The following is a 72,089-nucleotide window of genomic DNA, read 5'->3' on the forward strand; positions in this document are numbered from 1 at the left end:
TAATTTTTGTAAGGTAGGATGCTGTAATGGAAAGGAGTATTTATAGAAGAAAAATCATATCTCACTGTAGGTTTATCCAAATTGGTTGATTCTTGAACTATATGAAAGTAGACTTCCATATCTACAATTCTTATGAATACACCAAATCCTAATAAGGAATTTATCCTGTTCAAACGTAGCTCCGAAAAGGAGTATTCTGTCAAAGATAACTCATTTCACCTACCATGGAAAGATCTAGATACATTTGACATCACTCATGACATAAATTGTCCTCCATTTAACATCATCCATGATATCAATATATTCCATTAAATTTTCAGATTTTTCTTTATAATTATTTTATTTATTGTTAGGTCCCTCTTTCCCACCTATAAATACCCACCTTATTCCCTCATTTTATTCATCAAGCTTTCTCAAAGCAAATCTTCTCTCTATACACTTCTTTACACATTCTCAAATATAGTTTTAGTTCTTAGTAGTGAAGAAATACTATTCCGGTGATTCATATACTCAGGGTAGTACACAAAATGTTCCGGCGAGGAGAGAAGCTAGGACTCAAGAGTGTTCATTAAGTCTTTCGGTACCGACTAAAGCTTCGGATTCCAGGTATGTAAGGCTTCAATGAGAGTATTCCTTCCACTCTCATATCTAAATTATTTTGATTATATGATAAATTATATTTATTTTCTTTAAGCTCTACTCTAAGTTATGTGTGTGTTTATCCATGGGTTCTTCCACCCATGTAGTCCAAAAACTCTTTCAATTAAATATCTTGATTTCAAGTAATATTTTCTTATGGTAAATTCTTATTTTTACTTAATAGTATGAATCATGGTTAAACTAATGATTATTGCTCTATTTTGATGCAACATAATTTCATATATATGAATTGATGGTTTACAAGTAATTCCTCTATTTATCTATTTAAAGGCTCTTGAAATTCATGGTGGGTTGTTTAAAGCATGAATTTTAATTAATGGATTTCAAAGTATTTATGTATATTTATTTACATACATATTTGCAGGTTAAAGTGATTTGAACCCACCTAGTTTTACTATGTTTTTAATAAAGTTTGACTTGAAAGCTTTGACTCCAAATAAATGTTTATGAAAGCAATATCTATGATAAAAAAGAGTCTTATGAAATGAAAGAATGATGAAATAATATGAATGATGGATTCTTTGTGCAATAAGGACAATTCTTGCATATTTGAATTATCAAATGTTTTAATGAGCTATTCTACCGAATATGATGTTTGAATTCTCAAGTTATATGCTATGAATATTTTGAAGTATTAAACTATTCCGTGGGATTGACTTAGCACCGAATGAGGCATTGAGGTGGGATTCAATAAGGGAATCTAGTAGCAACCCCTTGTCTCATTAACTATGTGCCAACATAGGAGCCCTTGTAGGCTTAGGCTAATGGATCCATAAATAGCCCTTAAAGTTAAAGCTAAAGAAATGAATGAAATTGACGGAGTTCTACCTGGCAAGTAGTCTCTCCGGCCAATGTAGGGGGTTATGTTGGATTCCATGTAATAGCTCGCATGGTCTTAAATGTCGGTTATGGTTATTTTCCCACAAAATGAATATTTTAAAGGATATCCATATGACTTATTATGCATGTATTACATTATGTTCCATATTACATAAATGTTATAATGTTTCCTCAATGTTCATGCATCCTTACATACTTAGTACATTCAAAGTACTAACGCATACTTTTTTGCCTACATAATATCACCATGTAGGTATCGGTGCTCCTCCTCATTCTCCTCCACGTGGTTAGTTGAGACTTCGTTTGAAGACTACTTTTGGTGAGTTCCCATGTTCCGGGAACAATACTCCTTTATATTTCTAGCTTATGATATGTTGAGATATTTTACTATGGTATTTCTTCTATTATGATTAAGGGTGAGCTAGGGACTTGTCTTAGCCCCGTTAAATCTAATAGTTAGAGGTATTGTTGGACATATGTAAGTTGAATATTTACTATTATGATTTTCGCTTCTTCATTTATCGTCATTACCTATGAAAGTTTAAAAGAATGCTAAGAGGCTTGTTTGAGGTACTTTCGGGTTCCTCATTCGCCATGTCACGTCTAGGCCCTAGGCTTGGGTCATGACAGCTTAGTAAACTTGAGGGCATAGTCCCTCATCCTTATATTGCCTTGTAGAAGATTTATGAACTCCAACACTTTAGCCTCCCTTAACTCAAAAGGGAAAATATGATCAAGAAAAGCAAGTTTGAAAGCTTCTCATTCAAAAGGACTTTTATCCACCCTCTCCAACTTCCATTGAGTGTACCAAACTTGGGCAACACCCTTAAGTTGGTAATCCACCAACTCCATTTTTTCTTCCAAAGTCACCCCCATAATACTCACTATCTTGTAGACCTCATTAATGAACTCTTAAAGATCCTCATCAACTTTTGAGTCATGAAACTCCAAAGGATTCATTCGTGCAAAGTCCCTTACTCTTGAGGCTAGAGTAGGAATATTAGGAGGAGTCGCAATACCTTGGTTGGTCACCACTCAGGCTAACATAGTAATGGTGGTTCAAAACTCTACATTAGTCACTTGGTATGGTAGAGGACCATTATCTTGAGGAGCTGGGGGAGCTTGGGCTTCATTAGCATTATTTTCCCTTGTAAATGGTGGTCTTCTTTGAGCCATCTTTCTGAAAATTCTGAAGAAAGACCATTAGGGAAAAGAAGTCTTATGGTAAACTCTATAGCATAACATGGATCATGAAATAAGTGAGGATTCCTAAAATGTCTCATAGCCTCATACTCATAAGTGTGGTGCACTTCACACCCATAAATAAGACTCTACTTGACGCAGCATGTTGGACACCCTAGGACACTTAAAAAAAACCTAGTGCTCTGATACTAAGTTTGTCACAAACCGACCTAGGGACTAGTCGTAACACGACAATTGAAACCCCCGATAGGGCTCCAACCAAGCCTCTTGTACATATCATAAGCATACATAAGGTAAAGTAAAAGCAAAAACATCATAAGAGAGTCTAAACTATTAATAAAAAATTAAGAATGCCATATGACAACATAAACTCTAAACATTTGTCCAACTAGATGCCTCTACTCATGAATATGGGTGGGGGCTAAGATATGTTTATATCCACCCTCAATATGAAATATAGAAAAAGTCTTTGAAAAATATAACTAACTCGATAAATAGTCCCCGATAAATAAGGACTCACCACAAACTCTGTTGGATAGAAAAGCTAAACTAGCCACGTAGATGAGTATAGTCTTCAACCGCAACCCCTACATTATGAGATAATGTAGGCAAAAAGTATGCATTAGTATGTTGGAATGTACTAAGTATGAGGGCGTGAAATACAACTAAACCGTGAAATGCAATGGTCAAGTAAATCACATGATAAGATGAGGTAAGTAAATTTATTAGAAACTTATATTGATTAAAGCATTTAAAAAGCATAATTTAAAATCAGAGCATACATAAGAGATCATACATATGTGGGATAGGAACCATAACCGATTATTAGACCATCCAAGCTATAACATGGAATCACGTTGTCTCCCTATATAACAAAGAAAAATAGAATCTACTTGCCAAGGTAGACTCTACCCCGCTAGGTGGGTCATACATACGCTATATATGGATCCAATAGCTAGGCCATGAAGGCAACCTATGGTGGCACGTAGTTTATAGGATATGAGGCTGCTACTAAGGCTTTTGGTAGGGCCACCACCTCAATTCCACTCGGTGCTAAGTCAAATCGAATGGAATACATGCATAGCATAAAAACCATAATTACATATATCATAGTCATGATCATAGGTTTGAAATTATAGAGTAGCTCATTTTTATAACATACTTGTAATATGAGAATTGTCCTTTCATCATTACAATCATATTTGCATAATTCATATCGTTATGCCTTAATCACCACATAGGGCCCTAAGTTACCTTACTTCATAATTTGCATGAAATTCATACCTTGAACTTAGAATAGAACTCGATTGCATAATCAAATGACTTATAAAATCATGTAATTGACTTGAAAATATGCATGATCATAAATTTTATATCAGCCCATACATAATTCATATAGTTAATATTCCTTAGAAGTATAATTCAAAATACTCACAATTTACATCATGAACCCCTAGAGATCAAAATAGGAGAATTCATAGAAAAATTCTTCAATTTAATGCAATAACCATTAATATATATCAAAATAGACTCATGATCATATTTTGAATCATGATTCATGCAATTGGAATAGAGATCATAAACCCATAAAATATATGAAACTTTAATTTGATAGAAGACTTGATAAATTGATTGGGCTTCATGGATGAAAGAATCCATGAATCAATACACACATACCTTAAGTGAGAACACCAAATAATTTAGAAGAACTTGAGAGTTTTGATGGAGAGCTTGAATGAATTTACTTGAAGTCTTCAATGGAGCCCTTGAGAGTCTTTTGTAGAGAGAGAAATATTTAAGTAGGTGAATTATACAAGAGTGAATAGAGTTAGAGGTTTTAGGTCAATTTATAGAGCTGAATTAGGTCCTAAAAATGTGTAGGTTTATTAATTATCAATTAGGAAAAAATCTAAAGTGCCATTACTAAAAACTAAATTCGGCTAGAAAACCATTGCCAGGTTCGCGATGCGGAGGCAAGAAAGTCCATGATGCAGACTTGCTGCACACCTTACTGATTTATGCAGTTCTTTTGAGAAATCTATCTTTCGATCTATGGGTCCTAAAAATCCACTAGACTATTTTTCACAGGTTTTGACCCCCTTATTAATATTCTGAACTCGAATTTTCTAAAAATATTAAGGATAATGTATTACATGAGAGGCCTATTCCCAAGGCATTCTTAAGATAGTTATAAGCATTTTAGAGGATATTACATAGGATTCCTCCGGTCCATGAGACCGGGTAGGTAGAGACCATTATTCGAGCTAGATCTGATATCTCTCTAGTTACTATGACCAGAGATATGGCTACAACTATTGAGAATGAAGACTCTGTCACTCTTGTGACTGATGAAGAGGACTTAGGTGTTCCCGAGGCCCATGTGTATAAGGATTTAGAGGATCTCAAGGGTGATTTTATGCATGTGGCTATGGAGGCATCACTTCAAGACACTATCATGGTCGGAGCTAGTGGGTCTAAGTCCACCGAGGAGTCACCTGCACAACCTTTAAGGTCAAAATTGAGTAGGGAATTGATTCTAGGTTGAGGCCACACCAGTGAGCCAGAGTTTTCCTCAGGCCTAGCTTGCCAGGGGAATCCTCATCTCCTATTTATCTTATTTTCTATTTTTAATTTGTATTCGCATTGAGGGCACTGCTAGTCTATTTTTGGTGGGGTGAGGGTACTTGGATACCTAACTCTTTTAGTTGTATTTTGTTATTTTGAGATGTGTCCTTGTTTTCATTTGGGTTGTATATAACTTCTTTATTATTGATTAGTAGTATAATGTTAGTTTTAGGTTGTGATTCATCTCTCCCTTTCTAGTTGTTCCAAAGTGGAATGATAATAGTTTTTAAAATATGTGTTGGCTAATTTCTAAAAATATAAGAGTCTATTGTGATTAACATTATTGACTTGAATTGTGATTTTGATGAGATAGAGGTTTGTGAAAAATTGATTAATTCATTGTGAGTGCATAACCCATGCATGAATTTTGAGTATCTAGTTTTGAATAATATGACATTGAGTTGAAATTGTTGTGATGATCATTGTAAGCATGCTAGGGTATACAGTTATGTTTGATGAACTGTGTTTGAGGTGCCAAGTATAGTGTAATATTCCCTGAATCTCATGCATTGTAGACACCTAGAACTTGTCTTTTAGTCTAATTGATTGGTTGTGGTGAATGTGGAAAATCACCTTAGGAATCATTCTTGAGAGCAAACCAAATGTCTAAACCATTGTGTGACTACCTTTTGAGGATGTTAAAACATCTTTGGCACTGGTTGATTCTAAACCTTTCTTTGACAATGATATGAACCTCAAAAACTTGAACCATTTGAATCAATATCCCCTTCTTTCTTACCAAATGTCTTCTTGAAACATTTGTGCGTGATTGAAATCCAACTTTGACTAAAAACCTAAGTTGGGGTATGGTAAGGAAAGAGGACAATGAAAGAAAAATGGGCTAGAATGAAATTCTTGAATCTCTTCCTAATAACCATTATGATTAAATGATGGAACCCCTCTATATAAAAAAAATAAGAGGGAAAAGAAAGAAAAGAAGAGAGAAAAATTGAGTTTTGTTGTGTAAATATGGATGTGATTATGGTTAGCTAAATAATTGGGGTTTCAGATGAGCCAAGTGCGAAAAGGAAGTGGGATGAGTAATGTTTTCAATGTGAGGAATGATATGAACATGAAAGGAGGTTATGTGAATGTTTCAAGAAGGTTGAGTCACTATGAACCAAAATGATCCTATCATGCCCGACAACCCCGTTACAAGCTTTGAAAGACCTTTGTGATATTGTGATAACCAAACTTTTGATCATTTGGAAAGAATGGACAAGCATATGAGTGGAAACATGCATGTTTTCCTCTTTGTGAGTGCAAGAGTTGATATAATTCTTAAGCATTCTTATCTTGTTTATGGTTTGAGAGCATGGGATTTTCTTGATGTGACGACACTCGAACATGTTTATTGAGCATAACTTTACACCTTGGTAAGTTTTTATGAGCATTGGTTTCAATTGATAGATATTAGTCATCGCTTGAGGCTTTGAATGCATAATTGGGAGTTGCATATCTTCGAAATAGCATTGTGATAGAACATGCATGATAGCTTTCAAGAAGCACAATTTGAAAACACAATTGTTGAACTAATGATCTCTTAATTTACTTGAGGACAAGCAAAAGTTTAATTTGGGGGTATTGATGAGCCGAAGATTTTGGACTCATTTTGTGCTTCTAGTTCACCAATTCATGTCCTCAATGCTTGTTTATGTCTATTTCTAATCTAAAATCTATTTGTACGTGTGGAAGTTCCAAGAAACAACAGGGATGAAAGAAATTAAAAAAAATCAAATATGTGAAAAGTTGAAGAAATAATGAGGCTGAAGTTCGCAAAAGCTAATTGGAGAAGCGTCGAGTGATCCCTAAGCTCGCCTAAAAGTCCAACAAGTTTGGCTCAAAAATCAAGCCAACTTGGTGAGGTCAAGTATAAAACGGCGAATGCCGATCAGGAAGGCAAGCTCGACTCAGCTCACCAAAAAGATCAGAAGAAAGATGCATTGATTCCAAGTCAGTTTGGTGAGCAAGAAACCAAAATGCGACTCGCCGAATGGATCAGCGATATCCAACATGCTCAGCGACTAAGTGATCAAAGTTTGAAATCTGACAGAGCAATTGGATGATGAATCCTGATAATCGATGACTCGCCCACCAGTTCAGCGAGCTTGACTAATCTCGCTGAACTGACCTCAAAAAGAGCTTTTAGCAATTTTTTGAAAATATATAAATTGATTTTTAAAGAGAAAGAAAGATAGCTTTTACAGTACTGAATATTCTACTTTGAGAAATTTCTATTCTCTGAGATTTTTAGCTCATGATTTTATTAATGAATTGGAGTTGCAAATTCAATTCTAGATTTAGATCTCTATGCTTGCTTGTGAAAGATTTTTAGAGTGGAGTAAATAAGTGATAATTGTATTGACTTTTGTCTCTTACAACTCAGCTTGATAAAGTGAGTTAAATTAAGGAATTGGGTTGCTTTGTATTGTTATCCTTGTTGGGGTTTGAAAGAACTCGCTTGATACATGATAGTTGATTGAAAAATGATTGTTATAGTTACAATTCATCCTACCTATTGAGATCCAACAATTTGAAGCAATAGTTATTACCCAACAAGAAAAATCAGTATTCGATTGTGCACACTCCTAAGGTTCCCTCTCTACTTGTGAAAACTCATCATTTGAAGTTTGTTGTTAACTATTTGTTAATCTTCTCTTAATGTATAATCAAAATTTATTTCATTTACTTACTTATTTAAATCGACCAATAAACAAGAGTTCAGTACATGAGCTTACATAATAATGTGAAGTCATAAATATCATTCCCTATATATTCAACCCCAACTCCTCGTTGGGTTGTACATTGCTAGTGATCGCCTACACGTTGAATTGTGTTACAAGTAGTTGAGCGTTATCAATTGAGAAAGCTTATAAGTTTTCATTGTGTCAAATCTTGCAACTGAATTCATGTATTCGATACATGAAATAAGTTAAGCAGTGCTCTAAATAAAACTAACCTTTGAATTAAATTCTTCAGTAATTTAATTTATTGATTAGTATATGTAATCTTAATATGGGAAATATATAAGTGTTGAATAAGCAATTATAAATTTCTAGCAGAATAATTTATAATTTATTATGGTAAAAATAATTCAAATCAATTTTTGGAATTATTTCCCTAATAGCCTCGATAATTAATTTTATCATACATAAGGTGCCCATAGTTGACTAAAACTCAGAATCATATTTTTTTAGGTTAAAAGGAGAAGACATGTTTTCAGTTTTAGATTTGGACTGAGAAAAGGTCCCTATGAGAGGTTCTCCTAACTTAGAAAATTAATTAGGTTTCCTATATATACTTTTCCACACAAGTATTGAGAGAGTTCTCCTGTGAATTTGGGATTACTATAAAAGACCGCAGAATTGGAGTTGGATTTTCTTCAAGATATCTGCTCACACTTCAAGAGATAATTCTTGAATTAAATTTCAGCAAGTTTATATGTCGAGCATAATTGTATTGTTCTAGCATAAATGTGTGTGGTTTCTATTATTCATGTAAGAGGTATATTTCTAAAATGGTTCTGTTGTGCATATGTTTTCCAACAAGTTGAACAAACGAAACAAAAGCTTAACACCTAAGCAAGATTCAGACACACGGAGAGAAAGATATCAAAGGTCACTAGTTGTTATGTAACGGATATAGAGGAAGCCTGAACGTTACTCATTTATTCCTAAATATCATTTAATTAAGTATTTATCATGAGTTAAGAAAGAATAATTCATTGTTATCAAATTCTGAGAATTCAACCCTATTAAAACAGTTGTATTATTACATTATATGTAGATGATCGAATTCTATTATTGAATACTTGAATTTTAATCTGGAAATATTGTTATTTTTTCCTCATTTTTGGGCATTCATCATCGCTCAACCGAGCATACCTTTATCGAAGACAAGATTGGAATCAGGCCAACACATGCTACATTTGCTTAATCAAATTAAATTCATTCAATTTGTCTTAGTTTATTTCTTATTCATGTTTTTATTTGGTTACATATTTTACTATCTCGACTGATCCGATTCGTGTTTCCTTTAAACCTTGCGTATAAATTCAACAGTACCTTTTTTCAAAAATAATTTACCGCTCACCATGAAGCTAAAAATAAATGTAGTATTGTTTTAATTTTTATTAATCGGTCACTAAAAAACTTTTTTATCTTATAACTTATTTGTTTTGATAAAGTAAGATCTCACGATAATATTACTTTCTTCTAGCATGAAGATATATATATAATCGGTGAAAAGTAATTAGTTGAACACACTTAAAAAAATTACTAACTTCACCATTATTTATCTGATGTGATAATACATTTAGAGATCCTAAATGACATGGTGTTCTTTCACTCCGATGGGATCCACGGTTGATTTTATTTGGTTTTTTCTTATGTGAAAAATAAACCATTTATTGAATATATGAAGTACAAATAACTTATAATTAGTTTTATTCATTTTAATTTGAAGCTCTTTTTCCTAATATCAAATCTCGTGATATATATGTTAAACTTTCTATAATATATTAGTACAAAAGTCAATTAAAACATATAAAACTCATTTGATTCATGTAAGTAACATTGTTTTTTTGTAGAAAAGTATAATTTATGTATATTAGATTGAGGGAAAAAAGGGTAGGCTACTGCCACTCATAATAGTGTCATTGTCACAAGTACTGGCCATTGTATGGCCACCTACCAAATTGATATTGTCACAATCCGACCTAAGGCCTAGTAGTAACATGAAGATCAAAACCCCGAAGGGCCTCAACCAATCCTCTTGAAATATCATATAGCATACATAAGGTAAAGTAAAGAGGAACATAGCATAAGGAAGAGTCTAATATAAAGCATAGAAGAGAATATAACCCGACTACATAGACTCTACATGTTTTGTCCAACAAATGCCTCTACTAACGAAAATGGGCAGGGGCTAAGACATGTCCCTAGCTCACCCTCGAAACAGAACATAACAAAGTCTTTTGAAGTAAGAAGCAACAACTCATAACTAGTCCCCGATAGATGAGGACTCACCACAATACTTCGCCAGATAGAAACTCTACTAGCCACTGTGATATGAGTGTGATCTTCAACCCCTACATTATGTGACAATGTAGGAACCCATATGTATTAGTACGTTTGAATGAACTAGAGGGCATGACATCCAATATGAATCATAAGATGCAATGATCAATTGAGTACATGATAATAAAGAGGATAAATAAGGTCATGAGAAAACCATAATGATCAAAGCATTTGAAAGACATGGTTAAAACATAAAGATCGTAAAGAACATATACATATATGGGATAGGAATAATAACCGATAATAAAACCATGTGAGCTACAACATGGAATCCCGATGTCTCCCCATACAACAGAAGAAAGGGAAATCTACTTGTCAAGGTAGACTCTACCCCGCTAGTGGGTCATGCACATATGTTACATGTGGATCTACTAGCTAAGTCATGAAGGCAACCTATGGTGGCACGTAGTTTAAGGGACTTGAGGCTGCTACTAAGGCTTTTGTTTGGGCCGCACCTCAAATTCCGCTCGGTGCTAATTCAAATCTCACGGAATACATAACATAGTAATCATACTTAGCCTATAGCATAACTTGTTCATAAACTTTATAATTCATAGAATAGCTCATTTCATAACATAATTGGAAAGTGAGTTTTGTCCTTTCATCATTACAATATCATACTTACATAATTCAAGTCATTAGGTTCCTAGGTCATCACATAGAGCCCTAGGTCACCTTTATTCATTACTTGCATAGAATACATATATTGCACATACTTGTAATTCATGATCATAATTCATACTTGTATTTAGGGTAAAACTCATATACATAGTCAATTTGAATGAAAACCATGAAAATACTATAAAATTATTGAGTTCATAATCATACTTCATAATATCACTATTTAAAATAACTTCATGTATGGGAAATCAAATTCAACTTGAAATAATATAATTCATTTGAAAATATACTTATAATGATCATCTATAACGATTAAAACATAACTAAAATAGCCCAAAGCAATTCATGTAAATTAGGGTTACAAACCCAATGGAAATTCATGAGATTTTGAGTAAAACTTTGGGACTCCATGGGTGAAAGAGACCCATGGATCAATCCCTACATACCTTGATTGAGTTTGACCTTGGAATAGAAAAGGAGACTTGTTCTTGAAGAAACCCTAGCCAAACTTGATGAAGAAGATGAACTCTTGAATGATTCTTGAGAGAGAAGTCTTGAAGTTATTTGGAAAATAATAAGGGAAAAGAATAGTTTTAAGAGTATTTAGGACAATTTCGTAATGAACTTAGTCTCAAAAACGTCCACATACATTAATGAAAGAAAATAGAAATGACTGAATTAGCCCTCATTAAATTAGAATTGAGACTAACCACGGAGGACCCATCACGGTTCATGATTCTCTTCACAGCCCATGGTGGTGTCCATGATGATCGACTTAAACTTGAAATCTTGGGAGTTGTAGAGAAGGGTTTCATAACTTTCTCCACGGAACCCTTCATGATCCTAGAGTGCATCACGATCCGTGGACCATGGTCGTGGTGCAGGACCTGCGGAGTGGTCTGCAAGAGTGACCATCACTAAACTCGCCATGTTCCGTAAAGGGCTACACGGCCCGTGGTGGTGAGGTGTAGCCCTTGCCTTGGGAGTCTTTTCTCAGATGATGGGTCACCACGGAGGGCATCACGGTCCATGGTGCTCAACACGGCCCGCGGTCCTTTTCTGTAAGTCTAAGTTTTAGGTTTATCACCATTGTGGCTCATCATGAGGCGTGGTGCATACCACGGCCCGTGATAGCCTTTCGTGGTCATCACTTATGCTAAAAATTGCAGGTTTAAGAATTTCCATGTTTTGATCCTCATTTTTTGACTTTCTGAATTTTGGGGTCTTATAAATATATGAATTAGTTTTTTTCAGAAAAATAGTTCTTATAATGTCTTCCCAGAAATATTTTGAAGCAAACATTGGGGAGACCATCAAAATGCTAGGATTCCAAAAATCACTACATCTAGCTCCTTTCTTGCTCAAGTTGTCTTCTACATTATTTTGTTCCCTAAAGTTGTATGTCACTAGTACTCTCCCCAGATTATGTATCAAGTATCTACACTAAAAGAGGATATTAGCATATAAGGGTTTATCATAGAGAAGCATATTAATGACTTTTGTGGAATCAATGTTGATTTCCAGTAGTGCAAGATTATTCTCGTGGGCCAATTTGAGCCCCATTTGAAGATATTGAAGCTCTGCCAATTTTGGGTTTCTATGATCGAACTTGCTCATGAAACCAAGAATCTAGTCACCTTTGTGGTTACTGATAACTCCTCCTAAGCCACCAGTGTTGGTGTCATTATTAGTGGTTCTATCAGTTTTGAGCATAAAACTTCTAGGGGTGGGGGTTCCATTTAACAACCATGTTAATGAGGAGGTGGTATTCTTTGTCTTGGTGGACGACATTCGAAAGAGGTATGGCATTTTTTTCCCTTAAGATATTGTCATTTCTTTTTAAATGGATGTTTTAGAAACAGTAGGGGATTAGAGCTTCCCAAGGATGCTATTGTTATAGGTCATTCTTTTGCTATCTTTCTATATCATTTCCCAATTATCCCTTTTGTAGGTGGTAAGGTTAATTTTACAAGGAAAGGTGGAGTTTTCATTAATCTCATTCTAGAACTTGGAAGCATTAATGAATTTGAAGAATATATGCTTAATATCTTCATGCATGTTGTTTCACAATATGCAAATGGGGTCTACAATTAAACCAATCTTCTGTAGGTAGTTAGAGGTGGGAATTCTACCATGGTGAAAGATCCAGAGAAAGGTCTTGATCTTGTTAGGGCAATGGATTCTCCAAATCCAGCTAAAACCTTTAGTGGTTGTACCCTGCTTTTGGGCATTAGAGTTATGGATCATATTGTAGGCAGATTTAGAGGTGAAAAATCAAGGTTGTCATTTTTGCCACACTCAGGGTATATATGAATAGACTCTATGTTGGCTATTAATCTATCAGGCAATTGGAAGAAAAGGTTGGAGAAATCCTAAATGTTATCTTCCCAAAAGTCAGAAACTTGTGAACTTTCCTCTCCCTCTCTTAGAGGTCCAAAGAGGATGCTTATGATGGGATTATGATTAGGTATCCATCTATCATGAAAGAATCTAACTCTGTTTTCTTTAAGAATAGACCATCTATGGCCAGCCATGTTGTCTTTCCACCCATCTAGCACACAGCTCCTAATCCTAGAGTTAGGGTTCTTTTTCTAGTTCAAGTTTCCCTTAAAGTACTTAGCCATCATAACTTTACCCCAAAGGCTTCTTTGATTGTGGTATAGCCTCCATGCTAAGCGAGCATGAAGGGTTCTATTTCTGATCTCACTTTTTTTGATCCCCGGACCACCCTTGTCCTTTGTATTAGTGACAATGTCCCAGTTCACAAGGTGGATTTTCTTTTTCTCGGGGCCAGTTCCCCAAATGAAATTCCTTTGAATTTTATTAAGGGTATTATTGACTTTAGCAGAGATTTTGATGAATTGCATGACATGAGAGGGAATGTTGTTAAGGGAGGCTTTAGCCTGCACAGTTCTACCAGTCATGTTGAGGAATCTGGTTTTCCACCTAAACAACTTATTATTCATATTGTCAATGAGGAATTGGAAATCATTGTTGACAAGACTTTTTTGGAAGATGGAAAAGCCAAGATAGTTACAAAAGACGTGCTGGATTTCATGTTTAGAACATTGGGGCAGTTGGTAGCATTCTCTTTGGAAAAATTAGAAGAAAAGATGACCTTAGATTTTCTAACGTTAATGCTTTGTCTAGAATGAATGCAAAAGTCATTCAGAATATTGATGATGGTGGCGGAGTTCAGATTGTCTGCCCAAGAAAAAAAGGGTGAGGTCAGTAGCAAAGAAGAGGTGGGGATGTTTAGGGCCTCTTTGGGTGATCTTGATAGGGTACAAGCATTTGGGATTCACCTTCATCTCCATGCAATGGATGAAAAGGTAGGGGATAATGGGTTTCCTTGCCTTATCCCCCTAGTTGGGTTTAGAGACTTAGTTTTTTCCCATTAACGGAGATGCAGATAGAGCTACTGCTAACACACGACATGATGAGTTCAGTCAAGCCAGGAGCGAAGTTGAAGAATATGAAGGTGTCCCTGGTGAAATACCATTCAATCTTATCAAAAGCTTTCTCTAGGTCAATCATAAGGATCATGTTGTCTTACTTTCCTATCATTTTTATTTTTTCTGAAATAAGAGACATATTTAGACAATGATGGTATTTACAATGGCCCTTCTTTTTGAAAGGAAGTTCTCTTGATTAGGGACAATGATGGAGTTGAAGAGAGGTTTGATTATGAGAACAATGATCTATAGTTTCTGAGAGAAGTTGGATCCTGGCATTTGGGAATGAGGACTAGGAGGGTTTGTTTATAAGCTCAGGCATCCTGTGGTTAGATAACACATCTTTGCATAATCTGAAAGTCTTGGTACCAACCAACTTTATTTTATCTTTGGTAGAAAATGGGATGGAGTCCATCAGGCCCTAGAGCTTTAAGGGGGCTAAAAACATAATAGCTAGAGAGATCTCTACATTACTAAGAGTCAGGTCAAGCAAGAGGTTGTCCTTATTGGAAATGATGTTGGTGTTGTTGGGATTACGGCTAGCAGTAACGAGGAGTGGAGAAGCTGGTGGAGAACAGGGAGGAGAAAAAGGAGTAAACATGGGAAGAGATATATTGTTATACTCTAACAATTACCAAAATACCCCTAGAGAATAATGTGCATGCATAACGTATCTTTCCTAACTTTTTTTGCCAATTCAAGGCCGGAATATCAAACAGGAGAAAAATCATGTAGGACAGTGGACTTGGTTGAATTTTAGGCCAATCGGATAAAATAATAATTTTTTGGGATAAAATTATAATTCTACAAAATTGCGCAACCAGTCCGCGTTGCGGACTTGGTCAATTTTAGTTTAATTTTTATCATAGAAGATGTTTGAAAAAATTTGCTTTGTGAGGGAACCATTTGGCGTCACAGACCTGATTCCCCCACAGGCCAATTTTTCCTACTCGATGTTATTTTTAAAAAGGGGCATTGCGGTCTTTTTTCACCCATCCTATACTTGACGCACATCATTTTGAAGTTGTTTTCAACCCTATATCAATTCCTAAGTGTAATTTTTCTATCAATTACACTCTTATACTTTAAGAACTAGGACTAAGGAGAAAAGAGAAGGCTAGGGTTCAGAGAAGCAAGTTGAATCTTCAGCGTTTAATTATTCAATCTTCGTTCTAGGTATGTAAGGCTAAACTAAAGCAGGGACCTTGTTCTTTCATGTTCTCTATGATTGTGATAGGTTAATTTGTGAATGAATTGAGTCCCCATGATTGTGTTTCTTGAGAATTTCCTTAAATTTAACATATTTTACATAATTTTGTGTAATTGATGTTTTCCACAAACTTGTTTCTTGAACAAATGATTTGAACTTCTTTTTACATAAACCCTAATAGTATTTTGACTAATATTAGATGTATATGCCTAAGTATTGAGTCTAGAGCCTTGAACTTGTGAATGCATGATTGCGATTGGGATGTGAGCATGATGATAGTCTTGATGAAACTTGATAGTCCTTTGTATCTTTATGATTGAACCCAAGTGAATGGTCTCAACTGAATGTTGTCATAACTGATTGTCCAAACAACTCTTGAAAGATGTGATTGGGATCAATTGGATAGTATGATGGATTGAGAGGTTTGATTGTGGTTGAATTGATCAATTGATTAGAGTCCAATGTGACTAGATGGAATGACTTGTATAAACTGATTGATTTGAGTCATATGAGCATATTCAGTCTTGGGAGGAGTATTAAGCACCGATTTATGTAAAAGTATAGTTCCAACTCAAATCCCATGAACTACGTAGTTAGCATAGAATAGAGGGTTATACCTCTTAGGTCCCAAAATGATTGACTTTGATTAATTGTGGATTCAATGATAGTGATTCATCATTTACCCTGGCAAAGTATTGAACAGGTGTGGCAACAATACCGCTTTGTTGTACATCATCGGCTCATAGGTGATGGTTGTTGGTTAGTGAAGCTCCCATATAGGTGTTGATAGTACTCTGATTTGATTTGATTGGATCAAATTGTATATGATTGGTCTCGGTCTGAACCTTACTTTTTCTTTAGACTTATGACATCTTAACTAAGTTCATTTCTTTTGAGTTGAGTCCATTGTGTTGATTGTGAAGATTGAGGCAAGTGTTGTTGACTGGTTCTCCTTCCTGCTATTTTACATACTCATACATTCCATGTACTGACGCCTTTGGCCTGCATCATTTCATAATGCAGGTACAGGTTCTAGAGATCATCAACAGGCACTCTGTTGAAGATCTATTTCTCTTTTTTGACAGTGGTGAGACCTCCTTACTTTCGGAGAAATCATGGTTATTTCATTTTCTTTTTGGTATCTTCTTTGGGGTAGCTGTGGGCTTGTCATTGGCACCACTTAGATAGTTAATAGACGCTTCATAGACTAGATTGTTGATGTGTCAATTGGATATTGTCTTTTTGCTAGTTTCATTCATACTAGTCTTGTTGATTGGATTAGATGGATTGTTAGCCTTTGGCCTTATTTTATAATTTATCTATTTGATTATCATGTTAAGTTTTCCTCTGATAGAATGTTGATTGAATGAGTATTTCAAAAGGCCAAGTAGTTCACTTGAGGACTAGCAATAGTCTCTAAGTGTCGTCCACATCTAGAGTACCCTCCTAGAGCATGACATATATTCTTTGTTTTGAAGAGTTTGGCCCAACTAATTTAAATACTACATATCTTGTTTCTCCTTCTCCTATTAATGGGGAGATATGGAAGAACCTAGTATTGTCATCACCTTGACTGAGCTACTTAATCCTAGACTAAGTTATCAAAAAATCTTCCTCAAATTTTAGGTGAGTGTCATATTCCTCCAGTAGTTCTGTTTCAGGGTTTTGGAGAAATGTATTGTTGTGAGAATTGGAGGAGTTTTGGATTCCCTTAAGTCAATTTTGCAAAAGATATCTTTGTTCCACTTGGAGGCTTCATATTGGAATAGAGTTATGGCTCTAGGGAGGTCTGCAGAGTTTTCAAAACAGTAATGGACAATGTTCCTAAAACTAGTCCACACCACATGGGTTCCAGTCTAAAGGTTTTTTTATAATTGTTGGCTTGGGGGTGGTAAGGTTGACCATTATGGGATAATGGTTAGACTTGGTTCTGGGGAGGTGGGCAATAATGGATTGGGGGAATCTAATGACCCAAAAATTATTAGCCACTCACCTATCCAATCTTTCTAGGATAATTATCTTCCTATTCTTGTACCTCTTGATGGTACGGGTGTACTTACAACCTTTAAACCCTAGGTCTATCATGTTGCAACTATCTAGACACTTTTTAAAGAGTCTAGCTCTATAGTTATTGATTTATTTCCTACCATGCTTTTCACTTTCTTTTAGAATTTCATTGAAATTACCTTCTACCAATCATTCCCCTTTGACATTTTTAGAGAAAGCATTGAGTTCATCCCAAAGCCTAGATCTAGTAGAAAAGTCATTACTAGCATAAATGGCAGTAAACATCCAAGGATTAGGTTATGGGATTACTTGAACCATGGTGTGGATACTCTAGGAGGTGATAGAGATTTTTTCCATTTGAGGTACTCCTTCTTCCACATGATGACCATGCATACCACGAGATGGGCTCTCGATAGGGAATTGAATGTGGGACTCATAGAAGAAGACTTCAGTTAGCTTTTTGTGTTCAACCATCCTTGTTTCTAAAGGGACCAACATTGAGGGTTTGTGGATGTTAACCTTAGTATCGCAGTGTCTCCTAAAGTTAGCACTGTTGGCCCTTCTAACATTCCAAATCATAAAATTCATCAGGGATGGTGGGGATGGTGATTGATTCATGGGCCTCTTTCATTTTTTCACCTAGGGAGACCTAAGTAGATCGATCAATGGTTTTAGACTGAAGTCTACTGGACAGTTTTCTCTCTCACTCCTTAGCTTCAGAAAAAATAGTGCCAGATCCTTTAAGCAGAAGATAACAAAGGCCTCTCTTATGAGGTCCTTGAGCTCTTTGTTTTTGGGTTTTTCCAATATGATGGCCTAAGTTTTTTTCTCCCCAACGAAGGCAAAGAGGAATTATCATTTTTGTGTCTACTCTTTCCTCTTTCCTCTTTAATGCTTCACCCATTTGGGGATCTATAGGGAGAGGGTTCAACTGAGATAGAGGGGTGAATGACGGATTCATGATTTTTGCAGATGAGGGGTTCATTGGAAAGAAGGGGGTGTTCTGGAAGGTTTGTGCCATTAGAAAGTTCAGTGCTGGCATCGTAAGAGGGCTCTGAGAACCCATTAGCTATGCCTGAAGCAGGGTCTGGGACCAAACAAGATGCCTAAGATTGTCTATGGTGTGATTGAGACCTTCATTGACTGCATATGTCAAGTATGTAGGATCATGGATTAAGAGAGTGATCAGCATTTCCCCTATTTTGATTTGAAAAGAGAGTGACTTTCCTTGTATTTCCAACTCCAACCAAGACTCCGGCATGTGGTCCAAAGCTTGTGATTCTATTACCAAGATGAATGGTGAGTTTTCCATCATTTTGGGTGGATGTATTGGTAGCATCTTCTTGAGTTGGAGTAGCAGAACAAGTAATAGACATGTGATTAGTGGAGGATTGGTTTCCATTACTTATAGAGAGAGAGAGATGGAGGAGTAAATTGAAATGACGTTAGTGGTCATTTCATTAGGATCAAAGCGATGATTGCTATTTTCAAAGCAGAGTTTACTCTGGTAAATTCTTGAAGGAAGTGTTTTCCATAGGAGATGAGGAGTGAGTATCACTCTTAGTGAGAAAGTAGTTACTCTCCGTGGGTCCCTAGCCATAAATGGCGTTCTCAAGAAAGAGGGAGTGAGATCTCACTTGAGATATGGTGGCCAGAGATTTCTCTGCATTGGGAAGCTTTTTACAAAAAGCATGTTTAGTCCCATTAATGAGGATGGTTGGGGAGACTAGGGAAGGGGACCCACGGGCTAAATCTCCATTAATGAGCAAACTAAAAGCTTTCTCATCTTTTTCTTTTCATTTTCCTTTTTTTTTCTTTTCTTTGTTATCACTACTGTTCAGAATGGGGTTGGGGATGGGATTAGAAGTAGAGAAGGAATGTCGATTGAATAAAGTAAACTTAGTGGAATTTTTGATAGGGAACTTACCTGGGTCGGAGTACATTATTTTTATTGTTCTTACTTGTGAGGCAATCTGGGGATTAGTTTCTCGTCTTTCTATTTTTCCCATGCTCGGAGGTGGTGGTTTCTTTCTTCTAGGAAAGGACATTGTTTTCCACCTTTCTTCCATTAGTGGTTCTTTAGAGGTAGATGAGGTTTGGCTACTCTTGATAGGGGTAGGGGAATCTAAACAGTTTCTTAGAATATGCCCCAATTTACCACATGTACACTATATGTTTTTCCCCTCGTAGATGACCTTCTCAGTGTGGTTCTCTATTTGGATTGTATTTCTCAAAGGGAAATTTAGGGGAACTTGTATAAAGATTCTTGCATACCTGCCTCTCAAAGTTGAACAGGTGCAGGTATCAATCTTTAGGAGCTTTCCCAGTTTCCTTCCTATTTTTTCTAGGAAACTCTTGTCATAGAATTTTGTAGGCAATTGTGGTAGCCTAGCCCAAATGACAGTGTGTGTTACTGTTGCTACTTCAGGGAATAAATTGGGTTTCTATCTTCTCACTGATAAGAAGTTGTCTACTAAAAACCAGAGGCCTTCATTTAGAGCTTTGCTCATATTACATTCTTGACTGAATTTCGCAATGTAGAAATCCCACCCTAGGTCTATCAAGACGAGTGGTTCAGTAGGATTCCACATTTCAGTCAGTTTATTTTTCAGATAGACATGGGTCATCTTCCTCCCAACTAGTTTCGCTATTAGGGAGTTCTTCCAAGGATTCTAAATTCTATTCTTTTCTTCTTGAGATAGAAGGATGGATTCAATAGACTGATTCGGGTCCTTTTCGTTGATATGAATATCCAACGAGTAGGAGAGCTTTACCTATTTCCCCTCTTTTAGCAGGACCTCTTTAAAGGTATTAGTTGTCCGTCCATCCTCCACTTCGTCCATTAGAGAATCAGGTGGGTCAGGTAGCTTGGGGAATGGAATATTGTTGTTTATGTTGGGGGGCATGGAGGTTTTCTTTGAAGACTGTTTAGTTTCAGAGAGAGAATTAAGATTATCTTTTTTCCGTTGTTGTGGAATAGGAATATGTTAATAAGTAACATTGTTATTATTACATATGGGAGAAGGAACGACAAAGAAAGAAGATGATGCTACTATTTATGGAACTTGGACCATCGATTACGTACTTGGAAAGATTAAAGTGGTCAATAACTTGTATTAGTTTGGCCTAGCGTAATTTAACATGTACATGGCTAGCTCAACTTTTACTACGAGTCTATGACATTGAACTTGGACTAATAGCTACATGTGGATTGGATCGATCATGATGATAAAATATGTAAGCAAATAATGACATAAATAAGAAATAAGCTAAGACATGTTGAAAAATTTTAATTAGATTAAGCAAATGTAGCCTGTGTTGGCCTAATTCCAATTTACAAGATTAATTTTCTGATAAACGAAAATTTAAAGTCGGGTGTGGGTGGGGGCTTGTTGAACTAAGAAAATACATACTCTCATTAAAAGAACATTCACCATTTCAATATCCCATTAGAGCAATTATGAAATTTATGAGAAAGAGTGCATAGACTTGGGAGCATTAGAAGGGAAATGGCCAAATCCATCGCTGACCCCTTAAAGTTGGCACCAACTTTCACTTAGACATTTCAACCGGGCGATGTTCACTTTAGACACCTCATGTAGAGGCCCGCTGTGTCATTTTGATACTTTTTTGACAATAAGCAAAACACTGAATGAGAGTGTAATACACTCGTTGATGACGTGGCAAACAACCAATTAAATAATTACATGTGTTATTTTAAGTTTAAAATTATTTTAAAATTCACTTAGTAAATAAAATAAAAATATTATTCTAAAAAAATCAATTGCAACCCCCCCCCCCCCCGCCCCTCCCCGCCCCAATGGTAGTTGTCTTCTCCACTACACCCAATAATTTTCTTTATTTTTTTCTTAATCTTCTTTTTACAGTTGTTTCAGAGCTTTTTTTTCTTTCTATTTTGATGTTGTTTAGAGAGAAAAAGAGAGGGGGAGGAGGGAGGGAGAGAAAGAAAGAAAATATATAAAATATGAGTATTGGTATTCATTTTTTCCGGCGAAAAAGGTGGAGAGCAGTGATGGTACCTTACCCTCCTTTTTCATCGGAAATCATCTGTTTTTATTACACTCAAAAATCTCTTTTGTGCTTTTTTTAAAAAAAAATCTTTTCTTTTACTTTTCATAGCTATTCCTTTTCTTTCTTTTAGTGTTATTTAGTGGGAAGAAAAGAGTGAGAGGAAGAAATAAAGAGAGAAGAAATATGAAATATGGGTGTTGATATCCATTTTTCCGGCGAAAAATGTGGAGGGAGGTGATGGTAGATTTAGAAAAGCAATACAATGAAGAAGAAAAAAATGGCTTGAAAACGGATTTGAATAAAAAATTCGACCTCCATTGAGGGAGTTTAAGCTTGGAAAAATGGTGGAAGGTGGTGCCTTGAGAAATGGAGAAGAAGAAGAGAAAATAAAATAAAAAATGGCTAAATAAAGTCTTTCACGCGTTATTGTTGAGTGTATCACACTCACTTTGCCATGTCAGCAAAAAGTGTCAAAATGACACAGCGGACCCCTACATGAGGTGTCTAAAGTGAACATCGCCCGGTTAAAATGTTTAAGTGAAAGTTGGTGCCAACTTTAAGGGGTCACCGATGGGTTTGGCCGAAGGGAAATAGATAGACAGCTTGTATATGGCCTCCTACAACATCACATTTAACTTTTACCAAGAAAATTTGATAGGTAGGAAGGCTGGCATTGGCCTAATGACCAAACAAATGTGTTGTACCACTTTAACTCAAATTTCAATTCAGTTTTGTACAATGATTGGGTAGCTTGTGAAATCAGTTCAATTTAGTCAACTTTTAAATTCTGTTTTGTATGATGAACAAGTTTGTGCAATCGATCAAAATTTAAATTTATTGGAGCCTATTACCCTAGATGATATGGAGGACTATCCTTTTTGCATCCTGTGGAATATTTGGCTTGAAAGAAATAAAAATGTTTTGAAGGAGAGAAACAACATGTACATTCTAACATCAAGATAATTTATTGTTGTAAAGTCTTGTACTAGCACTATAAAATACTCTCTCTTGGTTTGGATAAAACAACGGACACTATCACTTACCTGGCTTCTGTGGTGGTACGTCATTTTTTAAGTATCTTTTTCTGAACTTCAGCTTCAAATATATTAACTGTATCATCTTTTCAATTTAAAGTCAAATAAACCTGTTTACAATTTTACTCTTTCGAAAGGTAACTGCTGCAGGCAAATCCACATTTTGATCCAAATGCCCATTTAGATATAGATATATATAGTAATAAATGTGGCAATTCACTACAATGGCAACTTGGAAGGCTAACCTTTTAATAAGTGATGTGATGACAATACTTTTTCAAAAGGATGAAAAAGTTCGCCAAAGTGATAGCTCAGGTAAGTGAATTTTATTTTTAAAAATATACAAAATGGAACGATACACTCAAGACTCATCTCAAAACAATTGCAATACTCAAACAAACAAAAGTGCAAGAAAATATAACTAATCAACACCCACATAACCCCAGCAAAACTTGAGGCTAAACAACCAAATAATATAATTTTTTTAAAAAAATGAAACTTAAAAAAATTCTAAATAACACACAAACACTAAGGAAAATCGACAAAAAAAGTTTCAAATTATTAGTAAATTTCTAAGCTATGTAAAATTTAACAAAAAAAATTGAAACTAGAAATATCAAGAGCTTGAAGAAATCAACTAAAATCCCAAAAAATACCCTTTTGGAATAATAGGATTTTTTTAAAGTTAAAACAAACAAAATAACAGAAAATGTAACTTAAAAAATACTCATATAACTTGCAGAGTAAAAGAACACAAAAAAACTGAAAAAAACACAATACATCTTAATAAAAGTCAAATCAAAGAAATTATCCCAAAAAAAAAAATGACAAGTAGATCCAAAATTACAAAGCAAGAAAACTAATTTCCAAAATATCCACTTGGCAATATGAGTAGGTCAAATAAGAAACTAAGGAAATCTTTTTCAATTTCATCAAATAGAACTCTAGGAGCTTCGTTATCAACCAAATAGCCTCGAGCAAATCTACCTTTTCAAAGCAGCACGTAATCACATCTCATTGGAATTAAGAAAAACATGATCAACATTTTGGTGTCTCGGTTGATTCCTTTAACTGTGTCTTCTCACTTTTATAATAGTATAGATAGATGGATATAGATTAGGGGATCAAAGAGTAACAACACGTTATACCCATTCTATAGAAGAGAGCTCGCAAAACACTAAACAACAGAAATGGGTGGCTATTAACCTTGTGCATTTACAATATAGCTGTTTGTCTATAACTTAAGCTACATTTACCTTTTCTTCCTACCAATAACTCAGGCTAGTCTAACCCAGGAAACAAAAACTATAATGCAGCCAGGCCTAGAAAGAGCCAACAGAAATCCCCCAGTGTTTGACACAAAGGGAAGGAATATTGACAATCTTGTCATCATCCAAACTAGGAATTGTAGATGTATTTCATCTTCATTCATCATCATCCGCAGCAACATTGTCCCCATCTTCTCCATCACTTCCCTGCCTCTGCAATGGCTCATCCTCATCTGATTCAGACAGTGCCTGCCTTCGCCGACTTGCATTTGATGAAGGTGCAACCTTCAGCAATCCAAAGAGAGAATAAGTAAACCAAAACATTCTATGCATGAGTTGCAATTTAGTCCAGCATAAGAGATAAAAAGAAACTAGTCAAAGTAGTTTTTCATTTCATATATCATTCTACCACATCTACATGACAATTTAAAGGTACTGCAGGTCTGCTGAAAAAAGAAACAAAAACACACTGATATTTCTTTGAACTCGGAAGAGTTGAATGTGATAAAAACAGAAGAGCACTGTTCATATGGGAAGACGAAAATTTAAAAGGTTTCTCATTTTTTCAGGAAACATAATGTTTTGGTTGGTTGGAAAGAGGAAAGGTAGGCTAGTAAAAGAGGAGTCACAAGGGTTAAGTTTCTTGTTTTCTTGACAGATCAGAATTTCCAAGTACTCAAGTTTAGATAGGAACGAGGAAGTATATACCCTTTACATCCCTTCTATTTCTGCCAAACCACTTAGAAGGAAAAAGAAATTTGCCCAATAAGATGAACAAGATACTCCAAATTACCCTCTACATCCCTTGTAACAAACATGTAGCAGTGGAAGGAGAAGACATATATACACTCAGAGAAGAGATAGAGATTACAATGTCATCCTCGGCATCAGAATCTTCAAGCCCAGCTGCTGCAAGTAGATCCTGTGGATTATTCTCTGCTTGATCATCATGATCATCTGTTTGATCATAAGATACTTCATGATTTCTGTTACGGTCAACATCATCCACTTCTTCCTGATCATCCATCTCAGCTTCTGCTTCCTCAGATTCGTAATGAGACTTCTTGTCCCTCTTTCTCCGCTTCCCACCTTTCTTCCTCCTCCTCTCACCATGCCCGCCCTCGTCATCTTCATTCTGGGGCCTGTCCTTCCGCTTAGAGGAAGGAGTACTGCTTTTCCATTGTTCCTAGAGGCAAAATATGTAAGTATTAACCTTAGTGCAACGGAACTTCCTATCCTTGGAGAACTGAAAAGAGAGATGAAGAGCGATGATATGTAAACCAACTAAACTACAATTTTCACATTGCTGTTTAGAGATCAACACCTGTTTCCTGAACAGATTATATTCTCTTAATGCAACTTAACGGCATATATACTCAATGAAGCACAACTTTCAACCACTCAGTAAACCTTGACAAGTTTACACCTTCCACATAAGTGCTATAGCTTCTATTTTAGTATTTTTATCATACTTCAGACATTATGTCATCAACTAAACAAGAAAATAAATCTGTCAATCCTTAGTTAACCAAAATAGTGTAAATGCCATTTTTTAAATAATCTTAAACCAGCTCACTTCTTTTATCCAATAGTACTCAGGTGAAAAATTCAGAACAATAAATTCTATTTCCCAAAGTGAAAAGTTCAAGGACTAGAACCTGAAAAGGTACCCATGCGGAGAAAGTGAGGCTACAAATCTGAAGATAGTGTAAAATTTTCTTCTTTTGGAGCTCAGAAATCTATTACAATAACTTCTCTGAGTATAAAGATGATGTGACCTCACAACAATTGTGATAGCAGTGACTACGAGAAAATATACCTTAATACGCTCTAAATGCTGTTCTTGCTGCATCACTTGCTTGAGTTCATCCTCTTGTTTTCGTCTCTCTAGCTGTTTCCAAAAGGCATGTGAGTAAGAGCATGCAGCAAAAGCTATAATCATAAGATGCAGTGCTATAGAAAACTAACTTGATATTTTCTCTGTTCCTCAGCTTTTCTACGATTTTCTTCAGCCAATGTGACCTGACGAGCAAGTTCTAGTCTCTGCTTATTCTGTTGATCTTCACGCTCAGCTGCCTCACAATGAACTTTTGCAGCCTCAAGCAAATGCTTGCAGTATCCAACATGAGTTTCAATTTTTTTTTCATCAAATCCATGAACATGAAGATTTGAAGCTGCAGACAATAGACTGAATAAGCGAACTGCATTCTTCAGCTCTGCAACTGTTGCCCTCACCTACACCATCAAAAAACTACAAACATAAGAACTGGAGATGCCCCTTTTTATTTGTTTGTGATCTAATTGTATAATATATGGTAACATATAGCACTCAAAGTCTCAAACTACCTGTAAAGTAAGTAAGCAAATACTCCCTCCGTTTCAATTTGTTTGTATGGTTTTGACTTGGCACAAAGTTTACAACAACAACAACAACATACCCAGTGAAGTCCTACAAGTGGGATCTGGGGAGGGTAGAGTATACGCAGACCTTACCACTAACTCATAAAGATAGAGAAAATGTTTCCGAAAGACCCTCAGCTCAAAAGTATCAGTCCCAAAAAAGAGAGAGCAACAGTATATATACAAATCATATCATGCAAATTCTACAAGCCAAGAACAATACCAATAGCAAAATAAAGTGATAATCAAAGGGCAATAACAACACAACTATAGTGGCACGCCTTGACCTAAGACCAACCCTAAACCGTCACAGGAAAAGACAACATTCTACCCCTGCTAACCTTCTACCCTAATACGCGACCTCCACTCCTTTTTATCTAAGGTCATGTCCTCGATGGAATGAAGTTGCGTCATATCCTGTCTAATCACCTCTCCCCAAAACTTTTTTGGTCTACCCTTACCCCTCTATATAACCCCCAAATCCAACTGCTCGCACCTCCTAACTGGGGAGTCGACACACCTCCCCTGCAAATGCCCAAACCATCTGTCTCGCTTCTCTTATCTTGTATGCCACAGAGGTCACTCTCACCTTCTCCCGAATAACCTCGTTCCTAATCTTATCACTCCTAGTATGTCCACACATCCATCTCAATATCCTCATCTCCGCGACATGCATCTTCTGAAAATGAGAGTTCTTGACTAGCCAACACTCCGCACCATATAACGATGACGGCCTAATCACCATTCTGTAGAACTTACCTTTAAGTTTTGGTGGCACCTTCTTATCACACAGGACTCCACTTCATCCATGCTGCCCCAATGCGATGCGTGACATCATCGTCAATTTCCTCACTACTCTGGATGACGGACTCAAAATATCTAAAGTTTTCTCTCTTGGGGATAGGTTGAGGGGCAAGCCTCACTTTCATGCCTTGTTCATCCATCACACCATTGAATTTGCAGTCCATGTACTCTGTCTTGGTCCTGCTCAATTTGAACTCTGTGGACTCCAGAGTTTGTCTTCAAACCTCCAACCTATCATTAACTTTTTCCTGAGTCTGATCAATCAAAACTATGTCATCCGCGAATAGCATACACCATGGAACCTCCTCCTGCATAGACCGTGTCAACTCATCCATCACCAGGAAAAAAAGAAAAAAAACTCAGCACAGATCCCTGATGTAGTCCCATCTCAACAAGAAAGTGCTCTAAGTCACCTCCCACCGTCCTAAACCGAGTCTTGGCTCCAGCATACATATCCTTTATTGCCCTAATATAAATCATCGGAACACCTTTTCGCCTCCAGACACCTCAAAGAACATCTCTCAGAACTTTGGCATAAGTCTTTTCAAGATCAATGTACACCATGTGAAGATCCCTCTCTCTTTCCCTAAATTTCTCCACCAGTCTCCGCATAAGATGGATTTCTTCAATAGTCGACCGCCCTGGCATGAATCCGAACTGATTCTCTGAAATTGACACTCCTCTCCTCGCCCTCATCTCCACCAACCTCTCTCATATCTTCATAGTGTGGCTTAACAATTTGATATTTTTGTAATTATTACAGTTTTGAATATCACCCTTGTCCTTGTTGTCTTCAAAATAACATTAAACAACCTAGTCAACCACTCCAAATATGCCTTGTCAGTAGTCTTCCAAAAGTCCACCGGAATCTCATCGCCCCAATCACTCTCCCCTTCCTCATCTTACTAATAACACGTCTAACCTCCTCAACCCTAAATAAGAAAGTAAAAAAAACTTTTAAAACTTATGGTCTTATACTAAAGATAAGTAAAATGTACCTAAATGTCCTTTATTCTTAAAGTCTTAAACATGCCAGGCGGAAAGTTACAATTAAAGAGTTGTCAAAAAAGGAAAGAGGCATTTTTTTGAAACAGACTAAAATGGAAAATCAGATAAACAAATTGAAATGGAGGTAGTAATACATTTAGTCAAAGTATCAATATATGAGAACCTAGGTGGTGCCAAGACAATCTTGGCATAGATCAACTATATTTCCTAAGATCAACCAGTTGGACATAATAGACCGTGCAGCAATCACATTACTCCAACCAGGCACAGGTAACCCGACTTGAAAAGGTCCCCCTTCTTGGTTCTCCAACTAAAACTTTAAGAGCTTTGGGTTTAGTCAAGACTCAATTGTCACAAATAATATCGTGACTCTTCTTCCTCTTTCAAATTTGGGCATGTAAAAATCGTTTTAGTAGTTGCTTCATTAAACCTAGTAGTGCTACTCCCCCTGCATCTATCTCTTTCAGCTCCATGGACTACAACAACAACATACCAGTGTAATCCCACAAGTGGGGTCTTGGGACGGTAGGATGGACATAGACCTTAACCCTACTTCGTGAGGTGTGGGGTAGAGCGGTTATTTCCGATAGAACTTGGCTCGAAAGAAGTGTAATCACAAAAATAGATTGTAAGGAATAAAGACGGCAAAGTTCAGGATGAATAAAGCAACAGATAGTAGTAAAAGTTAAGGTATACGCGAATACTAACTATACTGCTAAATAATGAGAAGACGAGAAGAGAGGACTAGCCCCCGACTCTCCCACATAAAGTACAACACCACTCAGCTACCTACTACCCTTCAACTCTAATCATCGACCTACGTACCTTCCTATCTTGGGTCATGTCCTCAGTAAGCTGAAGATGAGTCATGTCTTGTCTAATTATCCCCCCAGTTTTTCGGCCTACCTCTACCTCTCCTCAAGCTATTATAGACAACCTCTTACACCTCCTTACTAGTGCAACTTCACGCCTCCTATTCACATGTCAAAACCAGCTCAGCCTTGCTTCCCTCATTCTATCCGCCACGAGGCTTCAGCTCCAAAGACTATGCTGGTTCAATATAGATATGTGGCACAAATATGTCATTGAAGGCCTGTTAAACAGTTATCATATGCACACATGATGGACTTACATCTTATCTAGAAAATCATGAATTCATCAGTGCATATGATATATATTAAGAATATGAACAAGGACGAACAGTTAAAAAGGAACTAAATCATTATCAGAAAATAATGAAATCATCACAACAAATGATATATATTTAAAAATGTCCACAAGGAAGAGCAGTTAACGGGACTAAAATAAAGAAACCCATTCATTTCGGTTTGACAAGGGGGAAGATGAAAGAGGAAGGAGAGGAAGAAAGGAGAAGATCATTGCAGTGAACCTCATCAACAGTCCGCTTGGTCTTTTGTAACGTTGAGGCTGAAAATTTCTGTAGTGCTACACCAGTGTCAAATCTCAACGTATAATTTGAAGGTGCTAAGTGGGTGGCTCTTAATAAAGTCTTTTTACAATCCTGCCACTGTTCAGCTTCATAATGAGTTCTTGCTAAATAAAGAAGCACTTGACTGTCGGTATTATGATAAAATTTCCGCAGGCAATTTTGATACTGCAAGAACAAGGCATCAACATATTCAGTGCTGTGGAAATATCAAACCTGAGAAATAGCTAAAAATTGAAGAGATCATAAGAACATACCATTTTCACAGCCAATGCAAAGTTGCCTTGAGCAAAGTGAACATGTGCAAGATTAATCCACACATCAGGCATTTGGACGAAAACATTTCCACTGGCAGCTTCTTGAACCTACAAGGATGAAGGTCCAGCAGATACTTCATAAACTTGGAGTTTTTCCTCGACCATGTAGAAGTAGAAAACGTTAACAGACCTGTGTGAAAAGATCCTTTGAAATATCAAATTGACCTTTTTCTGCCAAAACAACACCAGCACCATTTGCAGCATAGAGATTTCCATTATGCTGGAAGAGAACCTGATGGAATGAACAATATTGACACATCAGACAACTGAAAATGTTCAACCAAGAGTGTTATCAAAATGCAAACAGAAAAATCCTAAAAGGAAGTCTGAAGCTTAAACAAAATGAAGTCCACTTCAAAAGACCGTATGGCATACAAAACAAACCTATGACACGTCAAATAATTTCTTTTGACATATACAAATATCTCATTAAGAACATCTAGACAACATACGCTAAAACAAGAAATCTAATATACACATAAAATTAAGTTACTCTGTTATCTTACTTAGCCCATTTACAGCAATTTTCGATGGTCTTCCTGTAAAGATGCACAAAACTCCATAAACTTGTCCCCAAAAATTCAAAAAATAACAACATAAACATATAACTGACAAATTCAATCCACTCACTTGATGCACGTTAAAGACTATATTGGACAGGCAACCTGTGAGAAATCAAGGGACAGAAAATTATTGTTGAGATGTGTTACTTAACTGTCTTACACCAAGACCTATTTATATTCATCACTTTACACCATCCTATATACCTATTTTCAGATGAGGGACACTAAGCATAGGATTTTATAGACAAATTATGTAACTCTCCCCCTCAAGCCTGTGCATATATGTCATCTGTACCGAACTGTTGCAAATGTAACTAATACGAGTAGGGGTGGGCATGGTATTGTAGATACCGAATACCATATCAAAACCGAAATGTTTGATACCGCAGTTTCGGTATTATGGTATTCGGTATCCATTTTTAAAAAAGTTTGGAATTGGGTACGGTATTTATATAAAAATACATATAAAGTCCAGATATATTAGTATAATTCTAGAAAATATATAAAATAATATAGTATAAAACTAATTATTTAGATGTTAGTACTTTGACTACCCTATCTCGATTGAAATGTCCTTTTAGGATGATTGATTAACGAAAGGAATTGCTTGTACTTCTTTAAATATTTCTACATGTGTAAGGTATTAATATGATATAATTGAGACGTTTCTTGAAAAGCTAAAGTCATAATTCTCTTTAACATGAGTATACGTATGTTGAAGTCAACCAAACTATACTTACCGATTTACCATACTGCAAAATATCGAAATCGAACTTTAAATACCGAATCATACCGAATTAATTTGGTATGGTAATGATATAGTATTTTTTAAAAATTGAGATAACCCAACCAAAGTTTTCAATATCATACCATGTCCACCCCTAAATACGAGAACCACTGAGGGAGTTGGTGAAAATATTTGTATTTTTTTAAAATTGAGATAACCCAACCAAAGTTTTCAATATCATACCATGTCCACCCCTAAATACGAGAACCACTGAGGGAGTTGGTGAAAATATTTGTAAGTTGATCATTTGACTTCACAAATTTTGTAACGGTATCTCCTGATATTATATGTTCTCTAACTAAATGACAATATAAATGTGCTTAGTCCTCTAATGAAATACTAGAAGACGCAATATGAAGGCCACTTGATTATCACACAAGTTCCATGACTGATTTATTCAAATTTAAACTCTCTGAGCAATTGTTTGATCCAAACTAGCTTACAACTTGCTATAGTCATTGCTCAATATTTTATTTTTGCAATATATCGAGATGAGAGAAGCGAGACTGAGATTGTTTAGGCATGTGCAGAGGAAGGGTGTCGACGCCCCAATTAGGAGGTGCGAGCGGTTTGATTTGGGGGTTATGCGGAGAGGTAGGGGCAGAACGAAAAAGTATTGGGGAGAGGTGATTAGACAAGATATGGCGCTACTCCATATCACCGAGGACATGACCTTAAATAGAAAGGAGTGAAGGTCGCAGATTAGGGTAAAAGGCTAATAGGGGTAGAATGGTGTCTTGTCGTGTGTCGGTTTAGGGTGGTCGTAGGTCTAGGCGTGCCTTTATAGTTGTGTTGTTATTGCCTTGTCACATTACTTTGCTATCGTTATTGTTCTTGTCTTATAAAAATTTGCATCGCTTTTTGTTTTTTTTTTGCCATTATACTATATATATATTGTTTTTCTCTCTTACTTGGGAACTGACTTTTGATTCGAGGGTCTTTCGAAAACAGCCTCTTTATCTCCTTGACATAGTGATAAAGTCTGCGTACATCCTACCCTCCCCAGACCCCACTTGTGGAATTTCACTGGGTATGTTGTTGTTGTTGTTGTTGTTGCTGCTCTGCCAAGACACCAAATAACCTCCTACTAAACACAATATTTAGATGTAGAACATCTATGAGAAGTTGATCCCTGCCCAATCAATAGATAAGTATCCAACGATCTGCTCATGACCTCGATTCTTGAAGAGTAGTCCTTTGCTTGGGGCTGATTTTATATGTCGCAGCATGGAATGAGAACCTTGTTTATATCAACTGAATGGAATGAGAGAATTTATGCAAAGAAAACTCTTGGGAAAGAATTTGCAGACACATCATTGGTCCATATTTTTGGAATGACATTGTTCAAGCAATTAGAGTTGGTGGTCCTTTAGTTAGTGTACTTCATATGGTGGATGGAAGAAAAAACTACCAATGGGCTACATTTATGAAGTCATGGATGGGGCCAAAGAAAGTATTGAAAAGGCACGATAGGAAATATGGGAATGTTTTTAAAATCATTGATGCAAGGTGAACGGATCAACTCCATCAACCTTTGCATGCAGCGGGACATATTTTGAACCCCGAGCTCTTTTATAAAAATAATGACATAAAGACTTTAGCCGAAGAAGTGTGAGAGGGATATCATGCATGTGTTGAGAGGATGAATCCTGATAAAAATTTGCAAGACAAAACAGGGGAGGAGCTTGGTGTGTACATGAAAATTGATGGGCTACTTGGAATTGAGTCAGCCATAAGAGCAAGAAACTTAAGGTCACCAGGTGAGCGTTTCAACTTTTAATTGTGTTTAGAGTTTCAACTTTTAAGTTATACGCATTAACTTTTAAAATAATCCTTCTACAGTTGAATGGTGGATGCAATATGGTTATAATGTCCCAAACTTGCAACAGTTTGATATTAGAGTGCAAAGTTCAACTTGTAGCTCATCCGGTTGCGAGAAATTGGAGCGTGTATGACATGTGAGAAATTATATTAATTATTACATTATTACTAAATTAAATAGTATCTTAATTGTCCTAAGTCCTCCTATTAATTACTTTCTACAGCTTGTGCGCTTGAGTTAAAATGCCTCATTGGTCTAGTGTTCATCAAATATAATAGAGCATTGATGTGTCGTTACAATGCTCGCAATACCATTGATCCAATTTTGTTGGATAGTATTGATGATACAAATAAATGGTTGACTAAAGCACCCCAAAATCATGAAGATGAAGAAGTACACGAAGGAGGTCTCACTTATGGTGATGTTGCTACGGTAAGTGGTGTTGAGGAGAATATTTATGGTTTTGAAGGGAGTACTTTAAGGGGAAAGGACAAAGTAACTACAGGTTCAGGTTTAGATTCAAGTTCAAGCATAACCCTTGTAGATGAGCCCTCCGATGATGAAGAAGTTGAGCACCAAGTAGAACCCTTGTTGATGGCACTTCAAAAGTTTGAGGATCTTGTTGAAGAATAGGATTTTGCTCCCTTTGTGATTTGGTTATGCATTTGTTTTATATGTTATGACTTATGAGGATTATTGAATATCTATTTCTAATATCTATTATTTACTTTTTAATCTAAGAATGGAAAGATTTGCTTAATATGTTACCCCAATTGAGTTCTTGATTATTTATCTACGCATATTTCATATTCTTTTATTTTTATACTAAATAGCGCTTTATTTGAATAAAGTGTGCGCTTCGCTTCACGCTTCTGTGAAGCGAGCCCTCGTCGCTTTTTTTCGCTTCTCGCTTCCCAAAACATTGGTAACAATAGATTACTCAAAAGTTGGTATAGGCAAGACCTAAGAGATATAGGATGATCAAAAGATGTAAAGTAAGGTCGAGCTCAAAAAATCTGACATCAGCTAACATAAGATAGCGACAAAGGTCAGATGAGTAGCAATTTTGAACTCAAAAAATTAACCAAGGAAGACACTTTTGAGAGCACGGGGAAGAGAGGGACTTGCTCGGATTGTAAGCACCCCTCACTTCCTACCCGAAGGTTGTGAGTTCGAGTCACCAAGAAGCAAAATGGGTGGAAGCTCCTAGGGAGGGGTAAAAAAAAAGAGCCTTGGAAAGTCATAAACACCTAAACAGGGAGGATAAGTATTCTATGGCATTATCACTACAAAAGTATGAATAGAAACACCAAATTGATTTCATATTTCAGCAAAAACTCTTGAGTATAGAAAACTCAGAATGATCTTCCATTAATAAAACCCTAGTACATCTGGAAATATACAATTAATATTTCACTTTATCATAATTATTTTTCAATTATTTGTTCATATATTTGCCATTCATGCTTATACATTATTAGTCTTGGACAAAACATAGATATTTATATTCTTCTCCCTTTGCGCCTTTTTTCATTAAAGTGTATGCTTTATTTGCACTTTGCACTTTGCACTTAAAGCCCCACCAGAACTTGGAGCTTTTTTGCGCTTTTTTGCTTTTGATAACACTGATTTTAGCAAATAACCACAAATTTTAAAGCTGACCAGACGAGAATACTATCAGATCTGCCTGAAAAACTTGCTAAAAATGGTTAACAAGTTGCGGTTTGTCTATAGTAGGCTGAAAGGCTTCTGGAAAATTATTAAATAAGGGTGACAAGGTATAGAAGCATCAGCTGATTCCCCCAGTGTAGGAAAACTTCAGAAAAAGCCACGGGAAAAGTATGACGAAAATCTACAGAACAATAGAAGAGATGACTCGGAAATCTTGGACGACCCAAGGAAAAAAGATCAGTTTTCGAAGATGGCCTAGAAGGGTCTCATACGCCCGGCACGTGTGACAGACACGTCACTGGAGATGGAGGCTCAACCGGAACATGACGATGAATCAGGCAGATTGGCTATCTGAGGTTTTCTCGCCGGAAGCGGATTGGCTATCTGGGGTTTTCTCGCCGGAATTTCCTCAACCTAGTGGACCCATTGGTGAAAGAGTGACGCGATCTGCCTGAAAAATCACCAAAAAGAAGGCACAAAGATTGTCCCAGACTTGCTGGTTACTGCACAGCGAGAATTCCTTACCAAGGCTCTGATACCATGTGAGAAATAAAGGCATGGGAAAAATATCATTGAGATGTGTTACTTAACTGTCTTACACGAAGCCTTTAATATATACATACTTTACACAACACTAAATACCTATTTTCCAATGTGGGACACTAACCATAGTATTATATACAGTAACTATCTTATTCACAACCAAAAAAGTATTGGGAAAGGTCATCATGCCTCATGGACAAACAAATTTGAGAAGTCACGGAATATCCAAAGATGCCAAATAGAGAAACTTGTATAAAAGCTGGATAATTTGGTAACCATTTCAAGGCAATATTAGTCTCAAGAGCAATCATGTTCTTTTCTTTTCCATCTTCCTCTAAGGTATTACAACCTTACTGAAGCCTATTGTCAAAACATATCAGTTACTACGCGACTTCAACAGATAGCAACTTACAAAGAATTAGAAAACACCCAAATTATATAGTGAACTGACATAGATGAGTGAGGTTGGGTAGAGGACCTCTACCACCAAACTGTAGGTGGAGGTTGCAGTCATGTGGGAGGGCAAGTGGGAATAGTGTTGATCCTCCTGGGTGGGGCTGTTGAGAGATGGGTGGAACCTGAGTATTGAACTAGTTACTGGGAGAAGAACAATACCTTTGTATAAAGTTCCTTAGCCTTCTCCAGATGAGTAGCTTCCAACTTCGGAGCTCTTTTCTCATTACGAATCGCCGCGAAGTAATTCCAATTTCCCTTTAAAATACAGGAAAATTTGATGATAAGCTGATGTTTCAGGTTCTACTGTAAGCTTTAATAGTAAGGACAAAAGTTGTAGTGATAATTATTTCTAAAAATCAAGAAACAAGCAGAAACAATAGGGTGACAAGTAAAAACGTGCCCAAGATGGGTATTATGCAAATCACAAACTAAAAACAAAAATCATGAGATGAGAAATTTAATCAGCTTGAAACAAACATATGCACCAGACAAAGAGTAGCATAAGAATCAATTCCATCAGTTGCATCCTTAGCAGACCGAAAAGTTTCTTTTGCCTTAACCCAGTCATCATTCTTAAGTTCCAAATCACCAAGCATTAGCAGTGCATCTGGACACTTCTCGTTCACCTTTAGCGCATCACTAATCTGTAAACAAACAACAACGCCTTAGTCCCAAAAGAATTGGAGTCGCATCAACAATTCATGGTCAATGAAAATCTTTTGTAGAAGGGGGATTTTGGGTAATTGAGAATTAACAGAAGACAGTTTGCAAATAACGATACAAGGAGAGAACAACAACCAACTCATTGCTTAGCTGCACATTATTTCGGGCTTTTGCAATGGAAGCCAGCCTCAGATAAGCATCTGCATACTCTGGATACTGAAATTTAAGAAAAGAGGTTATGTACAGGGTTGCCAAAGATGACATAAAGCCAAAATGCAAAAAGATACAGCAGTTATATAACATCTCCACAACATTCACGCTATTTGCATCTTCTGACTGACTTTCAAACTTTAAACAGAGGAAATCATTTAACTGATTTTCGGACAGCAAAATCACCCTTCAGTGGTGTTAGTTACAGCTAATGAGGCACCATCAACAGAGTTATACAAGACCATCTGTATTGGGTATGAATAGAATCTTGACTCTTTGGTTTAATTAAGTTCTAGAAAGTTAAAAGGCCCTGATTGATTCAAGTCATACATTAGCCCACTGTGACTCTACTATATTTTATCAATAATCTATAACAAAAAATTCTATTGTTTCAGATAATTATATATAATTAGGTAACAGATCTATTCATGGCTATAAAGATCGGCATCTCTATATTAATATATCTCATATCCAAATGTGAAGAACCAACATTTAAAGAGTGTAATCAACAGAATGTTTTCAACCCTCCCTAAAGTTGTTCACTGATGATGTCTCTGGGAGAAGCAAGCCACCACCCTCCTTCTTTCTTCAATCACTCCATTAGGGATTAAGACAAGAGGCATTGTATTCCTCTTTATGCTATTTTCTACCTTTGTTCGTGATTACATTGGGCAGGTAGTAGCAAAGGAAGCAGTTGAGGTAAAGAAATCTCCCCCTTCCATTTAGATAGGGAGGTTCTCCGGCTTATTACTATTGACTTCACGCAACCACTCTATATCTACCATCTTTTACAGGATTTCAGAAACAATTATACAACAATATAACCAAAAGCATGTGACTATCACACCATTTTTTATTTGGATATAGGTTCTCATTAAGCTTGCAACATATAAACATCAATTGACTTTCTAAATAAATTAGTAATAGTTTTTATACAAGAATTGTTAAATGATTCACTTTTTATAACGAAGATTATCAAATTTAAAAAAGGTAACTTTTTCATTTCCATCAAAATTGAAACCAATGTTTGAATTCATCTTTCTTTAGGCTCAACAATCAAAATTGATGAATCTATGAATGTATTCATAATCTTTAATTTTGATTTACCATTTTACATCTCTTTGATAAATAACTCAATAGTCTTTTGCTTAACAATTTTATATAGAAAACGTAGATTAGAAGGGACAGCGCGGAGCACAAAATACCCCACATTAATGTAGGGTCCGGGGAAGGGCCGCACCAAGGGGTGTGATGTAGGTAATCTATATTGATGCAAGCATCCGTTGTTGATTCCAATTTCCACGGCTCAACTTGTGACCAATAGACCATACCGAGACAGTTTTACCGTTGCTCCAAGGCTCCCCCTTCTATACACCAATTGTAATACTACAAATAATTCACAAATTTAAGGAATTCAAATTAATGCTTCCTTTGCTCCAAAAGAAAAAAACTTCCAGGATTCCATTTACAAGCGTCATTGCATTTTATTTTCAATGTGAATCCAAACAATGCTTTGTTTTGATAAATAAGACTTATTTAGAAACTAGGTAAATTTCCTATACATCACATTTTTTTATAGCTTGATAGAATCTAAAAGTTGCTGCAAGAAGTGTAATTCTTTTTTAAATTGAGAACTAAATTAATATGTTGACCTCGACATTTAGGTAACAATTGATCGAAGTATAACGACATTACCGGAATTTCACAGCAAAAGAAAAATAAAAATCTTAAAAAACAAAGAGTTCTTGTGTTGACCCTAAGCAGTTATTGATCTTTATTCTTAAATGGCAAGTGGCAACGTATAATTAATTAATTAAGCATTCAAATCAACATATAGTAATACTATCTTACATTATTTTGACCTTGATGTGACAGCTCATGCTTTTTTAATACTTAATTCTTTAGGTTAAGATTTTCCTTATGTGTTTTGCCTGTGCAGCTCATACTATTTCAATTTTTCCCCTTTGATAAATACCAAGACCTTCCAATAACAATCTATGAATGCATATGGAAAACATTGAAGGGCTCTACTTCTCAGAAGTCCAACCATCTTAATCATATAACAACCAAGAATAAAAAACCAACAATATTAGGTGTCACCAATAAGTCAATTCATAATCAATGTGACAGCTCCAATTGGACATGCAAGCATACCTTGAATAAGATAAGCCGGTAAAAGATGCTGGCAGTTTCTGTGTCATGTAACTGCTCCAGTAATCTTGCAATGTTAAAGAGTGTTGAAACTTTGTTCCAAGGAAGTTCCACAGCACTTCCTTGTTCCTCAAGTCTATGAAATAGCTGGAAGTCCTTGTATTGTCGAACAGATGAACTGGCATCGATCGGATATTGTACACTTTTGAATAGATCAGATTGTGCTTCACCATTGGGATATAAAAGCCCTCCAGAAGTTGGATCATCAGACCGTGCTTTAGCATCAAGGAACCTAATCCATATGCCATCACCTAAAGCTTCCTTAAAACTTTGTGTAGCAAACTGGAAATCATTAATCAGTAAAGGTTAGTGATATGCCATTATAGATACAACGATAAATCTAAACATGCAAGAAGCTCGAAGTCACTGACAAAAAGGAACTTTACAAACCTCAAATTCTTCCCTTTCAAAATGGAGGACGCCAATATTGTTGAGTAACTCTATTGGTACTTCTTCATTTGATTTCTTAAGCAAATTACGCGCCTGCCAAATTAATTAGGTCTTACCTTAAGCGTACAAAAATCTTCTTTCAGAGGTTAAAATATTATGAACAATTTCAAATATGATGACTTGTGTTGTGCAAATTTCGCATCCACCTCATAAATTCATAGCCATCAAGAGAAATTTACAATACTGATGTTAGACAAAGCAGTAACTACAGCAAGAATTCTGGATGCCCAATGTTGCCGCTACTTTCATGTAAGCATGCCATTTATGCATCTCATCTATGGGAAGCTCTAATGCCTTGAGTCAGACGAACAAGTACTTTCAACAACCAACTTTTTTCATAAATAACTTAACCAACAACTAACTACTACAGGAAAGAGTTAAAACATCTGTAACATGAAAATAAGACTTATTTATTGAGCAGATGGAAGTGAATAGTAGACTTGCAATCCAAAAAAAGAAAGAAATTTTGAGAAGAAACAAAGAAACAAGAAGTATGAATGAAATTTGAGCAACTTCCAATTTTGGAAGATGGAAAATTAGGGATCAAATTTACCGATCAGAAAAAATTAGGGAGAAAGTAATTTTTAACTCTTCCTTTCAACTAAAGATAGATAGATATTGAAGTCAAAGCAAAATAAGATGGATCCTCAACGTATTGAAGATCAGAAAGACTGCCTAATTTGTAGATTTTCCGTCAAGAACACCGATTTTCTTTTATTTTTTTCATCAGTAGAGTAAGAAACTTTTTATGCTCAATTGGGTTCTACATGCTATCCTCTTCACTCATTCAATAATACAGAAGTACATTCCACTACTGGGAGCATAAGCAAGTGAATTCAACAAATATACAGAGATAAAATGAAAGATTCAAGGCCCTTACTGTTTTTAAGGCCTCTAAAGCAGCAGCAGGATCATTTGAAATTAACAGCTCTCCTATATCCAAAAAGGCCTGCAATGAAGCATGAAAAAATATAATTAAAGCAGGTACTCAGGAAGAGAACAGTATCTCAAGTAAGATGTCATGCCATCAACAACAACAACATACCCAATGAAATCCCACAAGTAGGGTCTGGGGAGGGTGGGGAGGGTAGGATGTACGCAGACCTTACCACTACCTCATGGAGATAGAGAGGATGTTTCCGAAAGACCCTCGGCTCAAAAGTCACAGTCCCAAGTAACAGAGAAAAGAAACAATATATATAGCATAAAGGCACAAAAAAACGAATAAAACCTAGATCACCGTTGTAGTCTAATTTTTAAATGGATGAAAGCATTACACCCCGTGATACAAGATGGAACAATAGCATTTAAGTTGGGCACTGTTTTTGGTTTAAGTCGGACACTACCAAGAAGCTTAAAGGAAATATTTGTCATATGGAATAGTTTCAAAGTTGATAATTCCATCAGAGGCATTTGGAAGATGATTCTACAATGTATCATCTGGAGTATCTGGAAGGAAAGAAATCAGAGATGCTTTGAAGGAAATTCAACTCCCATACACACTGAAAGCTGGATGCTTATTTAATCCCTTTGCTGGGAGTTATCATGTAGATGTAAATAGTTTTTAGATATATTATACTTTATAAGCTCCTTGAGCAGTTAGGGAATTTCCATTACAGGAAACTCCCTTCTTTTCGTAATTAATTACATCCACCGGTTGATTGATTTGATGAAAGTTTAATTGATAAAAGAATAGCATTTAAAGGTCGACAACGGACGTCACTTTATAAATTGGAAAAAGGTATATGGAGCAACCTAATTAGTTCCACACTACACTTCTATCCAAATACCACATAATTCCCTACAAAATGAGCTCACAGTTGATAATTCTTCCCCCTTCCCTCCAGACACATATGCTCCCCTTCTTCTTATAAGGGTCATTGGTACGACTCATGCAAAAGATTCCTCAACATTCTCATAATCCAAATACTGAATATACCTATGGAACATTATGTCTGTGTGATTCCCCAGCTTTCCCTCCTTATTTAGTCAAAACCCAAGCATTCTTGTTAATCACCCTTCCTGAAAACTGTTAGATTGCCTCCTTTAGAAATGTTTCAGCACACAACCTCCTACCAAAACGAGATCCACATCCCATTACCTATCAGATGTATGCTGTGAAAAGATCTTTTGCTTTCATAATTTGTACTCATACCAATTTATAACTTCTTAAGAAAACCACCGATTTATCGATACTCCTCTGTATTCCTCCTCAGTTAATATCTATAAGCTTTGCCAACAACATTGTGCTAAACGTTGATTGTCTAGCATACTACCCCCACCTCTTGCCACATTACCGGGTAATAATTGAGATATTGGTTCAGGGTACAATGAGTAATGCCGAGATCAGTGAAAGAAGCATCGCATAGCTCGACTTTTAGATGAAAACAGAGAAGACGCATGGCATTGGACATTGCACCACTAGTCATCATGTGGATCTTGAGTCAAGGAAGATAGTAGAACTTTGCGGGATAAAATGATTTTTTTACATATGAGGGTAGCCTTTATACAGAGTTTTTGGTGCACCCATGCAGTTCATGTTTGTATCGAATATTCATGTCATTAGTAAAGAGCCATACATAAGCTCTCTACTTTTGAGTTTACTATCTGTATACAAGAGGGTTTCCACTTTAACAAAATTACTTGCCTTGTCAAAAAAACATAATCCCCCCACTCCACCCCCGGTTCCCTTCACATAAAGTCCCTCACCCTCATCATTTTACCTCATCTCGTAGACACTGTGGGCACGATGCAAAACAAGGACACATCATATGGGTGGGTATATTAGACTAAGGTAGATTTCAATATTGCATGTCTAGGAATTACCGGCTGGTAGATTTTTATAATGCACATCTTGGCAATTATCGGCAGCCTTAATTCATTGTTTTCTATTTACCCAGGGAGATAGGCCCAAGTATCTTACTGGAAGCTTCTTTACTTTGCAGCCGCAGATATCTGCACTGAACATTTTGCACATCCTCTTGAGAAGCTTGTTTCTAATATTTTTAATTGTCAATTTTTGATTGATCAGTAATTATTAAAAACTCTTCAGACAAAATTGTCTTTATATTGACGATCATGTTCTTACCAATTTGCAATTCTTACGTGTATTTATTTCTTCTTTATTCCTCCCTTTTTTTGTTAAATATTATTCATATGAAACACAGTCTGTTTTGGGACCCCCAAAATATTTGGCATCACATATTATTCTATAAAACATACACAACCCTTAAGAACTCAAACAAGTTTAACTATTCAGAGCTTAAATATAGATGCAATGGTTTCTACTTTCTATATCAAACTAACTTTTTAATCTATTATGTTTAATAATAGCTGTGTATGCACATCATGGTGCACACCTCTACTAATTCACTGGATATCTTCCAACAACATATATACCGAGTAACTCCACCCACGAAGCCTTAGGCAAATGGGAAGAATTCACATAGTATCACCTCTACTAAGATTTGAACCTTGGACCCCAAGGTTAGCTTTTAGATATAAAGAGATATTAGAAAAGAATACACGTTCCCGACAAATGAGTCAAGCTGACCCACTAAACTACCTTCTTGAGGCCTTTTAAAAAATATTTTCTTCCACTAGCAACAACAAAATACACAAGTCAAATTACCCTCGTAACTCTATGTCCAATCAAATATTATCATATAAAACAAAACAGATGGATCAACTTTCACACAAAATAAGATATTAGAGAAAAAGAAAAGTTCCTAGACACTGGTAAATTGGATCAAACTGACCCAAAATACCGGAGTCACTATATATGAAAAACTTGAACACTATAAAACCCTCCTATATAAATGTACCGTTGCAAGAGTTATTATATATGAAAAGAGGGGATGATAAGCTCCAAGAAAAGAAGACATGTAAAAGAATATTTCTTAGTGTTTCAAGGAGCAGGGAAGAAATTCCAAATTCACCTTACTAGCATTTCTTTCGAAAAATATGGCAAAGTAAAAATTGTCTCAATAATGATGGGGTGAACATTTAGACTTTGGAGTAATTATTTTATCTGATATGGAAATTAGGATATATGGAAATTAATAAATTCACCAAATCTGGTACATAAACAAAAATTAGAATATTATTGAGACACACGAGATAATTTTCCAGTTTTTAATACGGTTACATGAACAAAGCCATAAGTCATGGAGTTACTCACAGCACCATTGCATAAGGATTATATAGCTATTCAGATGTTGTAAAGCAACAATTTCTTTTAAAAACCCAACGAGTTCATTTAATATACAATAACAGCAGGGTAGTGGTATGACAATTTAAATCACATGCTAATAGATTTAAAACTCCCACCCCTTTATTACTCAAGAGACTAGGATGATTGCATCAGCATCACATGCCCTTTTTCCAGAAACTATAGGAGGATGGCATCAGCATCACATGCCCTTTTTTTCAGAAACTATCATTATTTGTTCATTTTTCCTTTTTTACCCTCTTTTCTTTAGTTCCCTGTTCCTACAAAGGGCTTTCAGAAGATATTATATAAAATAACTGAAAAACAAACGACTCTCCTTTCTTAAACAACTTATATCCTACGTACTTAATCAGCATTTAATAGATTATCTAGCACCGAGCAATCTTAGTTATTGGTAGAGGTTCGGTTTGTTAGCTAGTATTTGTTTGGTCATTTAGATGCACTATACACATAAAATACCTGGGGATCACGAGGATCAATTTTTGTGGCTTTCTTCAAACATTCCTGAACCTTCTCTGACTGGCCAAGCTGCACATAAATGTGTGCAAGAGCCTGCAAAAAAAAACATAAACTATTCAAATAACAAAAGCAAAATGTCGACAATAGTCAAAACTGAAAGCAATGAACAGAATAGTTGTCAAGTTTCTTAATAATAATAAAATGTTGACAATAGTCGGTCTCAACAAAGTACTCTATCAAGTATCAACTCACTTTCACTGCCTCGGAACTTTCAGGGTGAACCTCCAAGACTTTCTCAAAATTCGCCAGCGAACTCCGAAGATCTCCCAACTTCAGCTGTACTTGTCCCAATCCTAACTTAGACAAGCAAAAAGAATGGTGAAACAGATAAAAAAGAATGATCTAGTTGGCATGTTTTATTTCCCAATTGACAGCCTAAACCTTTTGTTGCATGGCGTTTGGCCATGAAAATTGTGAGTATTTGAAAAAAGTAGTTTTTGTTTTCAAAGTGAAAAATGATATTTGAAAATTAGTTGCGTTTGTCCATGAATACAAATTGGAGTTGTTTTTGATTTTTGTGGGTAATCAATTTGTGCGAGTAATCTGGAATGAAAACAGTTTTTTGGTGTTTTTCAAATTCCTGAAACTTCCGGAATTTTATGCGTAAAAATGTTTTCTGGAGTTCAAATCTGGAATAAAAGTAAAAAAGATTCATGGCCAAACTCCCAATCACCACAATTGACCATTTAACCTGTTTCAAAAGAGGCAGCAAGTGTGCATTTTGTTAAAGCAATTTATCTTTTGAAGCACCTTTTCCTAAGTATCATTCTTGGCAGTTATGCTAATAATCCTCCAACATCCAATGAATTTATCATCTCAGTCAAATAGAGGCTCAAGGTGGTTATAAGGTTAAACTTGTGAGAGGCTTATCCACAGAGGACAACTTGGAAGAAACATGCTCCGAAGCATGGCAATTCTTCTTTTTTCCCTATCTCTATTTCTTCTTCTTTTTCATGCTACACCTTCCAATTACAATTAGAGAAGAAGCCTACTGAAAGATTCATTTGATATTCGACCATCTATCATAGATTAAAACTTATGAATTTTGGATCACAACAATGTTCTCAATGGAAACTCAAAGTAATGCAAACCTCAAAAGGAGAAATAATAGCAAATACTTAGTGACAGACAGCAGGAAGAAAATTACGTACCATAATAAGGTAATACAAATTCATGCGGCTTACTGCTTTCTTTTACAGACGCCATGTAGTACATTCCAGCTTTTTCATAGTCACCCTTCAGTCATGGGAAACAAAATAAATATCATCAGAATAAAGCTTCAGGGGAATCATAAACAAGAATCACTCAATTACTGATGTGAAAAGGATTAAAGAGTTGTACATCTTCAGACCTTGCTGTGGTAGGAGCGTGCCAAATTGTAGTACGAATGAGACTTAGTTGGCCCATGAGTGGTTACAGCAAGTGCAGTCTCAGTCAATTGCTCCACAAGGAAATGCTGACCAGTGAAGAAAAAATGATTGGCCAGATAATTTAGGGCCATTGCACAGTAAGGATACATCTCGAAGGCTCTTTGCATCTTTTCCATTCCTCTCCTAATACCAGAAGCTGTACATACAGTGCTGACACTAAGTTAGACAACAATACTGCTATAAACTCTATTTTCACGTAACTAAAATCAGGATACTAGCACAACTATAATTCCTGAGAAATCTCAAGTAGAGCTTATTAAACAAGATAAGTAATATCACAACAACACTTCCCAGATACACGAGTAAGAACTAATTTTCTCTGAAGAAGCAAAATTAATCATATGGGTCACTTTTTTTCTCCAACAAGGTTGTACAGCAATCTGACTATTAAGTGTAACTCCTGCCTAGAAGGTGCAGAATTAACTTCAACCACATTCGACTTATCAATCCAAGGGAAAAGCGCACCTTCATTATTTTGCAGATCCAGAATTGCTAGTGCCACCAGAGCATCCACATTTTCCGGATCTAACTATACATTCCGAAGTAGTTACAAGAAAGTCAATATCAGTTAAAAAATAAGGGGGTCTGGTGACGAAGCATCCTACATTCCCTCAAGGAACAGGGAAGGGCCGCGCCCCAAAGGGGTGTTCGTCATTTAAGCATGACACAATGAATTATAATAAATTTATTAACGCAAAATTCTACACTTGCCTGCAAGACACGACAAAATGCTTGTTTTGCCTTATCCAATTGGCCCAATTTGTATCTACAGAGACCTATTCCGAGCCTTACCGCAGCAGGACAGTCAGGATACACTTGCAAGGCCCTCTACCAAATACATATGAGCCACAAAAAAGGCAACATAGAGTCAATATCATTTCTTCTAACAATATCTAGAGAGATATATAACATTATACATGCTAGATTAGTTATGATGTTTCCCAACTGGATTTTTTTTTTCATTTGGCATGAAGAAGGGTAAGCGACGCCCATTCTCCTAACCAAGGCCAACAAATTAGCCTACAAAGTAATGGATGGACGATGAACCTTATATAGCTCCAGTGAATCAGAATATCGTCCACGGCTAAACTGAACACAGGCCTGCAAAAGATTGGGGTTGCTATGAGAGCCGATACAAGATGTTGACACTTGGAATTAGCATATCCTTAGAAGGATTTTGCAGCGGAGCACAAGAAGCAAAAAATTCTTCAAACAATCTTTTTTATAAGGAAAAATTACATCATACGATAGGGGCAGTTCTTCAGTTAATTATCCGTAACATGTTACCATAGTCATCCACATCACTATTCTTGCGCAGCAGAGCACAAGAAGCACATGATACATCATTCAAAAGCTGTAGTTCTTCAATTAATAACCCTTAACATGTCACCATGGTCATCAACATCACAGTTCTTGGGGAGTAGATTAATTTCACTTCCACCCATATTGAAGGGTTTAAGCAGATCAACCAGCATCATGTTTATAAAGGTAAATCTTAACTTCATAACATGTAAAAAATTTGACATATTTAATGTTTTTGAAATGAAAACAAGCATAATAGGCTTACCTGACCCAGGAGAGCAGGAACATTATCACGATCGCCATCAAGTACAATCTTGAAAGCAGCAAATGCCTGCTCTATATCGCCCTTGGCAAGTAAAAGCTGACCTGTAAAGCATGTGAATGCTCATCAGGTAGGTAAATAATTACACGGATACTATTACACCTTTTTTTCCAGCTTATACAACCTTATATTCTAGGGAAGTGTTGGAAAAGTAGGGTTTGTTACAACCACGATGAAAAACTCACTACCTCAAACCACTGTTGTCAAAGGGGCGCTTTAAGGGAACTTAAGCCCTGAAGCAAGGCTCAAAATGTGTTTAGCGTTTTGCCTCGCTTTATGTGCGCTTCAGTGTGGTCATCAAGGTTCTAAGGCAAACCTTTCCTTGCCAATGAGCCTCTTTTGAAGAAGTGACACTAAACAATTGATATTTCACTTTATCATAACTTTTTTTCAATTTCTTTGGTCATATATTTGTCATTCATTTTTATAATTATTGGCCTTGGACTAAACATATATATTTGTATCTTTTTCTCCCTTTGCGCCTTTTTTCACTAAAGCCCACACTTTTATTTGCGCTCTGTGCTTAAAGCCCCAATGGACCTTAGAGCTTTTTTGCACTTTTCGCCTTTGATAACACTACCTCAAACACAGATCAGAAACTCAACAAATATGCTTGGCATAGCCTACAAGCTCCTAAAAATTTTAGGCAACCCTCTTCCCAAAGTGAATAGCAGGGAGGGAATTCGATGTTTATTAGAAATTCAATAGCAGAAAATTAATAAAGCAAAGTTACATGGTAACCAACAAGTTTTTCGTAATATCAGGCAACCCTCCTTATCAAAAAAAGTAATTTTAGGAAACTCGTTCTCCAATGTGAATAACAGGGGGGAATCAAAAGCTTGAAAACCCTGGTTAAATAACATCTGTTCAGCCCATAGAACGTCTGTAGAATTAACCAAACAACAACAACAACATACCTAGTGTAATCCCACAAGTGGAGTCTGGGGAGTGTGTTGTGTATGCAGCCTTACCCCTACCTTTGTAAGGTAGAGAGGCTGTTTACTTAACCAAACAATTAAGTAGGATAATCACATCTCTGTGAAACCTTATATATGTTATAGCCTTATCAAAAGAAATGTCCTATCTGTCACAAGTATCGATTAAATGTAAATTGCTCCACTTCAGCAAAATGATTTTTAAATCTCAACTGCAAAAAGCTACCAATGTACTTGTTTCAAGCAGTAATATCCACAATAAAGAAATGAAATAATGGTCACCTTTCCCAACCCACGTAGAGGGCTCGTGCATGTCAATTCTGGATGCTTTATTATAATATTGTGTTGCCATTATAAAGTGCTCTTCCTTTTCTCTTTGTTTCGTCTCAATCTTCCCAAGGTAACTGTAATATGCACCTAATGCATTTAGAATGGCAATCCTCTCATACCTCACATCTGCATAATATTCATCAATCTCTGCACCATAACAATGTGTAATAGGAATTAGTCTTTTTCAAAGAGGGAAAGACAAAAACTACACATTCTCTGACTTTTCAATGAGAATGGATAAATACCCATTCAATGCACTTAAACATGTCAGATTCAATCAACTAGTATAAACACAAGTACATACCTGGGCTAGACATCAACTAGTATAAACACAAATATGTACCTGGGCTAGACCCTTCTTCCAAGATTTGCCGAAACTGATCAATTTTGCCTTGTTTGAAATATTCCCTCTGCAAAAAAACCAGCATACTTTCGTAAGGGGGAGGAAGAGAGAACTTTTACAACAACATACTCAGTGAAATCCCACAAAGTGGGGTCTGGGGAAGGTAGACTGGTAGAGTGTACGCAGACCTTACATCTACCTCTTGGAGGTAGAGAGGTTGTTTCTAAAAGACCCTGGCACAGGTGAGGCTTAGTAATGGAAAGGAAAAATGGCAGTGAAGATAAACATAATAACTAATAAAAAATCAGTGCGGAGCATGAACTGTAACATCATCAACAAGGTACCATCACCTAAACATAACAAACAACATATGAGAATAGAGAACTTTTAGAAAAACAATAATCAAATGTTGTGAAACGTGAGACTTATCTAGCATGTTATATTTATTAAATTTGTAAAATTGTTCTTATCCCTTATACAACATAATCATCAACAAGAAACATATCATACAAAAAAAAACATAGGACATGGATAAATGTTCCTAACTGTGTAACTGGGAGAACATAACCAAACGAGAAACTGTGCCAATGCTCAGAAATTCGCATTAAAACAGATATAGCAGTAGAAAATTCAAAACAGAAAAAGGTAAAATGGAACTCCAATAACAAACCAAGCAACATAAATCTCATGTGTATGAATCTCACGTACAGCAATAATAAGCCAGAGATCAAGAGGAGCTTGTTCAGCCTTGAGAATGTCAAGAATGTCAGAAGCATCCCTAGGGAGTTGGTCCAATGCTACCCTAACCTCCTCTTCCGAGTTTTGCACTGGAATGTACACAGACGCCATTGGATTCAAATTCAACCAGTAACAAAACAGAACCCTAGGTTTCTTTGTGGAGAAGAAGGAGAAGAGCTTTCAATTCGGACAAGTTCAAAACTTCAAATTCAGACAACTGAGCGAAACGGGGTGTGAGTTTTCTTGAGCTGGTTGATTATTGAACAGAAGTGGTGGGTGTTCTATTAGCAAGGTCTCTCGATAAAATTCAGGCGGAGGTGACAAATAAATTTCAAATTAAAAAAAACTGACAACTTGATAAGTTCAAGTCAAATATTATATTAATTAGGGAATATCATGTAAATTGAACTTATTAGAAAAATTATTTATTTAAATTGAACACAATCTAAACTATTTATGCTTAAAGGATCTATGTCTCAAATTATTTACACGCCTATTTCACTTTTCCTTTTTTATTTCACGTATAATGTCAGCATCATAACTGTGAATTAATCTTTTGTCATATTTCATTGATATATTGATACCATATGGTATCATATAGGATCGAGTTTAATTCTATGTAATACTTTGTTGGTATATTGATATCCTATCGATATCATATAAGATTGTGCTCTGATTTTACGAAATAAAAAAAAATTATGAGAAAATTATGAAAGTCACAATCTTATTTATTAAACTCTAAATTAGTAGAAAATACATTTTATAATTTTTTTCTCTTTTTGCAAATTTTAAAAAATTGTATCTAAATTATGACTCTTCTTTTAACTGTTTTTAAATTAAAATATTGAAGAATTGAAATATACATCAATAATACCATGACAGTACGTAGATAGGCCGTAATGGTATCATTAATGATTGAGTAATCTCAAGCAAACTTCAATCTGCTTAGATACTCTTTGATACCACCAGAGTATATTATATTTTTATAGTATCAAGGAAGAAGAAGCATTTCTTTAATGAAGACATTATTGAGTTATTCTTTGATATCATCATAATATATTCATATACTGTAATATATTGTGATGGTATCAAAGAAGAAAAAAAGGGCGGGCGTGATGTTAGCATGATGTCAGCACGTGAATTTAAAATAAAAAAGGAATATAAAAGTAATGGATATTTAAAGATAAGTATTTTACTTTTTTGGGTATAAGAGCCCGTTTGGATAGGCTTAAAAAAAGTAACGTTTATGTATGAAGTGCTTTTAGAACTTTGAAGTGCTGAAAGTTATTTTTATAAATAAGCAGTTGAGTGTTTGGATAAAAGTGTTTGTGATGTGAATTTTAGGGTTAAAAGAATAAAAAAAGTAGTTTGAGAATTTAGTTAAAATATAAGGGATATAAAAGTAATTCCATGGTCAAAGAAAATGACTTTAAGCACTTTGGAAAAAAAAATTAGGAATCCTAACTTTTCATTTTTGACTGACTTGGATGTAGGTTTTCTTGAATGAGAAGATGTTTGAGGCTGCTTTTCATGACAATTTTTCTGCTAAAGTTGAGGGAAGCAAAGGACCAAGAGTTCATCAACTTGAATCAAGGAAATATGACTGTGAAGGAGTATTCTTTGAAGTTCACCATACTTTCAAAGTGTGCTCGGTCTATAGTGGCCGACTCTAGGGACCACAGAAGTAAGTTTGTCTCTAGTGTTTCTAAGATAATAGTGAAAGAATGTCAAACCATGATGTCAATTAAAGAGATTTATCTATCTCATTTTATGACTCATGCTCAACAAATTGAGGAGAAAAAGCTTAAGGAGAATGCTAGGGATACCAAAATGGCTCGATCAGAGAGTGAGTCATCAAAAATTAGGAAGTGGTAGCCGTTCTTAGTTTTAATAGAAATCTTCATGCCCGACACTATCTTAGGCTAGTGATTCAATTCATGAGTTCAATAAGGATAGAGCACCAAGCTCTAAGTCTCATGGTAGTATTTATAGCGGGTGCACTTTTCCTACTTGTCAAAAGTGTGGTAAGAACCACTTAGGAGAGTGTATATCCAGTAGTAGTTTTGTTTTGATGTGGTAAGACCAAATGATCATAGATGAGGGATTGCCCATCATCCCAAAGCAAAGATAAGGATGCTAACCAGTAGACTCAACCTAGTGCTTCAACATGTAGCCTACCTCAGCAGGGTACTTCATCCAGTTCTGGTGGAGGACAGCGTCAAGCTAAGTTTTATGCTCTTTAAACTCGACATGATTAGGAGAATTCCCCTGATGTGGTTACTAATATATTATGACTCTTCCATCTTGATGTTTATCCTTTGTTAGATCTATGAGTGAATCTTTCCTTTAAGACTCCTTACATTGCTATGAATTTCGATGTTGGTCCCAAAATCTATTAGAACCTTTCCTTGTCTAATCTTATTGGTGACTTAGTTTTAGCTAAATGGGATTACAAAAATTGCCCGATATCAGCTTTTTGTAAAATCATCTTAGTTGATCTAGTAGAGCTACACATGTTTGATTTTGATATCATTTTATGCATAGATCGACTTTATGTTTGTAATGCCTCAGTCGACTGTAGAACAAAAGCTATGATAGAACTTGCTATAAACACCAGTAGGTAAGCTGACCCATATCCCAGAATAGAAGTAATGGGATTAAGGGTAGAAACTAAACTAGAAGTCAAACCACAATAGTAATTATAGAAGAATGAGCAGAAGCAAACAAAAATCCATATATACAAATATAATCTTTCCTAGAACTTAGAAGTCACAAGTACAGATCTACTAGAAATAGATTCAAGTCCGAAAAGTAGGCCACAAAAACAAACCTTGTCTTAAAAAGTAAAAGACTAGTCATAATTTAGATAGAAGGTGATGGGTGAATCCAAGATGCCATATGCTCACCTTCGTCTTCAAATCAGCCAGTTATACACTCTATCTCAACATTAGTAGCTGGTACTCAGATCTACATAATGAAAATAGATACAAAGTATAGTACGAGTACCAAAGTAATAGGCACCCAGCAAGCATCATAGGCCAACTAAGCAGGAATAGTAAAAGTAATATGAAATGCTATAATTTAAACACAACAAGTGACAAAGGGAGGAAATCTAGCTGAAATGCACACAATGTACTAATACACAAAGAAAGAGAGAACAACTAACTAAATTTAATGGGACCCCATAAGATCGGAGGGTACACTCATGCACAAGTTTAAGAAAAACCCGAATGCCCCCCCCATAATCCTAAAAGGTACAAAGAAGAGTTAAAATCCACATAAAGAATATGAATATACTTCTTAGATTACCATAACCTTCCACAGACTTGAACTGTATCAATTGTGTGCCAGGGACTTTAATCATAGTAGAATAGGAGATAAGGACTTGAACCTAAGCGAAGAAGGAGTCAAGAACTTTACCAAAGATTGGGATAGTTGAGAACTCTAACCAAGGCTGAAGCTAGTGATGGACTCAAACAAAAACTGCAAATAGTGGACTCTAACAACCGTTGCAAATAACGGTGGGCTCTAACCATGACTACAATTAATGGTCGATTCTTACCATGGCAAAAATACGGCTGCATATAGTAGTGGACTCTAACCAAGACTACAAATAGCGAAGGACTCTAACCAAGGCTGAAGATACCGAAGCATGGAATTTAACCATACTCGATGGATGGAATCAAGGACTTGATCTGTGAGTAGAGGTGAGTCAGTTAGATTTAGGATCAGCAACCAAATGAGCATTGAGGGGAAAACCCCAAATCGAGTTCCATCAATAAATCACTCTAAGCCTGAACCACATCCAACAAGAATCAACGTGTAGCTTCCAAAAAAAGGGATAGGTACATCAAAATTGAATGAATTAATGGAGTTATGGATATAATGTAAGACCCTAAAACTTAGAAAGATCAAAATAGGTGTATTGGATGAAAATTTGTAGAAACTCTTATAGGGGTAGTTCTCACGAGGTCCTTCATAGACCATGTAAGGCTCTACGCTCTATAGGGACCACACGTGGAAGAGCCACTAGAGAAGGAAAAAAAATTGTCGATTGTAATAGACCATTGCAAAGTCCATAATAACTTTTATGGAGAGTGGGGAGTTTCGTCTAGGAAAGGATTCTGGAAGGGATTTTGGGCCAAGGTTCACGAGTACTCCCATGACCCATTGTCACGACCCAACCCCGTAGGCCGCAACTGGGTTCCGATCTGGACCTTCTTATGCGTATTTATCAACTACACTTAAGTTGAACCGTGTGTGATGTGATACTATATACAAAAACCCCAATAGTTTAAAACTTTTTCATGTACATGTAGCCTCTTTCATTTGTATCATATCATGAAAGGGCACACGAACCGACAAGGCTGCTATAACAAAAACATTCACAACATATCGAATAGGCAACATTGAAACTAACTCACAAACAACCCACATATACATATGTCTACAGACCTCTAAGAATAGTAACAATAACATATGGCGGGACAAGACCCCTGCCGTACCCCTGAATGTACAAATATATACATTAAGTGACCAGCATCAAAATTTAGGCTCCAGAACAGTAAAGCACTTCCGACACAGCTGAGAGGAACTCCTATGCTAATGGATCTCCAGAATAAACATCTATACCTGCGGGCATGAAACGCAGCCCCCCGAGAAAAGGGGGGTCAGTACGATATATGTACTGAGTATGTAAAGCATAACACATCGTAACTGAGATCATAACTGAAATAGGGATGCAGGGGATAAGTATAACAATTAACAAATTACTGTACCTGCACCTTAGGACACGTGATCCTATACACCATAATATACTGTGCCCAGCCCTCTAGTGAACTCAGTGTCATTATCATTACTTCATAATCACATATCATCGTGTCATAATGCATTTCATTTCATCATATCATCGTATACGGTATCATACCATCGTATACGGTATCATCTTATCATGTATATCATCGTATTATACCCGGTTCACTATGGGGCTCAGGGTCACAATGTATTGCTTTAATCTTATATGCATGCCTACATAAAGTATCCGACCCTTTAGTGAGGGACTCGGTGAATGGAGTGGTGTACGTTTATAGCGTACCATCATAATATACATATGTACTCAGCCCTCTAAGGAGGGACTCGGTGTTCCTTCCTTATTTCACCACATATACTATCATATTACAGCCGGCCCGGGACTCGGTGAATAATCGTATCGTCATAACATATAACATATATCACACCTCACGTACGGCATCGTCTCCTCGTGCGTGGAACTATACACATCCATCCCGGGACGCGGTGAAAGAAGCAGTAACACTGTGCACGATAACATATCCTGGCCCATCGTAGGACTCGAGGAAGGATGGGTTACAGTATGCACGAGTAGAGTAGTGAGAAACCATATGCAACTAAGTCATTATCTAAGACTCGATGAAACAGTCAAGTGAACCGTCACCTGAAGACTGGGGGAGTAATTATTCGAGGTATCCCTTTAGATGTCATTAGGGCTTATATCAGTTGGGGCTTCAGGGATCACAAACATGCATCAAAATAATGCCACATAATTCATGCAATCAGAAATATAGTCTATGCAATCAGAAACACAATTTATCTAGTCAAAGACTCAACCCATGCAATCAACGGCATTTATCATTTCAGAGCCTCTAAAAAGAGGAGCTAGTACCTCTACTTTCTATTCATTATATAGCAGGCTCGAGAATAGTAGTTTGACTACTTTCAGACTCTTAATGTTCAGGAGTGACTACAAGTCACGAGTTACAATCAGAGCTCATAAATGGAATTACCTCTAAACCTATATCATGTACCATTTCACTTAAAGTTAAGCCATTCCAAAGGAAAGAAGAAATAGGCTTTACATGTACTAGTTTTCATCACATAGAAGACAAAAAGGCAATTACTCAGCTATTGCAGAAGTTCTAATACCAAGAAGTAAACAAGAGTCTCGACTCATAATCAGGGATTTACGAATGGATTGAATCCCAAATATCGTATACATATCATTCATAACTTATATCTAAGACATGCCAAAAGAAAAGAAGAATAGTTCTACATATCTATTCCAAAAACACACCAAAGGAAAGCTTCACATACCTTGTATGGACTTCTCTTAATCACGTCCACATCATTGTCCTTGAAACCTATTTAACATGCAAGCAATGTAAGTATTAACAACCTTGGACTTTTCAGCAACTTAGACTACCCACGAGTATTCATAACATTCATCCCTTCGCTCGCCTTCTCGGCTAGTTCCTTAACTAGTTAGGATGTTAACGAAAATCGGGCAGCACCTCCCCTATAATGTGCCCTATCCGAATTCCCAACCATGTCCTTAGCACCTGCATCCAACCAACAATGCAACCATCAGCCCATACATATACATATTACGACCAAAATTACACAATATAAACCCCCAACAATTCACTCGAAACTAAGATACCAAAACTAGAGTTTTTAATCTTTCTTCCGCGAATTCTTTAATTGCAAAGCGGAGGGTCATGTGGCTGCAAACAGAAGCTCCCACACCTCATTTAGATAACTTTTATACCCTGCAACACTCCACAACACAACCAGCAGCAGCCCCACTCGCACAACACCTTATTTCGACAACAACTTAACTATAGCGATTCCAAATTCATTTATTTCGAACGCCGAACTTTTCAAACCTTTTACCCAACTTCCAGCAGACACTAAGGTTTGTAATACACCCTAATTTAACATCATAAACTTCAAATTATAGGGGAAGAACTTACCTTTCCCGAAATTGGCTAGAACTCGCCAAAATCGCGCCTCGGAACTTTTTTCAGCGTGCTGTAACGTCGTGGCAGCTTGCTGTCCGTTTTTTGCTGCACCAAACCCTAATTTTGTACTACTAATACTTCCATATCATCGTAGTATACGCTAATTAATTAATTTACGGAACGAAAACGGGACTTACCTATTTTTTCCTCCCAAGCCGTCGAAATTTTCTCCTTAGCTCTTAGGGTTTATTTTCTCACGTTTCTGCTGGAAATTTGTTAATGAACTGAAGTAATTAGGATACATATCAACTTATATAGGTGGTCCCAAGGGGTGACACGCGTCATCCCCTAAGGATGACACGTGTCAAGCCATGATTGGCCACCGTGTCATGCTGCCAATTAGGGGCTGCCACGTGGCAGCGGGGTCCACCTCCCCCAAGCAGCTGCATCACCTACTTGACCCTAAGTAGGTGCATCACCTTCTTGCTTGAGGTGCTGCCACGTGTCGCTCCTCCATTGGCTTCCACGCGTCGTCTTTTTCCCTTTCTCGCGGGTTCGTAATCTCGTCTTACTTTAAGAGCTCATGTGATCCGCACTACGTAAGATTGGTATATCCTTAAGCAACTTAAGTGTATAAGACTCTTAACTTAGTTTCTTACGTAGGTAAATCGAGTCCTATGACTCATTTCTTAGCCTCCAACTCTTTCCGGATTCTTATGACTCTATCTCCAACCTCCCTTCTCGCGAGGTATCACAATCTTCTTTCCTTAGAGTTGTTTGATAGTGTCGTAGCTTATCCGGCTCACATGATAGTGTCTAAGGAACTCAAGAAGACGTTCCGAGCTCAAGAGTGCGGGGTGTAACATCCTTCCCCCCTTTAGAACATTCGTCCCCGAATGTTGAATAAAACTTTCCTTAAGACTTTATACGGATCATAGGGAGATGCCTTTCTACTGGAATGGAATACATTTTCGTCTAAGTAATTAATATACGAGTTCCAAGACTGGGGCTATCCGTAGACATCGGGAATAGGTACGGACACTTGTGTTTCATGTCCTTTTCAATCTCCCAGTTTATGTCTTCACGATTCTTATTCCGCCACAGTACCTTGATGGAAGCTATGTCCTTAGTTTGCAACCCATTTAATCTGCTGATTCTAGATGGAGATAGGTTGCCCCTCGTAGGATAACTCCCTGTTACATGGACCTTCTATACGGGAAATATTCTGGGAGCGTCGTTCCCATTCTTATGGAGCATTGATCTATGCAAACTGAATGTATTGTTTCAAATCGGACGGTAGGTCTCACTCATAGGCAGCTTTATCTATTCTAAAAATGCCCTGCGAAGGATCAATGTATCCCCTTCTTGCTGACTTTAGGTTGCTAGTTGATATCTTATCCCGGAATAAGCTTTACTTCATCAATAATTTAGTGGATCACATCTGGGCCTGTCCCTTAATCGAAGGGCAAAATGTCATACTAAGATTCATCTGGGTTCCTTAATCCCTTTCGAAATGATTTCTAGTAGTTAGCTGTAAATTGAACTTTTCTATCTAAGATAATAGATGTGGGGACTCCGTGAAATCTTATTGTTTTCCTTCTATGTCATTTCGCAGAACCCTCAGCTGAATATGCCTTTCTAACTGGAGAGGAATAGGTTGATTCTATCAGCCCATCTACCATAGCCCGAATGAACTCCCAGTTCCTTAGAATGCGAGGTCAGCTCGTACTATAATACATATTAACTGCTTTCCACCTCTGAGTCGAGGTTTCCATTCCCTGAGATAGGCTATCAGACTGCTGATGCTTCTTTTAACTTAAGCTATTGTACAACTCCTCTTAATCTAACTTGTAATACCTTAGGTATGCTATCTTTCTCTTTTACTCAGATCTTTTCTCCAGTTTTCTTACCATACATCATATGGTAATCCTTACATAAACGTGTGTACGGACATAGAGCAGTCCAGAAAATTCCTTAGCGTTGCTATTCTAGTGGCTTACCTCCTTTAGTCGCGGTCAAGGCTCCACTATGGCTCTTGTCCTTAATACCGATTATATCTGAATAGTTATGCCTCGAACCATCTTACACTTTTCCTGAATAGATTCTAAATATGGCAATCACATTGTTATTACTGACTTTCTTTTATCGAGTAATCATTTGACCTCGCTCTTAGTATGCCAATATTTATAAGCTGCACAACTATGCTTGTGCCATTTTCACGAGGTGCGTTGTATTTCAGTCATAATCTTTCTAGCTCTTGGCTTACTCTGTTCTATATGTGTCATTCTCTTTTTGTCATACTTGTTTTGTTCTCTTTCTCACTTCCCAGGGGGTCACCCATTCTAGTGCTACTCTCATTCGAGCACGCTTAACTTCGGAGTTTTGACGGAATCCGGTGCATCAGTTTGGGTATGATCACGTCCATCCCTTATGGGGTCTCGTTTGAAGTTTAAGCATTTCCATTTACATGCGATAGCATCAATTGATTATCTTTTACGCTTGTACTTCTTTTTCCACTTCCCCCCTTTTAGGGTGTACCCACATCATCCTCTATTTATTTTCAGCCATTCACATGCGAATGATTCCACTCCAACATATTTAACGTGCTGCACCATATCTACATTTTTTTTGTTTAATCATCCATACATTAGGTTGCCTTTCTAGGAAACCCTAGCATACCCGTAGGGTGCTTTAGTATTCTCAATGTATCGTATAAAATCTCATCTCGCGATTAATACTCGAGTAATATCCGTAATGTAGCAGTGCATTCAAAGCCACATTCCATTCATCCCAATCAGTAATTAGCGAGGGCTCATAATTGGTGCACATTCCCCACTCGAGTGTACATATACTTTAATGACTCATGTTTCGAGCTTCGTCATTATACTAAATTTACTCAGGTGAATACAGCTTATTCTTCTAATAACCTCGTAATGCAGTAGTTGTTCTGCAAATCGACATACCCTCTCCTTGCAAGATCTCACTAAACATCAAGGTGAAGTCACGTATCTTAACCTAGTTATGCCTTCTAAGCTTTTATCTTTGTCATGCGCTTCAGGCTCCCTTCTAATCATGTTTTAAACCATATTAACTTCATTGCAATAGGGGCCTTATCTTATTACTCTTTCATCATACTATACCTTCAATTCGTAACTGTCTATTTCTCTTTTTTTTCGATACTTATACTGAATTAATCGCATCTATCTTGAGTGCCTCTATTAGAACGTCTGTATTATTCCTTCAACTCATTTCCATTTTTGGTTGGGCGTAAGGAATTCCATATCACCCTTTACTTATTCTCATAACGGTGTTTGTTATATTTACCTGGTACCCCGTTTGTAACCAGTCCCATAGTATAATACCGCTTGACTTTCTTCACGATTCTTACTATGGGCTACTTACCCTTCTTAGCTAGTCTTGTCCTTAACGTCTCACAAGCTATCTTATTAACACTTCATATCCGTCACAATTCTTTTCCCTTTGTATTCTTGTCTTACTCTTGTCTTAACCATACTGTTACTTCCTTCAACTATCACTTGTCATAGTTTATCCCTATGTATCAATTCAGGCAATGCCTTACTATCTCATTTTATCCCGATCTATCAGTCCTCTCTGAGTCATTTTCTTTGGCTTATAGTTCCTTTCTAACTTATTCTACTATTCCAGTATCGTCCTCCTAGTTTCTATTGCCATTAACTCAGCAATTAACTTATTTCTCGAGGTTAGCCATACTTGTTTAGTCAAATCTCATCATTGTTGCGAGGACAACCTTTCAAGACATACTATAGCCCTGTACCTCATTCTCCTCTTATTTCTAGGAAAATTTGGGCAGAGTTTCCTCTGTATTTCTTACTATCTCAACACCTGCACGCAGAAAATACCAACAGTGCCTCACAGGGCACACATATATAGTCATATCATCTCATATCGCAGCCGCACAGGGCTCCTATAATTAACAGTATGGAAATGAACTTACCTATTATGTCCACTCGAGCTCCACCTGTTATACTTTCTTGTTTACCTTTCCTTTCACTTTTCAATTGTATCTGTCAATCGCATTTCAATACCTTACCCGACATAGGGATTTCGTGCCTTTGCTTACCTGCGTGCTTTGTAACATCCAATATTATCAGTTACTTTCTTCTATCAGCGTTGTCTTCCTGCTAAAATCGTAGGTTAGTATGAGGAATTTCATTTCCTATAGCTCGGCTCTATCGCACGATCTTAGATATGAAAGAAAGTAACATCCTAAATGTCCTGTAGCCTCTTGTCTATAGATGTGGTGCACAACACACCGATAAACAAGACTCTACTAGACACGGTCTGTAGACACTCCAAGGACGAACTGCTCTGATACCACTTCTGTCACGACCCAACCCCGTAGGCCGCAACTGGGTTCCGATCTGGACCTTCTTATGCGTATTTATCAACTACACTTAAGTTGAACCGTGTGTGATGTGATACTATATACAAAAACCCCAATAGTTTAAAACTTTTTCATGTACATGTAGCCTCTTTCATTTGTATCATATCATGAAAGGGCACACGAGCCGACAAGGCTGCTATAACAAAAACATTCACAACATATCGAATAGGCAACATTGAAACTAACTCACAAACAACCCACATATACATATGTCTACAGACCTCTAAGAATAGTAACAATAACATATGGCGGGACAAGACCCCTGCCGTACCCCTGAATGTACAAATATATACATTAAGTGACCAGCATCAAAATTTAGGCTCCAGAACAGTGAAGCACATCCGACACAGCTGAGAGGAACTCCTATGCTGATGGATCTCCAGAATAAACATTTGTACCTGCGGGCATGAAACGCAGCCCCCCGAGAAAAAGGGGGTCAGTATGATATATGTACTGAGTATGTAAAGCATAACACATCGTAACTGAGATCATAACTGAAATAGGGATGCAGGGGATAAGTATAACAATTAAAAAATTACTGTACCTGCACCTTAGGACACGTGATCCTATACACCATAATATACTGTGCCCAGCCCTCTAGTGAACTCAGTGTCATTATCATTACTTCATAATCACATATCATCGTGTCATAATGCATTTCATTTCATCATATCATCGTATACGGTATCATACCATCGTATACGGTATCATCTTATTATGTATATCATCGTATTATACCCGGTTCACTATGGGGCTCAGGGTCACAATGTATTGCTTTAATCTTATATGCATGCCTACATAAAGTATCCGACCCTTTAGTGAGGGACTCGGTGAATGGAGTGGTGTACGTTTATAGCGTACCATCATAATATACATATGTACTCGGCCCTCTAAGGAGGGACTCGGTGTTCCTTCCTTATTTCACCACATATACTATCATATTACAGCCGGCTCGGGACTCGGTGAATAATCGTATCGTCATAACATATAACATATATCACACCTCACGTACGGCATCGTCTCCTCGTGCGTGGAACTATACACATCCATCCCGGGATGCGGTGAAAGAAGCAGTAACACTGTGCACGATAACATATCCTGGCCCATCGTGGGACTCGAGGAAGGATGGGTTACAGTATGCACGAGTAGAGTAGTGAGAAACCATATGCAACTAAGTCATTATCTAAGACTCGATGAAACAGTCAAGTGAACCGTCACCTGAAGACTGGGGGAGTAATTATTCGAGGTATCCCTTTAGATGTCATTAGGGCTTATATCAGTTGGGGCTTCAGGGATCACAAACATGCATCAAAATAATGCCACATAATTCATGCAATCAGAAATATAGTCTATGCAATCAGAAACACAATTTATCTAGTCAAAGACTCAACTCATGCAATCAACGGCATTTATCATTTCAGAGCCTCTAAAAAGAGGAGCTAGTACCTCTACTTTCTATTCATTATATAGCAGGCTCGAGAATAGTAGTTTGACTACTTTCAGACTCTTAATGTTCAGGAGTGACTACAAGTCACGAGTTACAATCAGAGCTCATAAATGGAATTACCTCTAAACCTATATCATGTACCATTTCACTTAAAGTTAAGCCATTCCAAAGGAAAGAAGAAATAGGCTTTACATGTACTAGTTTTCATCACATAGAAGACAAAAAGGCAATTACTCAGCTATTGCAGAAGTTCTAATACCAAGAAGTAAACAAGAGTCTCGACTCATACTCAGGGCTTTACGAATGGATTGAATCCCAAATATCGTATACATATCATTCATAACTTATATCTAAGACATGCCAAAAGAAAAGAAGAATAGTTCTACATATCTATTCCAAAAACACACCAAAGGAAAGCTTCACATACCTTGTATGGACTTCTCTTAATCACGTCCACATCATTGTCCTTGAAACCTATTTAACATGCAAGCAATGTAAGTATTAACAACCTTGGACTTTTCAGCAACTTAGACTACCCACGAGTATTCATAACATTCATCCCTTCGCTCGCCTTCTCGGCTAGTTCCTTAACTAGTTAGGATGTTAACGAAAATCGGGCAGCACCTCCCCTATAATGTGCCCTATCCGAATTCCCAACCATGTCCTTAGCACCTGCATCCAACCAACAATGCAACCATCAGCCCATACATATACATATTACGACCAAAATTACACAATATAAACCCCCAACAATTCACTCGAAACTAAGATACCAAAACTAGAGTTTTTAATCTTTCTTCCGCGAATTCTTTAATTGCAAAGCGGAGGGTCATGTGGCTGCAAACAGAAGCTCCCACACCTCATTTAGATAAATTTTATACCCTGCAACACTCCACAACACAACCAGCAGCAGCCCCACTCGCACAACACCTTATTTCGACAACAACTTAACTATAGCGATTCCAAATTCATTTATTTCGAACGCCGAACTTTTCAAACCTTTTACCCAACTTCCAGCAGACACTAAGGTTTGTAATACACCCTAATTTAACATCATAAACTTCAAATTATAGGGGAAGAACTTACCTTTCCCGAAATTGGCTAGAACTCGCCAAAATCGCGCCTCGGAACTTTTTTCAGCGTGCTGTAACGTCGTGGCAGCTTGCTGTCCGTTTTTTGCTGCACCAAACCCTAATTTTGTACTACTAATACTTCCATATCATCGTAGTATACGCTAATTAATTAATTTACGGAACGAAAACGGGACTTACCTATTTTTTCCTCCCAAGCCGTCGAAATTTTCTCCTTAGCTCTTAGGGTTTATTTTCTCACGTTTCTGCTGGAAATTTGTTAATGAACTGAAGTAATTAGGATACATATCAACTTATATAGGTGGTCCCAAGGGGTGACACGCGTCATCCCCTAAGGATGACACGTGTCAAGCCATGATTGGCCACCGTGTCATGCTGCCAATTAGGGGCTGCCACGTGGCAGCGGGGTCCACCTCCCCCAAGCAGCTGCATCACCTACTTGACCCTAAGTAGGTGCATCACCTTCTTGCTTGAGGTGCTGCCACGTGTCGCTCCTCCATTGGCTTCCACGCGTCGTCTTTTTCCCTTTCTCGCGGGTTCGTAATCTCGTCTTACTTTAAGAGCTCATGTGATCCGCACTACGTAAGATTGGTATATCCTTAAGCAACTTAAGTGTATAAGACTCTTAACTTAGTTTCTTACGTAGGTAAATCGAGTCCTACGACTCATTTCTTAGCCTCCAACTCTTTCCGGATTCTTATGACTCTATCTCCAACCTCCCTTCTCGCGAGGTATCACAATCTTCTTTCCTTAGAGTTGTTTGATAGTGTCGTAGCTTATCCGGCTCACATGATAGTGTCTAAGGAACTCAAGAAGACGTTCCGAGCTGAAGAGTGCGGGGTGTAACACCCGTGGTGAGCTCTGTGAGTGTTGGATTGGTCGTGGAAGTTGAGGGGTCAAGGTCTGATAAAGGAGTGCACTCCATGAGGCCTTTTACGATTTATGATACATTCCACATACCATTAAATATGTCCATACAACCTATATGGGATAATTTGGAAATTTCCCATTCATTAATTACCTAAGCTATGTCATTTTTGGATTTTCCCTACCCTATAACTACCCAAACCCTCTAAATTCCCCTTATTTCTTCTCCAATCACTCTAAATAATAATTCTCTATCTAGAATTGCTCTACCAAGGATTTAACTTCTTCTTCTAGTCAAAGCTAGAGCTCCAAGGTTCAAGTCTCCTTCTCAATAGTGTAAGCTTTTTTTAGTCAAGTTATGTGGGAATCCATCCATTGGTCCTATTTCATCCATGGAGTCCCAAAGATTTCTCTTTTTTCTATTAATTTCAATTCAATATATTCAAGGATTTTGATCAATTTACATTGGGTCAATTCAATTATGCTTTTACTTGATTCCAATAATCTATTCATGCATGATTTAAGTTCTATTATTATTTTCAAATAATTTTGCAAAGACCTATGCATTATGCTATGCATTTCAAGTTTAAACTACAAATTTATGATCAAGGATTTATGAATGATTAATGAAAGTTATAAATTATGTTTTCAAGTATGTTTCAAAGAAGTAACCATGAATTGTGAAAGGTTTCTCCAAAATAAGAAATAAAGTATGATTTGGATTCTTAGAAAGGTAAGTGTCCACATGTTATGTTATGATCATGGTTTTCAAGGAGCTATTCTTATTATGTTATTTTATGAATGTGGATTGGTATTTATTTGCTTTTCCTAGTGACTATGTTTTCATGTATTCTATTGGAATTACTTAGTACTGAGTGAACTTTGTAATGGGGATACACGAGGAATCCCTAGTAGCAACCCTTAATTTCAAAACTATGTGCAACCATAGATGTCTCTATGGCTTAGTTAATAGATCCACGTATAGCTCATATTCATGTTTATATGGAGTATACCTTGGCAAGTAGCCTCTCTCTTCTCGGCATGGGAGTTACATCGGATTTTATGTTATATATCACATGGTCTTACATGTGTTTAAGGTTAATACCCCACATATGTATATGATATATCTTACAATCTATTATGATATTTTATGATGCATTAGCCTTATTAAATATTTTCAAGTTCTTTCAAACTTATTTCATGTTTTCAAGTTATTATGCCATGCATCACATGTTAAAATTGATTATGTCCTATTATTCTAGTTCATGCATGTTTCTCACGTACTTAGTATATTTTATGTACTAACTCATACTTTTGCCTACATTGTATTATAATGTAGGGTCCAACGATCATCACTCGCATCCCTTTCATAGCTATATATTGAGTTGTTAACTCCTTGTTGGTGATTCCTCATGTTTTGAGGATGCGACACTTATCATTTTCCTTTATGTTTCATGACTTTCATTTCTTATGTTGGTGAGCTAGAAACTTTACCTATGCCCTGTCTAGACTCGTACAGGCATGTTAGATTTGTTATGTCTATGTTGTCCTGTATTTGGAGATTTGAGTTTGTTTCTTCTTATGATGAGATTTTCTTATTGATGCGTTAATTCCTCATTCATGTTTTATCTTATTGTCTTAATTGTGTTATGTATTCTTGTGTATGAAATGTCAAGAATCTTGGTGGGGTCTCTCAGGATCCTAATCGACATATCACGTCTAGGACTTAACTTGGGTCATGACAAAATTTGTATGCTCTCAAGTTCACATAATTCTTGAAATATGCTCCTTTCATGATTGTTGATTCTAGAGACCTATGAGCAAGTTTGTTTCGGGTGTGTTGGACTTGATTATCAAAGAATATAGATTAGTCGTATTGATCAAGGATATGGACATCTTGAGTCTTATGAAACATTGTGAGCAAATTGAGAAGGAGAAGTTGAAAGAGAGGGATAGGGAGTCTAAGAGGACTTGGATTGATGGTGGTGAGTTGTCTCATGGTAAGTCAGGTAATGTTGGCCGTTCTCAATTTTGCTCAAAGTTTTTCGACCGAAATTCTTCTAACACTCCGGATTCTAAGTTAATAAAGACAGGGTGCCCAAACCTAGGCCTCAAGAAGGATCTCCAAGAGGAAAAACTAGTCCCTCAAGAAAAAAGTGTGGGAATAAGCTTCTAGAAGAATGTTTGCCAGGATCGGATGCTTGCTTTGGGTATGGAAAGTTGGGTCAACAAGTGAAAGATTGTCCTTCAAGTGCAACTAGACATGGAGGTGGTTGACCCCAAACTGAGAATTAGGCTACTTCAGGCTGACCGGCTCAGCATGATACTACTTTGAATGGCGGTCAAGCCAAAATAGATTTTACGCTTTATAGACTCATCAGAAGATAAAGGATTCACCCGATGTTGTGACTTCTATGTTAAAGGTTATTGAGTTTGTTGTTTATGCATTGTTAGATTCAGATGCTACTCAATCATTTGTTACTCCTTATCTTGCTATGAAATTTGATGTTAGCCCAGAGATCTTGTTAGAGACATTTTTGGTCTATACTCCTGTTGGTGGTTCAGTTTTAGCTAAAAGAGTCTATAGATATTGTCCAATTTTAGTTCTTCATAAAATCACCTCAGTTTATCTTGTGGAGCTTGATATGACTGATTTTGATATTTTTTTGTATAAGTTGGCTTCAACATGTTATGCTTACATATGTTGTCGAATTTGTGTGGTTAAGTTATAGTTTCCTAATAAGCCAATCCTTGATTGGTAATGTAGTAATTTTGTGTCTAAAGGTCAATTCATTTCGTGCCTTAAAGCTCGAAAAATAATTTCTAAAAGTTGCATTTATCATCTAGTATGGGTTAGGGATATGAATTGCTGAGCTCCTACTCTTAAGTCAGTTTCTATTGTTAAAATATTTCTAGAGGTATTTTTCGGATGATCTTTTGGTGTCCCTCCCGAAAGAGAGATAGACTTTGGTATTAATGGTCTTTATGATATCCAGTCTATCTCTATTCCTTCTTACCATATTCCCCAACTGGAACTTAAGGAGTTAAAGGATCAGTTGAATGATTTGTTGGATAACGGTTTCATTAGACTAAATATCTCTCCATGGGGTGCTCCAATTCTCTTTTTTAGGTAGAAGGATGGTTCTCTTCGTATGTGTATTGACTATTGGCCACTTGACAAAGTCACAATTAAGAATAAGTATCCCATCCTAAGGATTAATGAATTTTTTGATCAATATCAAGGAGCAAGTTACTTCTCAAAGATTTGGTTATCATCAACCTTAAGTGAGGGAATGTGACATTTCAAATATGGTTTTTAGACCCCGATATGTTCACTTTGAATTTTTTGTTATGTCTTTTGGACTAATGAATTCTCTTGCAACTTTTATAGATGATGAACAGGGTGTTCAATTAATATATAGATATGTTTGTTATTGTGTTCATTGATGATATATAGATCTATTCTTAGAGTGAGGACGAGTATGCCAATCATTTGATGTTTGTCTAGCAAATTCTCAAGGATCATCAGTCATTTGCTAAGTTTAGCAAATATGAGTTTAGTTGAGGTCGGTTTCTCCTTGGCCATATTATTTCTAGTCAAAGTATTATGGTTGATCCAAAGAAAACCAAGGCATTAAATAATTAGCCTAGACATCTGTCTCCTTCTGATATTCAAAGTTTCATGGGCTTTGTTAATTATTCTAGATGGTTTGTGGAAGGATTATCTTCTATTGCATCTCCCTTGACTACTTTGACTAAAAAGAAGGTGAAATTTCAATGCTCTGAGGCATTTGAGAATTGCTTCAAAAGTTGAAAGATAGACTTACTTTCGGTCCAGTTTTGACTTTATCGGAAGGGTCCAATGGTTTTGTTGTATATTATGATTCTTCAAGGGTTGGCCTTGGTTGTTTTTTGATGAAAAATGGCAAGGTGATAGCCTACGCTTCTAGGCAACTGAAGGTGCATGAAAAGAACTATCCGACCATGACTTAGAGTTAATGGCAGTTGTGTTTGCTTTGAAAATTTGGAGACACTATCTATATGGCACCCATATTGATATATTTACTGACCATAAGATTTTGCAATATGTGTTCAACAAAAAAGACTTAGAGATTTGACAAATGGGATGGCTTAAGTTGTTGAAAATTTATGATATGAGTGTGTTGTACCATCCAGGTAAATCAAATATGGTTGCCAATGCTCTTAGTAGGTTATCCATGAATATGTTGCCCATGTTAAGGATCAAAAGAAGGAGTTAGTTCATGATGCTCATAGACTAGCTCGTTTGGGTGTTCACTTGGTTGATTTGAAAGATGGTGATGTGGTTGTTCAAAATGGTTCTGAGTCATCTCTTGTGGCGATGTTAAGAAAAAGCAAGATAATGATCTTATTTTTGTTGATTTGAAGAAAACGGTTGCCGAAAAAGCCAATGAGGCTTTCTCCCAAGGGGGAGATGGCGTGCTTAGATATCAAGGTCAATTATGTATTTTCAATGTTGATGGTTTGAGGGTAATGATATTGTCCGCAACTCATAGGTTGTGGCATTCCATCCATCTGGGTTCCAAAAATATGTATCGAGATTTGAAGAAGATGAATTGGTAGAATGTCATGAAGAAGAATATTGCAGAGTTTGTGGTTAAATGTCTTAATTATCAACAAGTGAAGGTTGAGCATAAAAAATAGAGAGGTTTAGCTCAATACATTGTGATTCCTACTTGGAAGTGGTAAGACTTTAATATGGACTTTATTACGGGTTTGCCTCATACCCATAGGAAACATGATTCAATTTGGGTTGTTGTTGACTAAATCACTAAGTCAGCACAATTTCTTCCTGCTAAGACCTCTTATTCAGCCAAGAACTATGTTAGACTTTACCTTCAAGAGTTGGTTAAACTTCATGATGTTTTGTTATTTATCATTTCAGAATTAGGTAATCAATTAACACCACAATTTTGGAGGTCATTCAAAAAAGGTTTTAGTACTCAAGTTAAGTTGAGCACAACTTTTCACCCACAGACCGATGGTCAAGCCCAGCGTACCATTAGAAAAAGATTAAAGATTGTCCAAAGACGAAAAAAGTCCTATCCAGAAGTAAGGAGAAGGGAACTTGAATTTGAGGTTAATGATTGGGTTTGGTTGAAAATCTCACCCATGAAGGGTGTAATGCATTTTGGAAAGAAGGAGAAGCTTAGTCCCTGGCATCTATGCCCACATCATATTCTAAGGCATTTTGGTTAGGTGTCATATTAGTTGGATTTGCCTTTGGAGTTGGCATCGGTGCATCCGATGTTTCATGTTTCATTGTAGAGAAGTGTTTTGGTGATCGTAGCTCAAGTGTGACTTTGGAAAGCACTAGTGCGAAGGAGAGCTTATCTTATGAGGAGATTTCGTTTGAAATTCTAGATTGGCAAGTTCAAAGGTTGAGGAACAAGGAAGTGGCATCCGTTCAATTATTGTGGGGAAACCAAGAGGTTGAAGGTGCTACATGGAAGGCCGATGCTAATATGATGACATAATATCCTCATCTCTTTCCTTCAGTTTCAAGTTGAGGTATTAAGTTACTTCATTATTCACTCCTTCAAATTCATGCGTTTCAGTCATTCTCATGTTTTCACATGCATGCATGTTCACTAAATGAGTTTGCAAGTCATGTTTTATCTTTGGGTTGATTGGTCCTTGGTTTTATGCATTTTACTCACTACTATAAGAAAGTATTTTTGAATTAATGTCATATCTTCTACTTTCACAAGGCCGGTGCAAAAGGAAAAAGAGTAAGGGCTATGTTATTACATTCATGTTGGGTTGCTATGTCTCCTTCCTACTCTATTCATGCTAGCTTAAGTCTCATTCAAGGACTTATGTTTCCAAGGGGGAGATATTGTAATACCTCAGAAGTTGGAAAGATTGGAATAGGTGAGTTGGAAGAAAATTTGCAAGAAAGGTTTGTAGGGGTGATTCTCACAAGTTCCTTCATAGACAGTCTAAGGCTCCATGGTCAATGGGGACCACCCATGAAAAATCCACTAGAGGAGGAAAATAATTTGGTCAACTGTAACGGATCATTGAACGGTCTGCAATGACTTTCATGGACCATGGGGAAGGATTCTAGAAGGTCTTTTAGGCAAAGGTTCAGAAGCACTCTCACGACCTGTGGTGAGTTACATGAGCCGTTGAGTTGGCCGTGGAAGGTAAGAGGTCAACGTCTTAAGAAGGGGTGTACTTTACAAAGCCTTTTACATGGAGTGATACATTCCACAGACCATTAAGTATGTCCATGGAACATGTTCGACTGGAAAGTTTTGGGGGATAGTTTGGACATTTCCCATTCATTAATTACCTAAGCTATGTCATTTTTGGTTATTTTCGCTAGCATTATAACTACACAAACCCTCCAAATTCTCTCCATTCCTTCTCTAGTCACCCTAAACAATAATTCTCCCTCTAGAATTTCTCTCTCATAGATTTAACTTCTTCTTCAAGTCAAAGCTAGAGCTCCAAGTTTCAAGTCTCCTTCTCAAGATTTTAAGCTTATTTTTACTCAAGTATATGGGAATTCATCAACAGATCCTATTTCATCCATGGAGTCCCAAAAATTTCTCTCTTTTTCTATCAATTTTAATTTAATAGATTCGAGGGTTTTGATCAATATGCATTGGGTTAATTCAATTATGCTTTTCTTGATTCCAATTTTCTATTCATGAATGATTAAGTTCAATTACCTTTTTTTAAATAATTTTGCAAAGACTCATGAATTATGCTATGAATTTCAAGTTTAAACTGTGAATTTATGATCAAGGGCTTATGAATGATTTATGAAAGTTATAAATTAAGTTTTCAAGTATTTTTCAAACAAATAACCATAAATTGTGAAAGGTTTTCCCATAATAAGAAACAAAGTATAATTTGGATGCTTAGAAAGGTAAGTGTCCACATGTTATGTTCTGATCATGGTTTTCAAGGAGCTATTTTTATTATGTTATTTTATAAATGTAGGTTGGTATTTATTTGCCTGTCCTAATGACTATGTTTTTATGTATTCCATTGGCATTGACTTAGCACCGAGCAAACTTTGTGGTGGGAATCCACGAGAGAACCTTAGTAGCAACCCGTAGTTTCAAAACTTCGTGCCACCATAGGTGCCCCTATGTCTTAACTAGTGGATCTATACATAGCTCATGTTCATGTTTATATGGATTTTACCTTGGAAAGTAGTCTCTCTCTTCTTGGTGTTGGAGTTACATCGGATTTCATGTTATAGCTCACATGGTCTTAAATTTCAGTTAAGGTTAATATCCCACATATGTATGTGATATGTCTTATAAGCTATTATGATATTTTATGATGCATTGGCCTTATTAAATGTTTCAAGTGCTTTCAAGTTTATTTCACGTTTTCAAGTTATTTGGTCATGCATCACATGTTCATATTGATTATATCCTCTTATTCTTGTTCATGCTTTTTTGTCACATACTTAGTATATTCAATGTACTAACGCATACTTTTGCCTATATTGTATCATAATGTAGGATCCGACGATCATAACTCGCATCCCATTCATGGCTAGATATTGAGTTGATATCTCCCTGTTGATGAGTCCTCATGTTTTGAGGATGCGCTAATTATAATTATCATTTATGTTTCATGACTTTCATTCCTTATATTGGTGAGCTAGGAACTTTTACTGGGCCCCAGTCTAGACTAGTAGAGGCATGTTAGATTTGTTATGTCTATGTTGTCCTATATTTGGAGATTTTAGTTTGTTCCTTCTTATGAAGAGATTTCCTTGTTAAGGCTTCTAATTTGCATTCATGTTTTATCTTATTGTCTTAATTGTGTTATGTATGCTCGTATATGATATGTCAAGAGGCTTTATTGGGGTATCACGGGATCCTATTCGTCGTATCACGTCTTGGGATAGCTTGGGTCATGACATATAAGGTTTCAAGAGCTGGATTATTTCCTAGCTAA

At 36.6% G+C, this 72,089-nt stretch overlaps 1 protein-coding gene across 1 annotated transcript; it reads right to left on the bottom strand.

Annotated features, from left to right (window-relative positions):
- Window positions 1–23,827: 23,827 nt before the first annotated feature.
- On the bottom strand, window positions 23,828–49,868 carry LOC129893282 (protein CTR9 homolog). The gene is made up of 24 exons (XM_055968790.1): window positions 49,506–49,868; window positions 48,798–48,864; window positions 48,407–48,601; window positions 47,133–47,233; window positions 46,613–46,666; window positions 46,277–46,393; window positions 46,031–46,094; window positions 45,487–45,701; window positions 45,287–45,371; window positions 44,328–44,428; window positions 44,076–44,168; window positions 40,266–40,334; window positions 39,326–39,418; window positions 38,879–39,217; window positions 36,650–36,730; window positions 36,337–36,495; window positions 36,011–36,106; window positions 30,140–30,241; window positions 29,950–30,057; window positions 29,636–29,860; window positions 26,002–26,268; window positions 25,853–25,924; window positions 24,905–25,219; window positions 23,828–24,318 (listed from the first exon to the last, which is right to left on the bottom strand). Exons 1-24 carry the CDS (start codon window positions 49,644–49,646, stop codon window positions 24,190–24,192), a joined length of 3,288 nt encoding a protein of 1,095 aa, XP_055824765.1. The 5' UTR covers window positions 49,647–49,868; the 3' UTR covers window positions 23,828–24,189.
- Between the last annotated feature and the right edge of the window lie 22,221 nt (window positions 49,869–72,089).

Source organism: Solanum dulcamara, chromosome 6, assembly GCF_947179165.1.
Source record: "Solanum dulcamara chromosome 6, daSolDulc1.2, whole genome shotgun sequence".
Taxonomy (NCBI): Eukaryota; Viridiplantae; Streptophyta; class Magnoliopsida; order Solanales; family Solanaceae; genus Solanum; species Solanum dulcamara.

Bases quoted from the DNA above. Each gene is read 5' to 3' on its own strand.
- LOC129893282 (XM_055968790.1), bottom strand. From the start codon at position 49,646: ATGGCGTCTGTGTACATTCCAGTGCAAAACTCGGAAGAGGAGGTTAGG. The intron at 45,702-46,030 runs GTGCGCTTTTCC...CTGTATGTACAG, and splicing joins GGATCTGCAAAATAATGAAG to CTTCTGGTATTAGGAGAGGA. The intron at 44,169-44,327 runs GTGAGTTGATAC...TTTTTTTTGCAG, and splicing joins AAAGTTCCGAGGCAGTGAAA to GCTCTTGCACACATTTATGT.